We start from the raw sequence: 72,089 nt of genomic DNA on the forward strand, positions 1-72,089 counted from the left end.
AGCTACGTCCAGTTATTCCCAGAGCGTCTGCTACTACTTCATCCTTCCTCCACAGAATTGGATGTTTAACTCACGCTGCATCTTGGGTGTGCAGGATGAAAAATGCAATTTTCAATGAGGCCTGTAACTAATGAAGTTTAATCAGGTGAGATAATCATAAGAGCCCTTTAGGTGTTCTCAGTCTTCCTTGGACTGAAATGCTCAGTCCTTCAGCAAACTGGCCTCTCTCTGCTGGGAGGAGAGGCCCTGGCCCTGGGTGTGCTGGCCCAGCCGCCAGTGGGGTCCCTTGCTCTCCAAGATGATGCCTTTTTCTGGCCTCAGATCTTGAGCCACTGCTGTCTTGCTTGAGGTCTGCTCATTCAGGACCTGGGGGAGGTCAGTAGATGACAGGCCCCCATCTCAACTATCCCTGACCTCAGAGTCCCTAGCCCCCCGCCTCATCCTACATCTCCCATCCACTTTTCCCTTCAATCTCCTGATCCAGAAGAGGGCAGGAGAGCATGCTTTTTTTTTCTTTTCTAACCTGACTTATGTCATATTTGCCCTCCTCCAGATTTCTACCTGAGCCTTAAAGACAGGGCAAGAGCCTCACTGTGGACAAGCCAGTGGGGAAAGAGGGAAATAAAGGAATTTGGTGACTCCTCTCTCAGTACTGTCCTGGCTTGAAGACTCCTGTCCCACCACAAAATCCTATTTTGAATGTCAAAAGTTGAATGTCAACTTGGCCTTTCTCTAGGCAACTCTTCTGTAACAAATTCTCGTCTCTTCCTGGACATATGTCTGCCTTAGGCCGACTGTGGGTAAAGGTCACAGACTCATGAAGACAAAGTAGAAGACCATTCACAATTTCAAATTATCTCTGCAGTTGTATTCCTGAATCTCTATGCCCATCTCAGCCCCACCGGCTTCTCTGAGTCCTAGTTTCCAGCGTCTCACTGCCTACTGGACGCCTGCAGACTCCTCTAAAGCCCAACTCATCATCTTCCCTCTTTTACCTGCTCTTCTCCCTGTGTCCCCAGAATCAGCGTTTAAGGGGAGGGAGGACAGTGGGACGGGGGTGGAAAGCAAGGAATTATGGATCTCCAGGACCAGGGGCTTTTCTAATTCCAAGAAGGCTTGGGAATCTGTGTTTTCAGCAAGTGAGCCGGATGACTCTGATTCTGATGGAAGTGGGGGCATGTGAGCCACATTTAGAAAGGAGCAGAGTGGGAAGCAACCTTCAAAGTTGTCCCCCCCCCCCAGCTCTACCCTTCCCTCCAGCTGCACTGGAACTTGTCCTGCAGGCCTGGGCTCACCCGTACCTGCCTGGTGCTCTGGGTTCAAATGGCCCCAGGCTGGGCTGCCCCCGGGCTGGGACCGGGCTTCGGTGAGTGCCCGTCCCTCACCCCCGTGCTGGCCCAGCGCCGCCTCCCACTGGCCTGCACGCGTCACATCACACTGTGCACCAAGTATTACAGCCCATCCTAGATGCGACCGCTCCCTCTGGTTTAGGACTTTCCTGAGGATGTTGTCTTCATCTTTGCATCTCCAGGGCCACCCTGGAGAAATAAATCAAATGCCCATGTAGAAAGTGTCCACTCCAACGTCCCAAGAGCAAAGCTGAATCTTGTCCTCCACTGTGGGTTTTCCTCTCTGCTCCTCATGTCAGGACCCACCCCCCCAGGCCCCATACCGAGGGAGGCATGGCTTTGTGGTCGGGGCAGTGTGCACTCCAGCCTCAGACTCCTGGCCTTGCTGGTACATCCTCGGGCCAGTTACCAGCTGCTCTATACCCCAGTTTCGCCATCTATAAAATGAAGACCATAATAATACCTACAATGAATACTGTGTCTTAATGTTATTATGAGGCAAGAGAACATGTCCAAGCAGCCCCAGTGCCGCCTGGCATGTGGTAAGCGCCACAAAAATGCTTTGCATGCCTCGGTCTGGATGGTTGGTGGCTGGAATGATGACTCCTGCACGCCCAGGGCACTGCACCAGCCCCAGGCCCTTCTCTGCCTGTCTCATGCCCTTCTGTGATAAGAGCAAGTTGTCAGCCACATCACCCCTCCGGGCAAAGTTTCCAACAGGGGTCTGTGGCAGAGGTGCGCCTCCCTGGCCGGACATGCCCTGTCTTGGTGACTGACTCATCGTCCCTCTGTCGGTAACGGCCTCCCCATCTCTCCACCTGTCTAAGACATGCCCGCCTTCGCTGGCCATGTTTTCTCCCAGCCCAGCCCAGCCCTCAGGAGCCCCTTCCTCTGGGTCTGGGATGCTCATGTCTGTGTTATTCACCTGGCAACTCTATGCAAAAAGATACCAAGACCCTGGAGATTAGCAGGTCGAGGACAAAAGCCAAGATGACCCTGGAAGATGGCATTGCAGGGATGGAGTAAGATCAAGACTTAGATGAGAATTTGCACTTAGATTTCGGGCAGACCCAGCTCTGAGGCAAGCGTTGGCATAGCTCTGCAGGGAGCTAGGTCATTCTATTGGAGAGTCAGGCCCTGCCTGATGAGGACTTTTGACCCAGAGGAAGCACATTTCTGTCAGGCCATTCTCATCTGTCCCACAGGCAGACCCTGCTCTGTCCTATGGGACCAAGACTGAAAGCAGAACTAGACGGCTCACACCAGCTGCTCATGGCCACAGCCTCCAGACGGTGGGTCTTCCCCGACCTCTTGGTTTCCGGAGTGGCTTGTCAGGGAACTTCTCCTTTGGGCTTCTGTCTTTTTCTTTCACTGTCTCCCTGCTATCCTGGCTCCACCAAGCCCGCCTCAGGCCTATAGTTAGAGAGTCCCTGGAAAGGATTCTACGGGCAGATGCTACCGTGGCTTCATGGTCCTGTGGGGGATCAGATGTTGCCACAGATCTCACCGTTTCTTATCACTAATGTCCCTGCTCCAGGAGCCTAAGACCAGCATCAAAGTTTGAATAATCAAAAAGTATATAGCAAAATGGCTAGTGGGCCTTCAAGTACCAGGGCATCAGAGCCGGGTCAGATGCTGCTAGGGGAAGAACAGACTTCCCGCCCCAGAGTCTCCCCTAGCCCACCCTTGGCTCTGAGAACATGCTGGGGAGCTGAGCCTGGGGGCCGCTTCTGCTGGGCGCGTCCAGCACCCTCCTTCAGCCGTGCAGGCTGGGGTTCCCTCGCTGCGGGGGTGGAGTGCCGCTGAGCTCCTGCCCTACGTGTGGATCGGAATCCATAGACAGACTGAGAACAAGTCCCTGGGAGAAAAAGGGATGCAAATTCTAACCTCCACTGTGTTTCGAGAATGAAAAAGCATGTTTGAAAAACTGGGTGACCCCAGACAAAGCCAAACTGAAATGGTCTTGGAAGACACCACAGGGCATGTTCTGAGCCAGATCCTGCAAAACCCAGGTGTCCAGGGGCAGTTGGAGCCTCGGCCCTGCCACCCTGTACAACGCCTTGAGGGAAATGGCTGTGTGTGTGTGTGTGTGTGTGTGCATGTGTGAAGGAGACGCTGAGAGAGCTGCGCCTGGCCCGCCCTGCTGTGGAGGCCCCTGAGGGACAAGGACTAAGAGGCCACAGCAGTTTCTTCCCTCATAGGACTATCGCAGAGGGTTGTCCCATGGTCAGCAGGCACAGGCCACGGGTTCAGGACCTCCACAGGCCTCGGGCTGCCAGGGCCTGGAGAAGTTCAGGTAGCAAGGAGGCCCCAGGACTGGTTCACAAATGTTTGTGAGCAAAACTCAGCGATACTCGGGGGTGAGGCCGTTTACAGGATGACTGGACTTCTGCAAACGGAGTGGGCTGGGCTCAGGGGCGCGGGTTGTAATATAAGTGTAGCTGGTCTGTGTTCACAGGCTGAGGACGCCTGGGGCCGGGGCGAGCCTCCCTCCGTGTTTCTGTGTTTCTGATCTGTGGGGGTGACCAGCCCGTGGGCTCCCCGGCCCTGCACCAGCCCCGCCTACAGCAAACCCCCCTCCACTTGCTGGAGAGCAGAGTTTTGCTGTGGGGCGACTCTCCCCTCGTGTCGCCATCTGCACGGCAGCTTTCAAGATTCTCCTGCTCAGCGGGGCCACATGGATGAGATCCTCTCCCCTGGGCTAAGTGAGTCCTCTCTGAAGCCATGGGAGGGCCTGTACTGCCCTGGCTTCCAAGGTACCTGACGCCAGGTGGCAAGCGCTGTGGCCACGTGTGAGCCTTCCAGCCTGACACCTGGACCATCCTGGGCGGGTTACTTCTACTGGAACGTGGAGCTGTTACTGCGAGGTCAGTATAGTTTCTACCAGATCTGTCACTCTGTAACTCTGGGATGAACTTGCAAAAGAGCACCCAACAGGCTGCTCAGGGCTCCTTCTCCAGTGCTCAGCCTGGGCGTGGCTTCCTGGGAGGCCCAGAGCTGGGCTCCTTCCCCACTCCAGGCGGGCGGGGGCCACGACAGAGTGGGAAGGAGAGGGCCTGGACGGGTAGGGTGTCTGTGAGCAGGGGTCCCTCCGACTCTTCCCCCACCTTTGATCTGTGCTTTGACCACAGTGGAAATCTACACTCTAGTGGAATGGGTTTGGTTTTTTTTGTTTCTTTTCCCCTAAAACCCTTTGTGCTTTTTTGGTTCCCTAAGTTTCCGAGGAAAAGTTTCTTTTGGAAAATTCCAACTCAGCTTCAGCTAAACAAAAGGGAAAACGGGTTTTTCCACAAGGGGTTCTGGGCTGATAGGGGAACCCAGAGCCCCCAACTGACACTGGCCCGAAAGCCGTGGAGAACTAGGAGCTGGAATGGAGGAAGGAACTCCTGTGGGGGCCGGAGCTGAGGTCAGCCCGGTGACACCTTGCCCTCCCCTCCATCATCTCCCGCTGGACGGGAGGGACTCTCACACTCACTCTCCTTCCAGGACCGAGCACCTGGGTTTCACTGGAGCCCTAATTATCCAACATACTAAGTCAGGTAATAGGATGAACACTCTCAGTGTGGACTTCTATTCCAAAAGGAAAAACCCTCTGACAAGAGTTGGTCCAGGGAATCCTGGAACATTCTTTCCCCTTCTCTCTGCCCACAAGAGCCACTCTGATTTCTTTCTCTTTACCTCTTTCTCTCCCCCGCCCCACCCCCTCTCCCCCTTTCCCTTCTCCTCCTCCTTCAATAAGTATTCAAAGGCTTTTGAAAACTGAGATATAATTCACCCAACATAAAACTCACCATTTTAAAATGTACAATTGAGTGGATTTTAGTGTGTTCACTGTTTCCGGTGGCTTCTTATCCCACTGACATCTTCCTTGGGAGAGAGAGGAAGGGAGCTGGAGCTGAAAGTTTCCTGACAGGTACCAGGCAGCTGGGCCACTGACATCCCAAAGGCGTGTGCCAGCCTGGAGACACAGCCACACCCCTCTCCGGAATGTCAGGGAAATCCTGTCCCTGGCTCTGGAAATCCTGCCATTAATGGGACAGGTGGATTCTCAGCTGAAGTTTTCCAGGTATCGGAGCCTCTTACATCAGTGGCACCAGGGTCAGCCCCTGAGAGGTTGGAGACCCCTGACCCCATGAGGAAGTCAAGCCTTGGGAGTGAGCTGACCAGGACAGGGCCCCAGACTGGGGGTCCCAGAGCCGCCCACCCTCGAAAGAGAGTCCTGGGATACTGGCTGAGACTTCAGGGTCCTATGGCTAAATGTCCTCCTCCTACAGATGGGGAAACTGAGGCCCAGAAACTGGGCCCAAGACCCAAGACCCACCTCTTCTGACTTTGAACTAGAGTAATTCATTCAACAGTAAATAGTCATTGGACACCTCCTGTGGGCCAAGGACTTCCCTGGGTGCTAGACAGGGATGACTGGCAATCCACATGCAGGAAATCCACACACTCCCAGCTCAAGGGAAGGGACCACAGAGGCCTCCAAGCCCAGCGAAGGCTAACCTCGAGAAGAAAGCCCCCAGTAAGGCTCTGCAGCTGCCTCAGAATTTCCATTCCTGATCGTTTCCCTCATCAGGGCCTGTCATCAGCCTCCACTCTGGCCTTAAGTTAGTGGCAGAAGCTTCTTGGGGCAGTGACGGTATGCTGGAAACCGGCTCATACCAATTCATAAGAGCTGATTGTCACATTTTCAGGAATCTTGCAGAAATACAACTTATTTTAAAAATTAAATAATATAAACTTATAGCTAAATAACTTACATCAGAAACAAAGGTAATACTCAAAACTCATCACTTCCTAATCATTTTATTACATTTTTTATTACCTGTGCTCTTGGGGTGATTTATGACTCTATTTCTATGAAATACTGTAAGATTGTACATCTCTTCTGTGTTCAGTGATGTCATGTTGTGGCTGGAAATAGGCTATGGTGGGGATATTTATACCTTGGAAATGGACCCCTGCTACAAATGGTTTGGTTTTTCGTTTTTACATTTACCAGCCACCAAAAGTTTCTTTTTCCAGCAAACAAGAATACCCATCCAACCCAGTCACTTATTCAGCCAGCTATACATATATATTGGACTCTGTGTGTGTGTGTGTGTGTGTGTGTGTGTAGCAATCTAGTACAGGCAAACCTCATTTTATCACAATTCATAGATATTGCATTTTTTTTTAAATTGGAGGTTTGTGGCAACCTAGTGTCAGAAGATGGTTACTATCTTTTTTGCAATAAAGCATTTTTGAATTAAGGTATGCACATTGTCTTTGTAGACATAATGCTATTGCACACTCAGTGGACTACAGTATAGTGTAACCTTCACTTTTATATGCACTGGGAAGCCAAAAAATTCCTATGACTTGCTTTATTGTGATATTTGCTTTATTGCAGTGGTCTGGTGCCAAACCCATGATATCTCCGAGGTCCACGTGTATTCGGGAGTCTCTGTCCCTTCACGTTTCTGTCTCTTTGAACTGTGATCATTCCTCCTTCTGCTCTTGTCTTCACTTCCTCTTTTTATAGAATGAGCTCAGTGAGCTTTCATGGTTCCTCATTCATGGCTCTGGTCACTTTCTGGTCCCAAATTTTAACACTCCCCCAGCTTGCCCTGGGTACCTGTGAAACATGCAGATTCCCAGCCCCCATCCACAGAGGTTCTGATGCAGTGGGTCTGGGGCAGGAATCTGCACCTGTACCAGGCTCTCCAGGTGATTCTGGGGCAGGTGGTATAAGAACAGCCAAATACTTCCTTGTGTCACTGACAAGCTATAAATAATAGTGTGTTTTTTGTTTTTCCCTCTAGAGAGGATTCATTTCTGCTACTCCATTCCCACTGTCTGTTTGTCACTCTCACTAACGCAGTGGTTTGGTGTTTCTTCTGTGTTAGTGTGACCAGTCCTTGTGAGCCAGATGAATCAACCCTGTGCTCTGATGAGCCAGGCCTTGCATCAGGTGGAGTCTGGATAAGGGGGTTAATGCAAAACCAGAAGTCAGAGCTGTCGTTTGCAGTTTCACCACGTGGTGGCGCCATTGCTCCACTCTTCATTTCTGGTCAGTTTGCTGGGATCCTGAAAGTCCCTATTCAATTTTGCTGATGGTTTAGAGTGAATATTTGTTGCCGTTCTGATATGTTTTTCATCCTCTGTTATAATCTCTGATTCAGGTAGACAGTGACACAATGAGGAGCCTGGAAAGGGGATTGCATTTCGAAATTCTCACCCTCACCACTGGTTTCGGGGACACATTTTGGATAAAGACGGTCCCAAGCCCCAACAAAGACTGGGACCAGTGACAATCTAGTTGGGAGGGAGGGGGGACACACACCTCAGCGTCACAGGGAGTCATTTTTCTGCCTCTCTTTAGGCCCTAAGGCAGAGTTTACACACCCGTGGAAGAAAGAGACCGAAAATTTGTTGATGACCTCCCATGTGCCACACACCTGACGTCCTCACATTGAATCCTCACCATAATCCTGTATTTTATGTCTCCTATGAGGGAAGATGGCAGGCTGGAGGAAAATGAGGCTCAGAGAGATCTCGCCAGATCCCGCACTCTTTCTGCACACAGCAGCATCTCTGCTCACTCACTGATCAAACAGGGATAACAATGCAGATTTGCCAGCGATTCTGTTTTGGACAAATAGATGAGTAGGTGCGCCTCCCCCTGCATTCGGGAAGGAAAATATTGAGCCCCCAGCTGCCAAGCCAGGGACACAGAGATTCACTTCTACTGCCAAGGGCAGAGCAGATTAAAACATAAATGAGAGGAAGGGAAATGTAGTGCTTTTCAATGAATGGCAAACATAGCCCCATCAGCGGCTAAAATCAATGAAGCAACAACAGACGATATCTGAGCCAACCAGGACGAAGGCCCAGAGGCCCACACCTCCTTCAGTGTCCTTAGGACGTCTTCCGTCTCTCTCACACCTGCGGACTCATCACCTGTGCCCCTCACCCCTGCTACCGCCCCAAAGACACTGGAGGGGGCATCCAACAGGAGCTACATGGGGTACGCACAGTATCTATGTCCTAGCTGTCTTGACCCATCTCTTATATCTAATGCAGGCACAGGCAGGGTGGTTCCAGGTTAACTAAGGGACAAAAAGAACTTAAAAGGGGCCACATTTAGGAAGTGCTTAGCGTCACTAGGAGGACAATTAAGTAGGTCTGATCTGGGAGGAAGGAGAATGAGCAAAACTGTGAGAAGTGAGGTGTAGAGGCTGCTGAACTCAGTCTGCCCCCCTCCCCGGCAGGGGGTGGAGACAGTAGGCACGTGGTCCTTTCGGGTGGGCAGCCTAGTTTATTTAAAATGCCTGCTGGGCTCTTTCACCTCACTGGTCTTCATGAGCCACCAGCTGGACACCTGACCCCACCGTGGGTAGCATCTGAGACCAGTGCTGTTCACGCCCCCTTCCTCTGCCTCACAGCAGACCTCTCTCAGGACTCCAGATCCACCTTAGCAAGGAAAACTCAGTTAACTGATGACCAGTTTGGGTGGCATGCTGCTGAGGAACAATTTGATTGATTTGCTTAATACTAAACTGTGGATGTCAAGGTCACGTAACTGCAGCCTGGAAGGGTTGCACTGTGTGGCTTCCCCACGGCCACTCACCAGCTGGGCGTTTGCTGCCCTGGATTGGTTAACAGTCAAATCCAGATGCATTGGCATCCTGTGGACTCTTCCACTGGAACATAAGCTTCTTGAGAGCAGGGATTTTTATATAGAATCTCAGGGAATCCATGGGGGTCCACAGCGCCTAGTACACTGCAGACACAATTCCTGCTTGTTGAATGAATGAAGTTTTTTTCTTCTCAAGGTTTTTTTTTTTTTTTTGGTGATGGTGAGGAGGTAATTAGGCTTATTTATTTGCTTATTTATTTAATGGCGGACCTGGGGATTGAACCCAAGACCTCACACATGCTAAGCACGCCCTCTACCACTGAGCTATATAACCTTCCCCACTGAATAAATGAGTGATGAATGAATGAGGTGCAGGGGTTCATTCTCCCAATGAGATACAATAGGTTCAAAGAAATTTGAGCCTTTTTGGAGAGAAATAGCCTCAGACATTCTTGGCTCCCTGGCTGTGATGGGAAACTCTGGGCTAATGGCCCTGTTCATCTCCTCAGAATGTCCCTACAAAATCCACCGCTCAGAGTCACCTGGGAAGCCCCGTCCCTGAATGCCAACCTGCAGCAGATGTCATGTGATTCTGAAACCATCCCACCTCCACCCAGCTCTCCACCCCCTCCCCCCACCAGCACCTGGCCAGGGAGCTGCTTCCCAGCTCCTGCTTGGGTTCAGGTCAAGATCAGCTCCCAGAAACACGCCTCTCTCCCGGACAGCCTTGCTCTAAATGTAAATCTCTGACAATGAGGAGGAAGAGCCTGGGATGGAAGGGCGGGAGAGAGGGAAAGACAGACCAGAGGGACATCGTGTGGAGACTGGCTGCCCCTACCGGACGCAGGATTTTTCCTTTTCCAGCAAAGGAGGTGGAGTCACACTCCACGGCCTCCCTGGGGGAGGGGACAGCTCCTGCTGGAACCCCTTCACTGTTCAGGTTTCCTCTCTGAGTCTCCAGGTTTCCCTTTCTGAGGATGTTCCTGATGAAGGAAAGGACACCAGACTCTACGTCCTTCTCCTCCAGGTGATGTCCACTGTGCCACTGAATGAATCTAGCAAAGGAGTCTTTTATAAAGTTTTTGATTCTGAAGTGGAATCATTCATAAAAGATTGAGCAACTGTGGAGACCAGAAAACCTAGTCTTTTTAGTTGACTGATGAGGAAACAGAGGCACAGAGATGCTAATGGTCACAGAGCAGGTGATGGGCAGCTAAGACTTGAAATCTCCTGCCCCGCTGCCTAGCCCAGCTCTGCAGGACCACTGCGATGATGCAAAGAGAGATTCTCTCCACCAGGGAGTCTCGTTTCCAAAATGTACGCAGGTTCATTCAGCCTTGCACATAATTCCCCGAAGTGATCAAGTCTGCAAGCGTACTCTATTAGCCAAAGTTGTTAAGGGTCGGCCACATTTACCAATTATCATCCTCTTTCTCTCCCCTTCATTCCCCACCTACTCTTTTCAAGTCCAACCCCCCACACCCCTGCCCAGTTTCCAAATGACTATTTAGAGTTTAGTCATCGGGTCCTCATTCGGACCAATACAAGACTTGTGTCCATGTGACACCAGTTTATGGCTGGAGATTATTTCTGCTCCCAGAGTCAGCACCTCTTCTCCCGCCAGCTTCCCCTAAGGGCGGTGACTCCTGGGAGCTCTGGCTCTGACTTTGTGAACTCCTCTCCCGCTGGCGGTGTGCGAAGTAACCATGGAACAGGTGGCAGCCTGTGCCTTAGCTTCTACAAAGCCAGTAACAAAATGCATTCCTGGAAAAATCTATATTTCAGTAGTCACATTATTTACATTTTTCATTTATTAATCCTATTAGGAATGTTCCCTCCAGGAGTAGAATAAAGGTGGAACAAAAAAGCAAGACAAATGGGCAACTCTTGGGGGGGACCTCCATTCAAAGGCCTGCTGTTTCTCCTGGGCACAAGCTTATAGATCACCTCTGTGCAAAGAGGACGTCTGACTTGGTGCAGATACGGGAACATCTGTGGCTGAGTGTCTCCTGAAAACCCCCAAGATCCTGCGATATCCCAGCCTAAGGGAAGCTGCCGCCAAACATTTCTTTAGAATTCCGGTGATAGCCGTATCAAATGCGACAGGAAGTGTTGAAAAGACAAAATACGGCTGAATAAATAAGCCGACGGGAAGGCAAGCGGGCATGGGCTGTGCAGTTGGCTGGCTGGTGGTGACCGGCGAGCGGCGGGCTAAACACGGACCTGAATTCCTCAGGAACACGGTGAACGGAACTGCCTTCGTTTCAGCCCCGAGCCCGGCACTCAGTCCGCCCGGGATTATCGCTGGTCCCCGGGGTCGTTGTTGCTGTTTCATCCCCTGTCGAGGAAACACGACCCATCCCTAGGGATCAGCTCTCACGCTGTCTCTTCTGGTAAAGCTTTCCGGCATCTGTGCCGTCTCCAAAGTCCTGCCAAGTTGGGCTTCACTCCTTTTTCCCAATGTTTTAGTCCTCTGCCTACTCTCTGTCCCGTGTTGGACTGTTAGTACCACAAGAACTCTGATTTTAACTCACCCTTTTTACCACCCCCATGGCATACAGCAGGGGCACAATAAGTAAGCCACGCACTCACAGAAGTTGGCGGCCGCCATATTTATTTGTTGGTAGTTTCTGCTTCTTCATATTATAGCTTCAGAGATGGGAGAAAGTTTTTATAAACCAGATATGCACAGGGAAGGGAAATTCTTTTTCTCACTTACCTTCATGCTTTAGCCTTCTGGGATTTTGAGAGAAAGGAAAGGATTTTGGTCAAAAGAAAAAAAAAATCAAGAAGCACAACCCGGTCTTGTAATAGAAGGTGGAGGCATAAGTTTCCAAAGTTACAATTTTCTCACCTCCAAGATGAATAATACTTCCTATTCTAACTACCTCGCAGGGCTATCATGAGGCTCAAATAAGATAATATGCATCTGAAAGATCCTTGCTAGTGGGAAAGCATGATACGGGTGTAAGGCATTATTATCCCTTTAATCTTTCTATTCTCATAATGGAGAAAATTTTCCAAAGACAAATTGGGAGCTCATTTCAGGCTCTCAGCTTCCTCTTGCTCCCTGACGCTCATGACAATTAATGCTGCAGGAGAGCCTGGCTGAATTCAGATAAACAGCAGGTGAAACACATTTGTCAACCCTCTAGCTCTGCCGAAATTGGGCAGGATACTCCTGCTGGTCTCTGGGACTCATCACTGGTGGAGGCACCAGTTCACATGAGAACACCACGGACGCCACCCTGGGTGAGACCTTTCGTTTCTCGCATTCCTGTTTTCTGCTTTCACCAAGCCAGCGAGGGTGGTTCTGCAGGAGGGCGTGGTAGTTCTCCATGATCGTAGAACTTGCAAAGTCTGCAGAAGTGAAATTCAGGGAGCTTTGCCCTGACCCTCTGCCCACTCTGGGACTGAGGGACCACTTCCCCCAGATGCTGCGAGTCATGAAGCGGATGGCTCTCAGTGGAGCCCAATCTGGGGACTGCCCTCAGCCTAAGAGATAAGAGAGCCCCCTTTCCAAGGCCACATCCCCTCCCATATCTGGTGATTAGTCAGCGGCAGGGAAGGGTGGCGATAAAGTCCTGGCTATCCTATCTCAAAGTGGGACAACTGTGAAGAGCCATCCCCACTCCAAAGCTCCCCAGAGGATCTGCTGAAAGCTCAGACTCAATTTTATTGCCACCCAACTTCTCCCTTTGCCTGGTCCTCTGTCCCTCACCCTTCACAGGTGATGTTCTTGAAATCACTACTCAATAAAGGTCCTGCGTCCTGCTCTCTGAGAAGCTCCACATAGGAGACCGCTCCGTTTTATGGTGAATGGGTTACTGGTCCACAGGGATTGATGCTCTCAGCCCTTGGAGAAGCTCAGTGGGTCCCGTGTCAACTCATGTCCCCCAGAAAGTTGCCTTGGCCACAAGCAGCATTCTCCATTTACCCAAGGTTGCCAAACAAGCATTATTTTCTAGGTCCCATGATGAGAAAAGGGCTGGGAAGCACGCTCAGAAATAAATCTATTTTAACACAGTATCATTGCCTTTCCAATATCCGTTCCGTCTCTCCCTTACTGACTGAACCCTGATTTTAATTCCAGGCAGTAATTTTCTGAGCTGAAAAACAAAACAAAATCAACCTCCAACATTCCCCAGCCTCCTGTGCAGCCAGGAGAGCCATGCACACGGTTCCTGCTCAGTGGAGAGAAACGGGGATTGGCAACTTCTCTTGTAAAGGCATCTCCCCACTTGCCTGTTGGTCCCTTCTTTGTCTTCCCTGCTGGGATGAGGATGGGAGGCTGGTGACCAAGAGACCCCCATGTTGAGTGTATTCAGTGTCTATTGCTGCATCTAAAAAATCACCCCAAAATTTACCCTAAAGTTACCCCAAAATGTTAAACAAATATTTATTATCTCAGTTTCTGTGGGTCAGAAATTACAGGGACAGGGATCCCTTTGATGTATTCTCTGGTCAAACAGCCCAAATGTGGTACAGCGTGGGCGAGAGCTCTACAAGGATGTGCATTCCAGGAGGCAGGGATCGTCACGGGCCTTCTTGGAGGCTGCCTAGCGCTGTCACCCTCTGGCCCCTGGGATGTGCATTCATCCCAGTTGCAAAATGTATTCCCCCTCTCCCCAAATCTGCAAATGTCTCAGCCCATGACAGTGCCAACATCCAATTCAGAACCTCGTCCTCTAAGTCAGGCCCAGGTGTGGAGGAGGCACCTGGTGGGTAGTTCCCAGCAGGTCGTCCAGGACGCTTCCACCCCCAGCCCAGCTCCCAGCTTCACGGCATTATACGAGCATGTGTCAGGAAGGAGGGAGAAGAAAGATAATCTGGCTGTGATTTCAGTCTGCTCTCTCCCTCCCCATCCACTGCAGGCTAAAACTGGAGTGTGCATGTCTGAACCTGGATGTCCACGCACACACATGCACACTTCCCCCAAAGCACACTGTGAGAAGGGAAGCTCTCACCACGTAGGCAAGCCAGGGAAGGGCGCGCTCGAGGGGGATACCAAAACTGGCATTCTTGCAGTGAGAACAGGAATTCCTATCAGGAATACTGTTCATGAGTGGCTGGTCCAGCAGAAGCCAACTGAGGATCCAACCTCTTCTTCAACCCTCCCTGAAGCTCCCCTCGGGAAGCAGTGATACAGCAAGAGGGGGATGGGGCGGGAGATGCTTAGCAAGCTTGGGATGAGGGGTAGTAAGAGCTGGAGGCAGAAAAGGAGTAATAGAGAAGTTTCTAGGGCAGCATGGCGCCTGTCTTGCTTTAAGCTTCCAAGGTGTTCTGCAAAACAAGGGACACAGAATCACCCCATGGTGAGGTGATCTTCAGATGCTGAATTGCTTAACTGTGATCTGAGGTCCCTCTTTCCTCTCTGGTTGATGGCACATCTTTGGCGTTGACTTCAGAGAACTCTCTCAGGCACGGCCAGCTGAGCACTGTCTTCCTCGTGCTATCTGTGTGAAAAGTCACACTTTACAGGTTCTCAGAGAATGATTCCAGATACTGATAGAGAAGCCAGCCCTGAATACCACTCTGCTGGCTTTGCTGCCTGTGCAGATGTTCCCAGAGATTCAATCACTCTCTGCATTTTCAAAGTTCATGCTGCAAAATTAACATTAATAACCAAATGAAACTCACTTGTTTTTTTTTCAACGGAGGCCACCAATCCAGATTTGAGATTCAACCTTTTTCATCCTGTACCCAAGTAGGAAAAATTTAAGAGCATAAAGCCAGTAGCTGGCATCAAATAACCTTGGTTACTAGTCCCTACCTGATCTTGATCCCTCGTTTACAATAACTGGCCAAGCCTTTGCCATGAGCCCCAGTTCCAGCTGGCTATTAGCCGTGGTTCCAAGGAATCTTCTCCAAGAGTAGGATAACACTTTATCCTTCATCCTCTGAAGATTGATGTTCCATTTCTGAGTCCAAATTCCTGAAGGTAAATTTTGCCTTCTACCTGGCGGTAGTCTGCCCTGGTGTCTACTTGTTCCAGACCTGGAACTTGGGTTTGTTGGAACCCTGACTCTTCCCAGGTCAAGGCTGGTGGTCTTTCCGCTGTGCCCCTCATTTGTCAGACCACTTGTAAGGAACACGGTATTCACAGCTGGAAGGGACTGTACGCGTCATCTGGTTCGACCATTCCAACATGTCTTGGTGACAATAAACTCAGGAAACTATTCAAACAATGCCTCAAATTCAGAGCTCTCCCCTTGTCACGATGAATAAGAATGACTTAGAGTCAATTCAAAAATTTTCTCTCTAACGCCAAGGACCAGGGTCTAGGGATGCAGTTTTCAGATTGCTTGGAAAAGTGTCTGGCTAATGGGTAAAGGAAGGCTGGCCATCTCTGTCCCGTCATGTCGCTCAACACCGGTCCTTGACGCAGTCCTGGTCTGTATTCGTCTGAAATTGCACCCTGACAGCCCAGCCAGCCCACAGGACCCCCGACAGGCTAGATGCCAAACACTTTCGGGGAGGCTGGGGGTGTGGGCATCGTGCATTTTGTAGATTTGGAGAAAGCCTGATCAACTAAATCCGGGAGGCCCAGAAAATGTGGCAGATATGGGGCAAAATGGGATCAACAGAGGCAAAAATAATTCAAAGGATGCCCTGCTGGGAGCCCCCAAGCCTTGCATGGGATGCTACTTGACTGCACCAAAGTCATTTGACCTGGCCAGTCAAGGGTGCAGTAGGTAACGGTGGTGGCAGTGCCTGGGCTGAGGGAGGGAGATGCAGAACCACACGACTCATATGCTTTGGCCGGACCTCTTCTAGAATATTTATCGAAGCAGGTAGTTTGGAGCTATCTAGCCAAGTAGTGTCAAATTACTTGTTGTTCAGCTAGAGGTAAATATCTCCCTGGGAAGGCATGGGGCTCATCAGACACTTTTAGAGGGGTTGGGAGAGGGGGCAGTGAAATTGTGCAAGTCTCAGCCAGTGTGTGGACTGTCAGCACAGAGAGCCCTGATGTCTGGGGGCCAGAAAACTCCAATGGGACCCCAAGCATGGGGGAGACTCCACAGGGCCCCCTGAGAACCACAGGCAGAGCCCGCTCCTCCCCACCGTGGCACAGGCAGGGCATGGGATCGATGGTGCCCGCAGACCGGCAGAGCTTAACAGGGAGAAGCAATTCCAGAAGGAGAGTGCAGGGCTGATTAATGCGCCGCAGCCTTTGAGAAGATTAATGTGTGGACAAGGGGAAACCAATGATTGTAATTTATTTAGACTTTCAAAAAGGCTCCACGCTAAGGGCTATTTTTAAAAGTCACCATGGAATCTGGGTTTTAAAGGACTCGCTTTTTGAGGTTAACGCCAGCAAGACACCCACATTTTCCAGCTGCCACTGCCACAAAGTATGGATGACTCGTGACTTTTACCCTGTGTGGCATTTCTAAGCAGATTCCCACCTCCTCTGGCCCCTCCAGAAGCAATTTTGACTCCCTCCCCTCTGAATTTCCATCCAGTCCTCTCTTACTTAACACTTTTCACCTTATGTGTAATTCTACTTGTGTATCTCGCCCCTCATAGACTGGGACCCACCTGGGGACAGGGGCAGAGTCTTACCCATTTTTGCATCCCATCCGGTACTCTGACTAGGAGCTCCTCTCCCTGAGTAGGGAAAACACAGTGACCTCAGACCCAGCAATCTTATCCACTACAGTTTACACCTGGGGCTACGTCCCAAGCACCTCAAATTTGGCATGGCCAGCCCTGCAGCCATCATCTCCAGCCCTGTCACACACAGCCACTCCTCCATGTCCCCTCTCAGTTAGTCGCCTTGCTCCCACCCAACCTGGCAATACCCACTTCTCTTCATCCTCACTGCACCCACCATATTGGGGCCCTCACTGCTGCATCTGTATAACAACACTTTCCAACTGGTCACACCTTTCAAAGGCCAGTGTGCAGGGCTCTCCCTGTCCCTGCGCAATTTCCTCTCCAGCCTCACCTTTGTGCCACCTTCTGTCCTGTGTGTGCCAAGCTGGAGCCACTACCAGGTGGGGGTCCCTGTAGGTCCTTCGCACACCCGGATAACTCCTGCTGTCCTCTGATTACCTCCCACTCTTCCTTGTCCTCACTTCTTCCAGCTTCTTCTTGTAGTGAAATATTTCATTACAAGAATGAATGAATGAGCACATAGCAATTGCTTTTCCTATGTGCTCATTCATTCATTCAACATTTCTTGAGCAGCTACTATGAAACAGGCATTTTATTAGGCAAGGGTGATAGAATAGTGAACAGGACTGATGGTCACTGTTTTCACAGAGCTGAGCATCTAATGAGGGGCAAAGACAATTTTACAAGGAAGTATAAAAAATATAGTAACTGTTAGAATGAATGCCCCCATCTACCACAGGGCCTTTTATATGCTATTCCCACCCCCTGGTAAACTCTCTCTCCCCTTTGTCTAGTACTCCTCCAGGTTAAACTCAATTAGTTCCCTTAGGCTAGATCAAATTCCTCTCCTTTATGCTTTTGTCACATTTTGTACTTCATAAAAGCATTTAACACAATTATAATTGTATATGTATTTGTATCACTGCTTGATTAATGGCGACTAACTCCTCTAGCCTGTAAGCCTTGGAAATGCTGGGCCAGGCACAGTTTGCTCACCATGATAAACCTGGCATGACAGACACATACCAGGTATTTGTTGTAAGATGAAATGCTAGGGAAGTGAACAGCAGTCTCCCATCTGCTTTTTCAGGGGGTTAGGCAAAGCTGCCCAGAGGAATTGATAAATCAGACATCCTGAAGAGAGTGCAGGAATTAGGCCAAGAGCAAGTGGGCAGTAAAAGCGTTCCAGGCAGCAAACACAGCATTGGAAAGACTCTGTAGCTGGAAGGCTGGTGTTTTTAAGCACTTGTTTCCAGAGTAGGGAACTTATTCCCCAAGGGGTGCACAAGAGAACCCTTTAGGAAGCAGGAAGAAAATATTCATTTACTTATGCTGAATTTTTAATCTAACTGAATAAGAAAGAAATTAAGCTCTCCTATTATCTAATAAACAGGCTGAAGCCAGCTACTCCCTTAGTGTTAGAAGGTCACGTGCCATACAAAGTCCAAAGTCCATGACGTATCTGAAGGAGCAACAGCTGTGCCCTCCCATGCAGCTTATGTGTGTCTGTTACATGAACTCACGGAGCGTATTACTTAGCCTAACGTGACCCTCACAAAATGAAACATGGCTTAAAGGGGGTCCTGCCAAGAAGTCACAGAGTGAAGGTAATGCTAATAATATAAGTACAAGTGAACGAGATTATCTCCTTCTAATCTGACACTGCCTCATACAAGTTCATACAATGTCAACCACATTATGAGATGAAAACAATGGTTTAATCAGACCTGACAAGAAGACTGCCAAAAGAATACAAAATTGTCACCAAGTCTGCTCGAAATGTGGATTTGCGCCCTCTGTTGTTAAGGTTGAACTTTGCTGTTTATGGTTCTCACCTTGATACATTAGTTAATGGTAACAAGGCATGTGCACAATTTATAAATAAATATGCATCCCTTAGAGTATATACTCATACATGTGTGTATATATACAGAAGCCTAGAAGGTTTTTGCATCTTCATTTGTTGTTTTCTAATTGAGGTGTATAACCCAAATTTTGGAAATCATTTCATTCAAGAACTGAAAGAAGACAAGATGGTAGAACTGGCGAGTAGAGGAGAGAGATTAGTCTAGAGAGGTAAGCATCTCTATCATAGCACTGATTGTACTGTTTATAATTGTTTATCTTAGGGATCCTTAGGGTTAAATTACACCCAATAATTTACGCATATGAGTATTTTGTGGAGAAGATTCATAACCTTCATACAATTCTCTGAAGGTCCATGTCTTTGTAAATTTTAATAACGACTGATTTAGTTAATGGTCTACATCTCCTAACTAAACTGTGTTCCTTGATGCTGAAGACTCTCATCTTTATGATCATCATCATCATCATCATAGATATGAAACAGGGATTCAATGATTATTGAATGAATGAAGGATTTACTTATTGCTTTCTCTTCCAGCATTGGAAGACAAAGAAACCAGAAAACCACATGCAGCCAAAAGCTGATTCTTTCTCATAGAAAGAGAGTCTGGTAGGTTTTATTCAATATACAGCTACACAGCACTGACTGTATGCAGACATAAGTCTTTGAGCGATATTAGCTCATTCAGTCTTTGAATAAAACCTAGGAGGAAGGTGCTACCATTGTCCTACTTTCTGCATGGTGGAGCTGAGGGACAGAGAGGTTAACTGGCCTGTAGAGGGAATGTAGCTGGTAAGTGGCAGGGGCAAGGGTCAAACCCAGACAGTCTTGGCTGCAGTCTGTGCCAGGGAGCACCACGCCGCGGCATGACCTGCGTGTCGACTCACATCGGAAAAGGGTCTTGTCATCAGAAGATACTCAGTGTAACCTGACAGCAAAGACACCTGCCATGACCTCACTCATTCTGTGGCAAGTAATGACCTTCAAAAGCAAAGTAGGAAAAAGCAGATTTAGATTCCAAAGGCTTGGGTTCCTGTAGCCATGAATAATGCACTTGAGTGGACAGTTTTACCTTGTGAGATGGAAAACTGCTGACAAAGTTGTGAGATTATATTTAATGTTTTATAGTGGAAATCCTCAAAAATATTCAAAAGTGTAGAGAAAAACACAGTGAACCTCCATAGACCCCCTCACCCAGTGCCAACAATTACCAACATGTGGCCAATCACATTTTATTCTTATGCTCACTCACTACCCCCTTTATTATTTTTAAGTAAACTCCTGACATTGTGTGATTTCATAATGGGACTTTAAAATATTGTATTACTCACTTAGAATCTGTCTAGAAATGAAATCAGGAGACTTGAGTTTGAGCCTTGCCTCTACAATTTTCCAGCTGTGTCCTTGGGCAATAACTTCTCTGAGCCTCAGTTGCAACATCTGTAAATCATGGATAATACCTGTTTCACCCTGTAGCTTTTGAGGATGAGCTAAGTCAACACATGTAAGAGTAATTTCTAAACTGTACGGTCTTGATTGAACCTCAGTGTAAGTCTACTTCCATCTTACTCCACCATGAGAACTGTAATGGTTATTTTCATATGGCGAGACAATGGTGACCAGTTACTTGGTCAAATACCAGTCTAGATGTTGCTGTGAAAGTATTCTTAAGGTGTGGTTAACATTTACAATCAGATGACTTTAAGTAAAGCAGACCAGCCTCCATGATATGGGGGGTCTCGTCCAATCAGTTGAAGATCTTCAGAGAAGACTGAGGTTTCCCCCCAAAGAAGAAATTCTGCCTCCAGGTTGTAGCACAGAAATTCTGCCTGATTTTTCAGCCTTTGGATTAAAGGCTGCAATGTCAACTCACTCAAATTTTCAGCCTGCCACTTGACAATGGAGTTTGGACTTGCCAGACTCACAGTCATGTCTGGCTTCAAACTGGGTGGGATTCGCCAATGAGAATCCACTGCAGGCAATCTGAAGATGGAGGAAGAGAGAGGCTGGGGTATTTATTCCCTTGACTTTTTCCTGGTAGGTTGTACTAAGCTGCTCTTCCCAAGTGGTCCTCTCCACTGCCCAGGTTCAGTACCACTTCCTCCCCTCCCCTAGAGGTGATGGGGTGACAGTGCTCTCTCCACATTGTTCCCAGCCCCAGGCACTAATCCTGTGGTCTCCTCATGCTGTGCCCACACCTTTGCTGATAGTCCCTTTATTAACCTCTTCTCAGTTACCCAGTTTGAGCGTGCCACCTATTTCTCACAGGGACCCCGAGTGATACAGATGCTAGAGAAAGCAGTTTAATGGAGAATCACATGCTAGTTATGTGGATTAAACAAATTCACTAAGAATTCCATTAGGAAAACTTCAGGTGCTCATCAGTATCACTTTTCCGGAGTTCCCAGACGGCCATGTTCCAAGCTCTACAGCTCTCTGAGAACCTCAACTAGTGCGTCCTCCACTCACTCCCTCTCCAAAGGTGTTCTCTACTGGGAGCGGGACTTGCTCAGGTCCCTTAAGTCTGCCCTTGACCCTTTACTGCATCTTGGGAGGAAGGAGAACCAGCTCCTTCCCTTTCTCACAGTACCTCTTTACCTCATTCCTTCCGTGCCCCTGCCTCCTCTTTCTCCAGCCTCTGAGCCTTACTCCCTTTGGGACCAGCTAGCCCACAGCCTCTGAAGCCAGCTCAGTCAAGGCCAGAGAGTCCCCATCAGTGCCTAATGACAGCCTCCAGTTCAGCCTCCCCCCAAAAAACATGCCAAAAAAATACTTTGGTTATGTAAGTCGCTATTGTCATTTTTCTTTTAGATGTGGTATTCAACAGTTTGGCCATTTCTGCAGGACTACACAATTAATTTCCATTGAGAGCTAATTGGATATCCTTTCATTTCCCCACTAGTCTCTAGCGTGGCTCCCACCACCCCTTGCCCCCATAAATATTTATAACTCCACTCCAAATGTTAGCAGTATGTTTTGAAAAATACATCCAATTATAACAGGAATCTGATATTATATTCAAAGCTAGTCACAGCCTTTCCTTCCTCGGCAGCTTACTTTGAAAACTGAAAAACCACCTTTCTTTGTTTATTAAAAAAAAAATTTGTGTATATACATATACCACAACACTGTAAATCAATTATGCTTCAATTAAAAAAAAGAACCAAAAAAGAAAAAAAACCCACAAAAACTGGACCTCTATTCACCAACACATCAGTGTGTGGAAATTTTGCTTCAAATCATTAAAAATATTAATAAACTACAAAGCAGTCCTTTCGCCTGCTACAGCAAAAGCTGTCCATTTTAATGAGACACTGATACAATGTAGTGATTTTGATGTTCCCCTGATTTCATTAAAATGGGATTATGTGTGGGTGTGTGTGTGTAGCCGTAAGAACAAACTCAAAGACCTGAAGTCTGAAAGCTGTTTGAAAGCTAATTAAAATGGCCCTCAGGATTTGGGGCACAGCAAGAATGTAAACACCATCTCCCTGCCAACTGCCCTCTGTCACGAACATACAGCTTGAATTCAGCCAGCATTCCTGCTTTTGGAGTTTATGACTCAACTGGTGAGTGGCCTGTGGATGATTATTACCGACCTGAGTCATCAGTTAGCGGGGCCTCTCTGACATCCTTCCCCAGCCAAATTTCCGTTAGACCATGGCACCTGAAAATGGGGGACCTTCCCCCAGCAAATCTGCTCAGCCAATCTGGCTGGGGAAAGATCTTCTACTCAGTAATGGGGAAAAGCAGCCTGGGACGAGGCTGAAAAATCTCTGGGAACCAGACCTGCTGGAGACCCTCCTCCTCCCTGACTCCACAAGGTGGCAGAAACCAGGACCCCACAAGATTCACAGCTTTTCAGAGCAAGTGGCTTTTCTTTGTCCTTGTAAGGCATTAGCCTCCGCATCTTGGGAGCCATTTAGAAACAGTGGGTGAGAAGCAAAGGAACATGCCCAAATTAGTCCCTGGTGGACTCATTTCACTATCCTGCTCTCTGAACCTTTCCTCTTCAAACCCTGCCTCCTCCACTCTCTCTACTGCTTCTCTCAAATGCACTTTGAAAGAAGTTATCAAACAGCCAAAGGAAAGAAAAAGATTTTACATGGAAATGTTTGTCCTCCTTCTTTTCGCTCTGGAACTAAAGCCCCAGGCTGGGTGGTGAGTGTGTCTGCTGGGATGTTCAGTTCTTTCTACTAGTCTGTCTTTGCATGTCTTAGGAAGGGCCTGGGCTTCAGGGTCAGGTAAATTTGGGTTCTATTTATGCTAGATTACTTTGGGACAATTTTAACCTTTCTGGTCTGCAGTACCTCATGTGTCCATAGGGCCTCATAACGGGATAATTATGAAGATTAAATTTAGCTAATGAATACAAAGAAGCAATGGACAGAAGTTGGAATATCTCAGGTCTTCAGTCACACGACAGACACCAAGCTATCTACCCAAACCATTACTGGGGCACGGAATTTACATGCTCCTTGGAAATGAATAATTAAGGCCCATCATGAATATATAAATTATGAGACTTACCAAGGGGAAACTCTAACCTGGAAACTTTGAGACAATACTCCTGACTCCTAGGTTTCTAACTCTCTCTCGAGAATTAAATTCTCCCCATGAGTTTGCGTTCTCCCAGCTGCTCTGGGGGCCACTGTCTTCTGTCATTTAAATGGATCATAAGTTAAAATTTGGACAAGATTCTGGTTTTTGGCTTTAGCTGTGACATTTCTTCTCACTGCACCTGCAGGACTTAAATCGGGTCTCCTGGTCCCATTCATGCCCCTACTACAGTCTGTCCCAATAGTGAGAGGAATTTTCTTAAAAATAAATCAGGTGGTGTCTTCCCATCTCACTGTTTATCCATTCACCTACTGAAGGACATTGTGGTGGCTTCCAGTTTTTGGCCATTATGAATAAAGCTGTTATCAACATTTGTGTGCAGGTTTTTATGTGGATATGTTTTCAGCTCATTTGGGTAAATACCAAGAAGCACGATTGTTGGGTCAAATGGTCAGGAAATGGCTAACTTTGTAAGAAACTGCCAAACTGTCTTCCAAAGTGGCTGTATCGTTTTGCATTCCCACCAGCAATGAGTGAGAATTCCTATTGCTCCACATTCTCACCAGCACTTCATGTTGTCTGTGTTTTGGATTTTAACATTCTAAAAGATGTGTATAGTATCTTGTCATTTTAATTTGTGATTCCCTAATGACACATGATGTCCATCATGCTTTTGTGTGTTTTTTTTCCTAGTTCATCAGCCCTATGGAATCAGAGACTCCTCTGTTTCATTTATTCCTGTCTGCCCCATACCTCAGAACAGCATCTATGTAAGGTCCGCTCTTTATAAGTGTTTGTTAAATAAATAAATACATTTTAAGAAGAGTGGGTGTAGGGAAGGCGGCGTCAGTCACGCTCCCTCGCCTGACGTCTGGTGCCCAGTGACTTAGCAATATTACCCCGCATGCGCAGTACCCATGTATTGTTACATAGTGATGACTTGCGCTGCGCAAGCGCAGAGGTCAGCCCGTAGGTCAGTCGGCCGCTTGCAGGTTTTTGCCAGTCTCGCGATATAAGGAGGGCGGGACTTTCCGCCGCCGCCGACGCCGCCTCCAAAGCTCGGGGACTCCGCTCCGCAATAAAGGCACGTTTGAGATGCGGCTCTGCGAGTGTTCGTCTGTCTGCCCGAGTCCGTGAACCTGCGAAGCCTGGACCTCAGTGAGCACCTACAGTACAGTGGGTTTTATAATTTTTAGTTCTCAGTTGCATTCATTGTCCAAGATGACCTCCTAACATCTTGTGAGACTGGCCTTCCCCCCACAGACCATCGTGGACCTGACATTGTGAGACTAAACACAGCTCCAGAAGGGGCAGAGTGACACTCAGCTTTTTTTATATTTGGGGAAAGGTGGTGGGAAGTATAATAGCCCCCTAAAGATTCCCACATCCTAATCCCCAGGACCTCTGAATATGTCGCCTTGCTTGACAGAAGGGATTTTGCAGATATGGTTAAATTAAGGCTCCTAAGGAAAGTAACCAGAATCCGTCACGTGGGTCTAAATAACCACAAGGGTCAACATATGAGGGAGGTAGGAGGGTCAGAGGCTGAAAGGTGGTCACGTGATGACAGAGGCAGCAGTCAGAGTGTTGCAGGACCATGAGCCAAGGAATGTGGCAGCTTCCAGAAGCTGGAAAAGGCAAAAAAAATGGATTCGCCCGGAAGCTCCCAGAAGTTTCACAGCCACGCTGGTCTCCAGAACGGTAAGATAATAAATTTTGTGTTGCTTTAAGGCATTAAACTAGTGGTAATTTGTTTTGGCAGCTGTAGAGAACCAACACAGGGGGCACCTGCATATAAGAAAATAATGAAAATGTGTGAGAAATGCTAGAATCAAAATTGATCTCTGTGATGGACTGATCTTGAAGACGAGGAAATGATGAAAACTTCTTCAGGGGAAAAGCGCTGTATTCTCAGCAATGTGCTCAAAAGGCAAGGAGTCAGTCCCACGGAGTGCAGCCCACAAATGGTGCAGAGAAATTAAGCACTCCTTTTCCATAGGTGGTATGTTGTTTCCCTTCGTTTTCCCAGAGCCTGCTGGAGCATCAGGCACAGAGTGGGTGCTCTGAACACGTGTGTAGAGAGTTGGGTGGCAGGGACTGGAATGGAGGAGAACACTGGGATGGAGGCAGAGGTCCTACCGGAAATGGGAGATTTGGTTACTGGCAGATGTCCAGGTGCTGAGGTTCTTCTGAGCCCACAGAGGCCCCTTGGAGAAGAGGGGACGGAATAGTGTTGCAAGAAAGGCCAGAGGAGGTGGTGGCCGAGGTCAGTTTTGCTTCCATTTTCAGCAGGTCCTGAACAGTTCTGTAGTTCCTAAGCTGCCCTGACCCTGAGCTATAGACCTGTCTATGCTCATCCTGGTCCCTGATGGGGCACGTCCCTTTGGGCTCAACGTGCATAATGAAGTATCAGTTAGGCTGCCCGGGCTTGATTTCAAAGACAAGGAACCTGGTCTCGCTGTACAGATGGCAGCTGGCCTGTCTCGCCTTCCTTTATCTGTATCTGACGCTTCTGTTTTCCCAGAGCCAGCACAACACAAGGTCAGCCCATAAGAAAGCCAATCAAACCAAACATTTAATGGTTTTTAGTACTATTAGTGGAGAAGAATCCCATGGTGCAATGTATCTCTCACTCTATTGTTATCTTACTCCTCCTTTTTACTTTCCTCCTCCTCATCTCCAAGGCAGAACAAACACATAAATAAATAAGGTTTGTCTTCTTAAGCAGAATAACTTTGGCACTTTCTCTGAAACCTTGGCACCAGAGAACAGCTATGCTTCAAAGCAATTGACTACACAAGTGAGCTTATCAAGACATTTTTCTCAAAAAGGCAAGCCTCTTCCTAAGATAAATTCTTGTACCAGCTACTAAGAGGATAGCATTTTTCATTTCATTGTGCCTGGGAACTGCAGCTGAGTAGAGTAAGGCGTCTGCCACACAGACGGTCTCCTGGCCCGGACCCCAGGTGCTCATGGCTGAGTTCTGCAATAAAAGAGCAAGTCAAATCCCAGAGCACCTTTTCATCATTATCTCCACAGGGTTCTGAGAACACAAGACACCACCTACTGGTCCCAGCAGCTCTGCAGTGGTGGGAGATAGTGCCAGGGACTTCAGAAGTGCCACATGACAACTCCCTTGCTCTGATATCTAGGCTTTCAAATTAGGCATCAGCTGGTTGCAGTTGCAGTGGGGACCTAGGTAGAAAATTCATGCCTGGATGTTGCTTTTGGAGTTGACCCAATCTGGCATCATTCAATGAACAGGAAAAGGAAAACTGCACTGTGTTACGAAGATAACCAATGCATAGAACTCACAGGAGACACCCTCACTCCAGGGCGCCTTGAATGCTCTGGGAGGGATTTGAGCATTAAACAGATGAACTGCACTAGGTTCTCAGCAGGGGATAACAGGGGTCTCTCTGCTAGATTTCTATCATGAATAGGAAATAATCCATTAAACCAAACATACCCTCTGTCAGTTTGCCTTCCATGGCACATGGCAATGTGGCTTGTCTTGCTCAAGGTTATTTAAGGATAATTTCGAAGCGCGGAGGAAAGAGAGCTTGGCTAACTTGGCCTCTTTTGCTTTCTCTTCTATCTCCCTTTCTCCTTCCTCTCTGAGGGACACAATATGGAGACAGAACTTCTCGTTCGTGATCCAGGAAAGGGCAGAGATAATTCCATCTCTGATTAAAGATACTCCTGAATTGTCTTAACAACTTCCTTATCCCCCCATCTTTCCCACTCCTCCCACTCAATTCTTTTGATACACGTGAGCTAAGATCTTGGTATCTGCGCATAAGGGATGCTAAAAGCTGATTCTGTAAGGTTAAAAGTCCTTTTCCTATAACTCTCAGATAAAACCAGTGTCTTTATAACCTGCTAAATCATATCATAATTTTTAATGTGAGCTAGAGCCCTTTCTTCCATTTGCTCCACAGTCATTATGTTGTCATCAGTATCCTTTCAATCTCTTCAAGTTGTAAATAGATGAGCCACAAATTGGGAAAGATAAGAAATCTACTGGAAGAGAGATGAAAGTTCAGTGCTGTTGTAAGCTTTACTCAGTGTCAATACCAGTTTGTTTCATCTAATGATCTGCATGGGGTATAAGTGTAAAGAGTGCTTACATTTGTGCTCATGGTTATAAATCTTGTAGCACCCTTTGGTCTATGCCTGACTCTCTCCCATTGCTCAGGGTTATTTCAGCATTCCCCCATGCAGCGCCACCTCCAGACAGCGGTCACCCAGGTGCAGCTGGAACCTCTGACCTCGTGCTACCTTCAGCCTCATCCTCACAACTGCTGCGTCCTCCCTAGCACACAGGAATGAGGTCCTAATTGGCTTCTCAAAGGCTGGATGTTCTGGCTTTAGCATCCTTTCTTTCTCCCAAATCTGAATTACGACTGCTTCTCTGGACCATCCACTCTACCTGCCTTTTCTTCTTTACACCCGACATCTGTGGATTTTCTCTTCTGTGGGTTTATTAGTACGTTTAACCAGCATTGATATCTATAGTTTTCCCCTACAGTGTGCATCATATAATTTTAAGTCTTTTTTGTTCTTACATTCTCTTTCCCTGCACCCCCAACTCTAACGCACATGCACACAGTAAAAACTCCTATACCCAGTACTTCACCTGTTAGAATGCTTTTTTACCTACACATTGATGCGTTTTTGCCTCATTTTCTACTACCCTATGATGAGAGACTTAGACTTACAATGATCACAAAATTCTTATACCAAGCAGTATTGGCTATCATTTGTCTAGATCTGTGAAATACCTGGTATAGAGATGAGGAAATTGAGAGTTGCTGTTTAAGAAACTTGTTTAACATTAGACTGCTAGCACGTGGTGGAGCTGGGACCTATTTCAAGGTCTTTTTGACTCTAGAACATGTTTTCTTAACTCATGGCCTGGTTCTGGTACCGAGAATTTGAAATCAGTGCTGACACTAACATTTGATTGCTGTACCACTCCTCTGTACTTCTGGACTCCCCACCTTTCCGTGTAATACTCATAATTTTAGGAAGGATGGGGGAAGCCTTGTGCATTCTGTCCCACCTTTATGCTGCTGGCCCCAGGTGTCCTGAGCCTAGGCCATCCCACTCAGCAATGTCCCCAAGCCACATTCCCTCATCAACAAAACTCCTCTCTTTTCCCTCAGATGGCAGATAAAAACAGCCTTCTTTATTTTTAGACCCTAAGTATAAAACAAACCCTACTTTAGAATCATTCTAGCAGTCACTTTAGAAATTGTTTATAAATGGTAGTGTTTGTCCTTGGTGAACAAAGTTAAAATTTGAACATGACCTTCCGAGCCTGAAGATGAGAAAAACCTATGGACTGAAAATAACCAAAAGAATTTGAAATGGCTCATGCATGCCTAATTCCTTTTGTGATTAAAATAGAGAATTTTGAAATAAATAACACAATTCAATAAACACACATGATTCCACTTGAATAAGATCCAAAGGTATTTTTGGTTTAGGGTTCCACTGTTTTTCTGGGCTCATTGAAGGACACAGAGCAATTTATTTTCAACTTGTGTTTCTGTTATTTGATTTAGAGGTCTGTGCATCAGAGAAGCAAAAATATCTGGAGCTAGGGCTGAGTAGGTGTGAATTACAGATTGACAGCAATTAGTATTTTAATAATATATCAAGTCGACTAAGGTCCTTTTTACACTGATGTCAGTCTGATCTCAAAATAACTTTTCTTCTGAATCTAGACTGCTCTGGTGAATTTAATATTATTAGAATGTTTTCAAAATGTTCTTAGCTACTTTCACCTGTTCTCCAGAATTATAATTATGAACCTTATAATTATATTGCCAGTTTCCAAAAAATAGTCCCATCAGCATGTTGATTGGGTTTTTAATAAATGGATAAACTAATCTGGGAAAATTTTACATTTTTACAGTATTCAGCCCTGTTATCTAGAAGTATGCATATGTCTCCATCTTTTTAAAACTTAAATTTATGAGTAGCGAGTATATTTTGCTGTTTTACCTCCCAAACTATAATAATTTTATGCTATTTTTTAAAAAAAATCTCTGCTTTTTTATTCCTTTTATTTTCCTAAGATTTGTTTTAATCTTATTATTCTCTATTCATCTATTATTTGTTTTTTAAATTGAAGTAAAGTTAATTTATAAATATATTAGTTTTAGATATATAGCATAGTGATTCAGTATTTTTACAGATTATACTTCATTAAGTTATTATAAGATAATGGCTATTATTCCTTGTGCTACACAGTATAGCCTTGTTGCTTATCTATTTTATACAAAGTAGTTTGTATCTTTTAACCCCATCTTGCCCCTCCTCCCTTACCTCTCCCCGCTAGTAACCACTAGTTTGTTGTCTCTATCTGTAAATCTGTTTCTGTTTTGCTATACATGTTAGTTTGTTTTACTTTGTAGATTCTATGTATAAGTGATATCATAGAGTATTTGTCTTTCTGACTTATTTCATTAAGCATTATATTCTCTAGATCCACCTATGTTGCTGCAAATGGAAGAATTTCATTCTTTTTTATGACTGAGTAATATTCCAGTGTGCACGTGCGCATGTGTGTGTGTGTGTGTAGGTTTCACATCCTCTTTATCCATTTATCTGTTGATAGACACTTGGGTTGCTTTCATATCTTAGCTACTGTGAACATTGGGATGCATATATCTTTTTGAATTAGTGTTTTTGTTTTTTCCAGATATATACCCAGGAGTGGAATTGCTGGGTCATATGGTAGTTCTATTTTCATTTTTTTGAGGAACCTCCATAGTGTTTTCTATAGTGGCTTTACCTATTTACATTCCCACCAACAGTGTACAAGGGTTCTCTTTTCTCTACATTTTCACCAACGTTTGTTATTTGTAGACTTTTTGATGCTAGTGATTCTGACAGGTGTGTGGTGACACCTCACTGTGGTTTTACTTTGCATTTCTCTAATAATTAGGGATGTTGAGCATCTTTTCATGTGCTTGTTGGACATCTGTATGTCTTCTTTGGAAAAATGTCTATTCAAGTCTTCTGCCATTGTTTTGATTGAGTTGTTTGGTTTTTTTGATATTGAGTTGTATGAACTGTTTATATATTTTGGATATTAACCCTTTGTCAGTTATATCATTTGCAAATATTTTCTCCCATCTTTAGGTTGTCTTTTCATTTTGTTGATAGTTTCTTTGCTGTGTAAAAGCTAGTAAGTTTAATTAGGTCTCATTTGTTTACTTTTGCTTTATTTCTTTTGCCTTGGGAAGTAAGATCCAAAAAATACTGCTATGATTTATGTCAAAGAATGTCCTACCTATGTTCTCTTACAGGAATTTTATGGTTTCATGTCTTACACTTAGGTCTTTAATCCATTTTGAGTTATTTTTGTATATGGAGTGAGGAAATTTTCTAATCTCGTTGTTTTACATGTTGCTGTCCAGTTTTCCCAACACCACTTATTGAAGAGGCTGTTTTTTCTTCATTGTATATTGTGCCTCCTTTGTCATAGATTAAGTGACCATAAGTGCATGGGTTTATTTCTGGGCTGTCTTCTGTTCCATTGATCTATGTATCTGTTTTTGTGCCAGTGCCATGCTGTTCTGATTACTATAGCTTTGTAGTGTAGTCTGAGGTCCGGGAGGGGGTGATTCCTCCAGCTTTGTTCTTTTTCCTCAAGATTGCTTTGGCAATTTGGGATCTTTTGTAGTTCTATGTGAATTTTAGGATTATTTGTTCTAGTTCTGTGAAAAATGTCATGGGTATTTTGAACGAGATTGCACTAAATCTGTAGATTGCTTTAGTTACTTTGGCCATTTTTAATAATATTAATTGTTCTAATCCAAGAGCACAAGATATCTTTCCATTTCTTTTTGTCATTTCTTTGTATTCTTTATTAATCTTTTTTTCTTTTTTCTTTTTAACAAAATAAGAATATAGTTTATGAAATAAGAAAATTGAGTCTGAGGTTACCTATAGTAGTGCTTTGGTTGCCTTCCATTAGACTTCATATCTTCATAACTAATCTATTTTATTATTTTCCTCTTTAAACTTTTATTCTTTGGGGTAATAGAGGATGCAACTAAAAAATAATACAATAGTAAAAATAGCAGCAGCTAATATGTATTGAGTGCTTATTATATACCAACGACTATAATAAACTCTGTAGAACTCATTTGTTCCTCAAAACACTCACAGAAGGTAGCTCTTTTACAGATTAAGAAACCAAGGTTAAGTTAGTAAACCAGAACGTGATGCCAAAGTTTCTGCCTTTTGTTTTCAATCCTCATAATTTCCATGCATCTGAATTTCTTGAGGTTGTCATTTGGGACCTGTATTTAAGTTTGGCATTGGTAGTGCAACAGAGGTGCTTGATAAGAAAGCTGTTGAAGTGTACAAGCTTGGAAGTTGATCTGTTAGTGAGCATCCCCTTTGTCCTTATCTGCACTGCCTACCTCCTCAAAGACTAAGAGGTTTCTACAAGTCTCAGTGACCATGCTTCTCTCCCTTCCTCCTGCTTGCGCTGGAACAACTAAGCCTTTTAAATTTATCAAAGATCTGCTGCATCATTGAGCCTATTTATCACAATTTCAATTCTGTCCTTTATTGCCTCCAAAGGGAATGTTTAAAAATTCTTTTGAAAAGTAATAAATATTTTTTTGCTTTTTAGTTTCCCTGCAAGCCTCTCTCTACTGTTTCCATTTTTATCTCACCCCGTTGCCTGTTCATCTCAACTTCCCCCATTACTTTCTTCTTTCTTGTAGAGCCCATATCTTCTTACATGCTACTACCCATATCAAATTACCCTCTAAAATTTTCCTCTGGTTTCAGAGACCTGCCCTCACCCTGAGCCATAGACATTGCATCCTTCTTTCTCCTCATATTTTCTCTCTTTCTCCATGCTCATCCCAAACTTGGTGCCCACTAAGAGACAGAGCATGGAAGTATCACTGGTCCTGCTCTCTGCCCCTTTCCTGCTCTGGACTTGGCATGTAAGTCAGTGTGCAGAACCCCTGTGCTGGTTCCTAGGTCCTGCAGGCTTTTCTTACTTAACTTTGCTGAACAGAGATGGGACCCCTGCTTCCCCTCTGCTTGATTTTTCTGACGCTCTGACTAGTGTGACAATAAAAGACATTCTCCACTTGCACAATAAATAGACCTCTTTCTGTCTCTACCTTGACTTCCAACAATTTTTCTCAACTGTGGATCCAGGAATCCGTGAGTTCTAGAAGAATTTTAAAATTCTGTCCTTTTATTTTTATGATAATCTAAAAACATTTATTTTATAAAGATTAATTTCTGTTTCAGTAGTAATTTCCAAATGAAAGATATTAGCATAGAACTGGGTTTTGGGTTTTTTTTTACGTAATAGTTTTTAAAATTATCATAAGTCATTATTAGCGTAATTAGTGAGATTGGATTAGATAATAGTATTGTATCAATGTCACATTTCCTGATTTTGATAAATGTTTATTGTTGTAGAAAAAGAGAGAGTTCTTGTCTTTAGGAAATAGACATTGGAGTAATTATGAATATGAATAAAGGCTGCAAGCTCCTTTCTTGGCTCAATGAATGTGTGTGTTTGTGTGTATGTATGTGTGTGCATAGTAGATTGATGAATGAGCAAATGGAGCAAAATGTCACCAATTTGTTAGCAATTGGTAAATCTGGGCAAAGGTGATTGGGAGTTCTTTGTACTTTTTACAACTTGTCTATAAGTGTAAATTATATAAAAATGTGTTTTTAAAAAGAGTCATGACTTTCACTGACCGTGGTCCACTAAATGCTCTTGGAGTATACAAAAAATCTTTTTTATTTTCATTTAAAAGATATCAGGTTGAGAAACATAAATAAATTCTCCACTTTCCTACCAGGTTGATCACTGGATGGACCTATTTTTAGAAACCCCAACTTTTTTACTTTCCTGCATAGAATGTTCTGGTGGCTCCTGAACATCATGTTCCAAGCACCTCATCTGGCCTGCAAGACCCTCCATGATGTAGTCCTTGCCCAGTACTAGCTGCGGCTACTCATTGCATTTAATTTAGAAACACTAAACACTTGTGGCTTCCCAAGAACACTCTGTGGTTTCACTCTTCTGGGACTTTGGCCAGATTACTCATGTTGTGCAGAATACCCTAACTTGCCCTCCTTACACATCCTTCTCTCTATAATGGAATAACTGTTAAGCGTTTGTTAAAACCCAGTTCAGACAGTTCCTCCTCCAGGAAGCCTTCCTTGAATCCTCCCAGGCTAAGTGCGTCCACTCTGGGGTCTGAGAACCTCCTATGGGACCCTCCATCACAGTCCTCTTACTGCTGTCTCCACCAGACTGAGCTCCAGAAGACAGAGAAGTCTACCTTCTCTTTGTACCTTGCATGGTGATTAGGAACAGAGAGGACATTATTGACCTGAGTTGAAGAAGTAGAAAGTAGAAGTAGAAAAGCTTGGCAGATGGCTCCATTGGTGGGGTCTTACAATGTGTGCAGAGGAACATAGCCGCCTTGTGATGGATGAGTTCGAAAACTCCAAAAGAATCTGCCTCCTTTGAATGTGTTCCACAGTCTTCTCCCACAGTGTTTGAAATTTCCACCTTAGTGTCTTTTGTTAGAAGTAACTGGTTCTACAAAGATAAAGTTTAGCTGTGCTTACTTTTTCTGGTATGGATAACCCATTAGTATGCATTTTTATAACAGTACAAATCGTCATCATTAAAGCATACCTATTCATTTGTAGAGTACTTTGTGATTTATAAATGATGTAAGTTTCTTGAAAGTCTCAACTGTCTTCACATATATTTTTGTTCTTTGCAACCCAGCAAAGTCCCTGAACATAGTAAGTACTCAGTAAAATTATTGACTAAGTAAATGAATGAACGACCTTCACACACATTATCTCAATAGATGCTCACATATAAAACCCAAAGCCAGGAAAGCCCTTGACTACAAACCTCCTAACATCATTTACCTAAAGGAATGAGCTATTTGGAGTCAGAAAGAGGGCCACCCCAAGGTGACACACTTGTCTCATGAGTTTGCACATTCACTCACCAACTGGGGCTGGCAAGAGTAAACTTTTTGAAGAGGAGGGACAATGATGGATTTACCTGAGTCCAAAACAGGTGCTGAGATACCTCTTCTGCATCCCGCCAATTCAGCAAGGGGTTAATGGAAGCTTTCAAGCAGGCTAGATAATTAACAGGATTAAATCTCTACCTGTCAATTAAGCCAATATATTTGAGTATAATGCTATTTAATTCTGTACCAGGAACAGTGCAATAAATCAAAGTTTACAGATGTCTTCAGCAAACCCTTGATGGATGAGACACTGTAACTCAGAGGTGCATAGAAAGTCTCAAATAAGATAACCTCCCATGTGATTAATATAGCTGTCTGCATTGGCATTGGCTCCAGAAGGTTCTAATCCAAACATGTTTAACATCACATACTTTATTGTGACAGATTTAGACACTTGAACTAACTAACCAGGCAAACGGTGCTTAATTATACTGACTCATTATGGACCTCAGCAATAAAGCTGGGATGCAGAATTAGGTGTGAATTCCCATCACACACAGTCACACAATGCAAACAGCCCCATGTCCAGAGGGCCTTACAGGGTCTGGTGCACAAAGCACAGAGTAGAGGAGCAATCTGATTCCTCCAAGGAACAGTTTCCTTCTCTGTGTTCAGTGATGCTTGTCCTCAGTCCTCGTTCAGACTGTCTAGCCACCAAATGCATATTACTGATCACAAGGGGAAAGAGGCCAGTGGACATGAACATCTTTATGAATGTTTCCCCATTAAAAAAACAATAAGAATTGAGGTTCAAGTCTTTTTTTGTGAAAGATGGTGCCTACCCAAGTATATATGTATGACTGGAACTTTTGTTGTTGAATGGGTGAACCCAAATGCTTGTCAACTTTCCATATTTATTCTGGAACGCAATTCTAAAAGCATGGCCTTCTAAACAGGCATACAGATTTGAGTTCTCAGAAGTGGGCTAGAAATTTCCAGATACAAAATTCAACACCCAGCCCTGTTTCTAAGCTGAACTTACTCATAGGGGACCCCTCTCTGTTTCATATGAGTGGCAAAGTGTGCACAATTAATGCTCATTTTCCCAAAAGGATCTAGTTGTTGGATTCCATCTGTGCTAATGTCACAGTGTAACCACGAGGAGCGGGTCTTAGTGCTTGCTTGCTGATTGACTAAAGGATCAATAATGTGTGTCAAATGTGTAAAGATGGGGTGGGACAGAAATCGTGCAGAACAGTCATTTTCAAGACATGCCTCATGGATTTGAGCAGCTCAACACATACTAAGCTACAGTATTGGCTCTATGTGAAAAAAAATTCAGTAAAGAGACACCAGCATGGGCTGGAGTGAGTTAAGAAAGCTTGCATGAAGGAGATGAATCTGAGATGAATGTTAAAAAAAAAAGGAAGGAGTTTGGACTGATGGAGAAGATGAAATAGGATGTCCAATCTGGAAGAGACCACACACAAGTCCAGAAGCAGGAGCTGATGTGCTGAGTTGGGGAGACAATGTGGAGAGCAGTTTGAAGGGTGTGGGTTGCCTCTTAGTGGTGGATGGGATCCTTGTGCTAAAACCACATCTGGAAAACCACCCAGAGATGTCCAGACCTAAAACCAATGGCAAGAGAGAGAGACATTTGACTTAATTGGATAAAGACGTGACAATGTGAGAAGAGGGTTTTAAGAAGCTTCGTCTAGCAGGGGGTGTGTAAAGTGGGGACTGGAGAAAGGCAAGGTGAGCCAGAGCAGGTAGATGAGAAGTTACTGCAAAATCTAGGAATAAAAGCATGAGCAGCTTGACTGTGGTAATGATCAAAGAATTAAGACAAGAGGAATCAACCCAGGAGAATCAAAGGGAAAAATTGACCTAGAATGTCTGTTTCTGTGACTGCAAAATGGAAATAGAGATAATGTCTGTGATGGACTCCCCAACATCCATTCCACCCAAAAGCTTATCATCTTACCCCTGGACTAACAGTTCTCAACCAGTCACTACAATTTTATTCTTCTCACCGGTGATGGCTTCAGAATTTGGCATGTAACCACTTCTGGCCAATGAGAAGTAGCTTCTGGGAAACATTTCCTCTCTTTAAGTGAGAAACACGAGATGGGATGATCTCTTTTCTTCTTCTGGACATCGTCCCATATGGATGTGATGTCTGGAACTGCTCTACTACCTTGCTAGCAGCTTTGGAAAATAATCTGAGTCCTTGATGACATGATGGAGCTGCTGGATGAGCTAACCCTGAGCCCCACAAAGCCCCCAGACTCTCAGTAATGTGTAATAATTCACGTCCTTACTGTTTCAGCTAGTTTCAGCTGGGGGGTTTTGTTGTGTGTAGCTGAAAACATCCTAACTGTCCACAGTTCTATCTTCTTGAGTTAAAGATAGAACTCTTTTGTAATGTACTATACAATGAAAAGATAGGGGGAAAAGGAGGGGGAAGTAATGATTCAAAAGTTAACAACACAATTTAAGACGTGTTTTTAAGTCATTTCATGAATCCATTGCTGAACAAAACAAAAAATTTTAATTACAGCACAATAAACTAAGGTTCTTTATTCTTCAGATTTGCTAAAATTGGTATTTTCTTTCCATCTCTGCCAAAAGAGATGCCACTAACTCAAATGGAGATTAGTGCCTCCCCGCTCACCTTATGTAAATAGTTATTAAGGATGGCAATAGATACTTTGATTATTTCTTAAGAACACTGTGGGATGGTGGCTGAGATTTTAGCTTGTAATATTCTGTGTGATTTCAGTTGACTTTGAGAGTTGACTATAGCTCTAGCAAGCTGAAAACCCACACAGTACTATGGGACATGCTGGGTGATGCTGCAGTAACAACATGACTATCTCTGGGGCTTAACAATAAATGTTTTCTTCTCACTCACACAAAATCCAGTTCAAATCTAGAAAACTCTCTGGGCAGCAGTCTTCCATATGGTGACTCAGTGGCACCAGATACTCTTGTGACTCTTCCCATATAGGTTTCCAACATCCCATGGCCAGAGAAGAGAGGGCTGAAGGTTCTCACCCCAGCAAACAAACATTCAGCCTTGATGTGACACCCCACTCACAGCCCATTGGCCGATTCTGATCATGTGGTCTGCCTAACTGCCAGGGAAGCAGGGACGGGAAACCCACTCACGTGCCCCAAAGGAGAGGAGAACTGGGTGTGGGTGCACGTCCCTGCCATACGTACTAACACGTGATGCACCCAATATATGCTCTTGAAGTTGGAAAGTTCTAAAGAGCATTGCCCGGTCTTGCTGATGAGGGTCTGAAGAGAACTCCAAGGACTTTAATAAAATGAACAAGAGTTGGGAATCAGAACCACTCCCATAATGACTCTTGTCTTGGTGGACTTTCAAAGAGCTGCCTTTCAGTTATTAGCTCACCTAGCTTAACAGTTGTCCACCTTGACCATTATCTTCCCTGTGACTCCAAATTCCCTGAGCTCAGTGCCTTGCATGGAAAATAGAATCAGAGAAACAGTAAAGATAAGATGAAACTGGATGTAGCTTGACTGGGAGGGGCACTGGGAATAGCATACTCAAGGAAATCAGATGTCCCAGCCTGCTCCGGATTCTCCTGGTGTCAAACAATGGACACTGTTAGTTGTTCTGTGAATGGATATAATGTAATGTGGCAGATTTCCCCCAAATTGCTTAGTATTTGGAGCAAAGAAGCTGTTCAGGAAAAGTCATTCCTAAGGGCTTTATACAAGCAGGAGAATTTCTCTAACCAATATCTTGAGGCACACCCTTCAAAAATGTTATTTCTAGTTGATACTTACCAGTATCACATTTTACCAAAATCTTTGAGTTTCCATGGCAAGCTTTTTTTTAGATTGTTAATAAAAATATAAAGTAATATCAGTTCTCTCTGAGATGTGGGAGATTTCACTGTTTACATTTCCCTTAATGTCCCAGGGAAATGTTGCTCAGATATGACTTGTGAATGAACAAGGTGGAGGAGGTAAGGGGGACCCCTCTTCTCCACTCTCTTCTCACATGTTCACCTCTTCTTTTTGCTCCTCTTTCTAGCTCCTCCCCCTTAAGGATCAAATGATCAGAGTATAGCACATTCACAGAGATATCTGCATATTGAGATATCTGCATCTTCAACCAGCATCCTGTGCTCCACTGTCTCTCCTCCTGATGCTTGGAGGCTTAACCTAACCATCAATAAAGCGAAAAACTGTTAGAAAAGGGGGCTCACCTGACCCTTCTCCTGCTGTAAACAGAGAGCTAGCCTAGCCACAGCCCCTCCAGAACAGGAAGTAGACAGGAAACTCCTGAAACAATCTCTAAAAGGCAGCTAGTCTATATTTAAGGAAAGTTAATCTGCTGGATGTGCCACAAGTATCTAATATAGTGTCTGCCACTTAATAGATGCTCACTAAACATTTTTTAAAAAACAAATAGCTGAACAGGTTAATTGGATTTGCATCTGATAATTTTGTTTTTCTCCCTCATAATGAAAACAGTCCTGCTTTAAACCCCAGCAGCACTTTGTGGCTTTGGGAAAATTACTTCATCTCTTCAAGATTAGTTTTCTCTTCTATAAAGTGGAGATGATGGTGATGGCGGTTAATAGCCCACAGTTGTGTTGGGAAGACCAAATGGGATAAAGTACACAAAACTCCCAGTAAGTAATCATCATCATAATGCTATGATAATAATGATAATAACCCTTAAGTGAGCTCTCCACCCCCTTTCCACGATGAGTGGATTTGACTGGAGCACATTTTGGTCACTCCTGTCAAAGATCCTAGTAATGGCAGAGCACTAGGGCCATATTAGTGACTGAGTGTCCCCAGGCCCTTTGTTACTAGAATTTCATTTCCACCATCAGTCGTCTGCTAAATCAAGTCAGCTTCTATTTCCTAGCTGGTGTGTTTTCCAGTTTTTATTGGCCGAAAGGAACCCAGGAACAGAACTAGTCTTGGTTTTGTTTGTTTAATTTTTAATTATTATTCTTAGGTAGGTGATTCATTGGGTCAAATATCCAAGTGAATAAAAAGTTATACATTGAACAGGCTCATTCTCACTCCTGTCCTCACCCACCCTGTTCCTCAGCTCTAGCGTTCTCTGGTAATCATTTTTGTTATTTTCCTATATATTTATTTTTTTCCTTTCCATATACACAAGGCAGCATACTTTAAAGTGCTCTGAACCTTGCTTTTATCACCTAATGATACATCCTAGGGTTTTTCCATATTAGAACGTACAAAGTTTCTGAATTATTATTATTATTGTTACTATTTCTAACAGCTACATGGGATCCCACTGTGAAGGTACTATGGTTTATTTAACTCATACCCTACCATAAACATTTATGCTGTTTCCAGTCTTTTGCTCTTACAAACAATACTGCAACAAATAATTTCATACAGAAATAATTCACATGTGTGCAGATAATCAGAATAAATCCTTAAAAGTGGTTTGCTGGCCCAAAGGGTCAATATACTTATCATTTTGATAGAAATTGACAAGTCTATCTTTATTTGAATTCTACCATTTTCTACTCCCAGCAGCGGTGTCTATGAATGTGATAAGCACGTTTAAAGCCATTTAACAAAGAATAAATGAGGATAAATAATGAAAGTAAGCAGGAGCTTGGATGAAGAGCATTGGCACGTTGTAGACTAAAACTGCATGATTTATTAGAAATGGGAAAGTTGTGTGTTGATTGCACAGAAGGTGAGAAGATGAAATTTACAGCCCCAGCAGCCCTTATACCACCTTCTGTAACAACAGCAGCAGCTCGTGTGTGTAGCACGTCACACCCTACGAAGCCCTCTGTGTATATTAGCTCAGTTTGGCCTTCACAGCATCCCAGTGAGGTATGTGAGGCAAACAGAAGTACTATTCCTATTTACAGAAAGGTCAAGGAGTTGTCTTAAGGGAAACAGCTGGATCCTGGCAGCTCTGCAACATAAGCCCCAATCTTCTAACCTCAGCTCCTGTACGCTTTCTTGGAAGAGAATCTGAGTAAAAGCCAAACACTCCTCCCACCACTAGTTCACTGCCTCCCACCCCACCCCCAGCTGCCACCCCTGTACACCTCTCATCCAACTGCTCACTCAAAATCTCCCACTCTTCGTATCCTTTTCCCCTTGACCCCGACATATGGGTGGTGAAGCAACCCTCTGATGTCCAGGTGCATCCCCTCAGCCTACCTCCAATTTCAGCTGCAGCTGTGGAGGACCGTTCCGGTGCGCACACACTGCCTCCACCAATCCCATTTCAAGCACCGCCATGCCTCTTTACTTTTCTGCTTTAGGGCATTTTTCGAAGCCACAGGATCTCACTTTGCCGGGATCTGCAGGTGGGGAGGTGTCAAAGCTCTTGTGATGGATCCTCAACCAATGGGGGCAGGAGTTGGCAGGTCAGTGCCCCAGCTGCTATCCTTTGGAGGGATATCTGAGGGGCATTCCACCTGGTTTCTTGGAGGCTCCCCAGCAGGACTGAGCCCCAGTTGGCCACATCTGTAATCAGCCTTTCTCCTTTTTCATCTCACTCTACCCTCTTACTCCTGCTTCTTGGGATCCCCTCCCAAAAGACCACCCACAACGGAGTGCTGGTCCAGGCTCTGCTTCCAGGGCAGTTCCAACCAAGGCAGGTGGGCTCATGTTTCAACACACATCACTAGGCATAGGTTAATAATCTGGGAGAGTTGGAGAGAGACCTGTAGAAGCTGTGGACAGGGAGAAAGCATGACCGGGAGTCAGGTAAGTTAAGCTATTCTTAGTTTTGCCTCTAAATTGTCTTGTGATCTTGGGCAAATCACTTCCCCTCTCTGAGCCTCAGTTTCCTAATATGTAGAATAGCGATAATAAATATTCCCTGCTGCCTCGTAGGGTTGTTGCGGGGTGGGGGCGGAGGCCCTGTCCCAATTAACCTCTGTGAAGTTTCAATGTCTTCTCTTTGCACCACCAACTCTTCTATACACTCCGCGGAGAATAGCTGACTCCTTCAAAACTCTCTCCTGGACCTGGAGTTGGAGGGAGGAATTCTTAGGAGGAGGAGGAGCAAAAATGTTAAAATTCTTTTTTTCCTAAGTGGAGGGGCTTCTCTTTGGGATTGTCATGCTGTCTTAAAACTGTTCTCACCTTGGATTCAATCCAGGGCAAGCAGCCAGCTGATGGACTGTTAGAACTGTGGGCATCTGGGGTACACGCAGGCTTTATTTCACCACCAAATTTCCAGGAGTTTCTTCAAAATCTGAGTCTGCCCTTGGAGTGTCGAATATGTGAACATCATTGTGTGTGTTGCAGCAGGGAAAGGAAAAGCTGAGAACCCCCGTCTTTACGTGGCTCGTTTCCTATTTGGCTTGCTCGTGTAACCAGTGGTTGTATGAGTGTGTCAGGGTACAGCAGAGGCTGCCCCAGCAGGAAAACTAATGTGCAGCAGACTTCAGTTGGAGTTTGTTCCTCTCTTGAGCACTAGGTCCCAGGTGCAATGTCCTGGCGTGGAGCAGAGCAGGGGGCAGCTTTGTTCCATGCACTTCACCCTCCTTCTTGCCCCACTACCCTATAACGTGCATTGGGTCTGGATGACCAAAGCTGAGTCATCGCCTCACCCACCCAGCTTGCAGAAATTTAGGAAAAGAAATGTTTTAAAGCAACTGTTGCAAATATGAGGGGAGGACAAATTGCAGTCTGCCATGCTCACCCCAGCCAATTATTCCCTACTCCTTGGTAATTCTGAGAAAGGCCAACACTACTGGTTCAGGAACAGCGGGAACCCAGAGTACTAGGGGTAAATCTATTATCATAAATGCAGAGGGGAGCATTTGCAGTGACCAGCTGTTCTCAGTGTGCCAGTGAGAACAGAATATAAAGCGCAGACTTAAAATTCAGGCAGAGACACACGGATGTGAGAAGGGGCTGTCGTATTGGAGGGGTTAAAACATGCAAGCTGGGATGTTGAAAAAGGCTGTAGCATCATCCTTCCTGCAGGCTCTTTCAGAGCGCCATTGTTAGTGATCATTTCCGCCTGGAAACCAGAATCTGAGCAAGGTGACCCCTTGAACTTCCTTCAGATTTGTGATTTGTATTATTCTGGTCCCTAACAGGCTTGTCATCTCCCCATATGCCGCCCCCTGCAAAAAAGTCAACTTAAAAGATATTCTGTTTAAAAAAGAAATGCTACCAGAGGGGGGAAAAATCAACTCCTAGATAATTCTGCTTCCATGTTAAGAGATTTTCTTCCTTTTATTTTTCTGATTTAGACCATTTGCATGGAGACTGAGCCACTGTCTCTCTGCTTGTGCTGTTTCTCTGTGTTCGTATTCTTGTCTGCTCCACGACGTGACAGTCAGTCACTGCAGAGATGACTGCATGTGACAAGAATAGAGAATTTCATCATTTCAGGTGTAGGATGACTTGCTGTGTCCTTGGCCGATGGTTTCTGTGATAGCTTTGGCTCTTCAGCTGCTCCTGTGAGAGCAAGAAAGATCTGTTGAAAAGAACTCTTCTGATTAACATTTTAAAAACTTAATTAATTACTTTCTTATTCTCAACTCTCATATCTGGCACCCATCTAAAGTCACTTTCCCTTTACAGCGGTGGCAGTCCCAAATGTCAACAGAAGCATATCTCTGTTTGTAGTCTTGCAGAAAATAAGATGATGACATGCATTCACAAGCAACACATCACAGATTCCCCAGGGCGGTGAGTTGGCTGCCACCTGGCAGAGGCCTAGAAGGTAACTTATTTCAAGACTCTGGGTAGATCTCTGTCTCTCCCAAAACATACTTCTCAATCAGCTGACATTTCATAATGAAAAATTCCTTCGTTGGTCACTTCTAAAAGGCAGAAGCTCCCTTGGAGCCTCCATTCCCACCCAATTACCTGGAACGGACACAGGGAGTGAGGACTCTGGGGGTGGGATTGGAGGGAAATGCATGAAGCACAGGAAGAAGAAAGAGGAGGCTGCGCGGATACGGGAACACACATCCCTTTCTTAGAGTTTTCCTTGAAGGCAAGGAGAATGCATGGCAGAAGCTGATGGTGGCCCACCCATCTCTCTTTCGCCCACCTGAAGTCACCTGCAGCTCAGGGCAAAGTTTCTATACGGGGTGATGGCTAACTCCCTTAAGCACCTGTTAGTCTTGAAGACTTTCTCTGGCCTTGTGCTAGGAGCACAGTCAGTTTACTTGTGGAGGGCCAGAAGTGCAGGGAGTTAGTCCCAGGAGCAACCTTCAAGCCAATAATATGAAACTGGATAGATCAAAATAACTTCCTTATGCCTCGGTGCGGGACAGCTGCGAAGGCTGACTCGACTATTTCACGGTTCATTGTCAAACTTCTTTGGGATGTTTGATAAACGCATGTTCATTCTCAGCTTTATTTCCAGAAGCTTAACTGTTTGGGCCATGAAGTCTAACTCCAGGTTGAACTTTTCTTGTTTCATCTCAGACTAAGTTTAAAGGGTATTTGCAAAGTCTGAGTGAAATTCTGTTTACTCATTTTCAGCTAAGTATGAAGAAAAGTGACTGCATGCTTAAAAACCAGAATTGTTCATTTTGTGCCTAATGATCAATTCCAAGAAAAATAACATCCCGAGTGTTCCTCAGGTCTCTGCGAGGACCCCCGTGGAACCGAGCCCTGGTGGCCCACAGTGACACCCACTCATTCACACACACTTGGCTGGCTTTCCTCTTCCATCTCACTTTCCCACTCTCCATGCTTCCTGGGATCGCTTCCCAAAGAAACTACTTGTACCCAGTTCCTTACTCAGGGTTTACTTTTGAGAGAATACAAACCAAGACAGCACGTCTTCTCAAAACAGGAACTGCTCATTCATAACCCATCATGGGACCCACCGCCTTACATCAGTTTCTCACAAGTCCCCACTGGGAAACATCTGCTTCGGTCACACCCCTTCCCTTTCCCATCAGTGTTCTCTGATGCCCACTTCGTCCCATCTCCACATCTTTCATCACCATCTTCCCCTCCTTGGAAGTGTCCCAGACTTTCTCCTTGCCTGTGTCCCTCAAGACCCGGGAGATCAATCCTTGATATTTCTGGCCAAGAGATCTGCTGACATTGTAAACTTTTTGACGACTTCATGTCATACACTTTTCCCCATGACTCTCTGTTTCATTGCTTCATTAGATACAATTCCATGCCAATGATCCTATCAGAAGATGCAAAAAAGAAATCCACCCTTGAGTTAACCTGATGACTAATGACACCTCTATATACCTCAAATGCCCAATGCTGGTAGCAAAAACACTCCCACAGACATGGCCTGATTAAAAGTGGGGATAGATGTGCAGGGTTCTCTTGGCAGAAGCTGTAGTGAGTTCTTATTTTCTGTCTTAATGAAAACTGGTAAATTTTACACTCTCGTAGAACAAATAGAATTGTGACTTATGCTTCACAATTTAAGTAATTGATTTCTTGGATTTTTGACAGTTCTATCATGCTTTCAACAAATGTTTCTTTCCTTCCTAGGAAGTTAGTCATATGCTATTGGGAGAGGGTGTTTCAGGGAGCCCTGATTATTTTCCTTTCTTTCAATTGCAAGGCAATTACTGCCTAAATCATTTATTTGGCACTTAGCAGAAGTCATCTTGCATTTTTAATTCCTTTTTCTACCCACAAAAGCCCAGCTTCCCCAGGCAGGCATGTTGCCTTGTACTTCTCCCAGGAGCTGATAATTGCCGGTCATCTAAAAATAGAACAATAATTTTTTTCTTGTTATTGATGAAAATGTTGACACTCTTCTACAATATATTACGAAATTCCCTGCCTTTCTTAAGAGAAGTGTTGGCAGAATTGGATCTCAGCAATTGCACCATGCGCTGTTAGGTTTCTACACTGAGTTTAGATTTCTGTCTTCCTCTTCCTTAACCAACTCGTCTACTCCCATGGTGCCCATCTCAAATGCCTCCTCTTTCCACATGACAAGTGCTTTCCCAGTTCCTGGATTATACTCTGCTGCAGGCTAGGAATCCAGTATCCCAGCTGGGACTCTGCTTGGAATGAAGAAGGCACCAGATGTCTGTCCTTTGTTCTGCAGCTCTGTGATGGACATATCCAGTGCTCAGAGACCGTCCCCCTCACATCTCCAGGCGGGAGCTGTTGGTTGCAGAAGGCTTCCCTCCCTGTGTACACAGGGTCTTGGGTGGGCCTGGGCAATGCCTGGGCAACATTAAATGATGCAGAGAAAGGAACCATTGACATCCTAAAAGCCAGCATGAGAACCCCTATGCATGGCTGTGACTCATGCAACATCTCTCCTAGCTTTGGTTTTCCATGATTGCAAACTGGAAGAAAAATAAGACAACTCACTTCCTCAGAATCCAGAAAACCTATTGATCAACAGCAGCTTTGCCCACGAAGAACAACCTTCCCCAGCTCTGCCCTCTGTTAACTTTTTTTTTTGAAGTATAGCTGATTTACAATGTTGTGTTAGTTTCTGGTATACAGCATAGTAATTCAGTTATATGTATGTATATATTCTTTTTCATTATAGGTTATTACAAATTATTGAATACAGTTCCCTATGCTATACAGTAGGATCTTGTTGTTTATCTATTCTGTATACAGTAGTGTGTATCTGCTAATCCCAAAGTCCCAATTTATTCCTGTCCTCCCCTTTCCCCTTTGGTAACCATAAGTTTGTTTTCTATGTCTTTAAGTCTGTTTCTGTTTTGTAAATAAGTTCATTTGTGTCATTTTTTTAGATTCCACATGTAAGTGATATATTTGTCTTTATTTGAGAAGCTTCACTTAGTATGATAATCTCTAAGCCCATCCACTTGCTGCAAATGGCATTCATTCTTTTTATGGCTGAGTAATATTCCATTGTATGTATATATACCACAACTTCTTCATCCAATCATCTGTCAATGGATATTTAGGTTGCTTCCATGTCTTGGCTGTTGTATATAGTGCTGCTGTGTACATTGAGGTGCACACATCTTTTCAAATTAGAGTTTTCTACAGATATATTAACTTTGTTTCGGCCTATGGCTGGAAAACCTCATCTTTTATAGGCAACCTCAGGCAGCCATCCCAGATCCACAGAAACTAACTGCAACCTGTGTCCTACTTGAGGTGGTATGGTAGCATTAAAGTTCCCATTTCAATGGGCAAAAAAATGCAACATACAAGGCATTTTAAAAATGTTTGCTATCTCTTTTCTATAAATGAATTATATTGGTTGTACTGGCAACCTGCTGTTGCGCACAGAAGAAGAGCCTGTCTAACTGAACAACTTTTATTTTTGTTTGTTTGTAATTGAGGATCTTGGGAACTTTAAGTTAGATCATTAGTGGGCATTGGGCTTCTCGGTTTTAATGGACTTAGTCATCACACCTACCCTCCTGCAGTGTCAAAACCCTACCAGAACAGTTTGCTCTGGCAGAAGGAGAACTGACAGAACTCTGGTTCTCCTTTGATGGAAAATCCTGGGAAAGTTCCATTTTCACGGGTATTTTAGGTGTTGCACATGCACAGTCAGGACAGCCTGAGAAGTCATTGCTGGTAGTGAATGTTGGTGCAAAGTTTCTGCAGCTGAGTGAAGTCAGCTAAAAAATGCTCCATGTTAAGAATGGTCCAACCCAGGAGAACTAAGGAAAATGTTAATGAAACCAGCAATTCCTCGAGAAAATTCACCTTTTGGTCCAAAAGGGTATGCGTGCATAACGGATGCTTTGTGAATTATGTACTTGAAGGTGTATTTGGAGGTCCCATAACTGCAAGACTAGCCAGTGAGCAATATGGCACCCTAGGTGTACTTTGTGTGGACAAAGATGAGACCAACAAGCTCTCATTAGGGCCGGAGGCTTCACCCCGTTTATTTTGTCTCACAACCTGCTGCATAGGTTCTGTAGGAAGTAGTTTTAATTCCCTTTATAAACGAGTCTCAGAAGAGAAGAACAACCTGCCTAAGGTCCCCCAGCTAGTAAGGATTGGGGCCAGCATTCAAACCTAGGATTTTTCTGCTGAAACTACAGACACATTCTGAAGAAGATGCCTGTTTGGAGACAAAGTTTCTGTTGATATAAATTCTTCTCCAGGGTGACAATCAAAATGTTTAGCCACCAGACTGCCCCAGGGCACTGACCAATCAGAAGGGAATCAGCAGTAATTAATGTGTACAATCGTACGGGTGCATATCTGCTGAATATCTGTCCATCCTCGGCAGTCCATAAGCGAGATTCAGAACTCCCTGAGTGATTGTAGAAGAGTACATGGATGGTCACTGACATCAAAATATTTTTTATTTCAAATACTTTTGATGACAAAAATGTAGATTGGATAAAATTGCAAAATACTTAAAGGCATAAAAAAGAAAATAAAAATTGAATGTAATTCACACACCCATATACTCCTGCCATAGGTAAGATCTTGCCTTTTTTACTGATGTTCTCATGTCATTTAAAAAATCTCTGGTGACTTTATGCTAATGGCTGCTTAAAATTTCATTTTAGGGATGTAATATAATTGATTTAACCTTCCTCTTCCTATTGTAAATTTCAAATATTTCCAAGTTTTCATTTGTATAAATAATGCTTTGATAAATATCTTTGTGCCTGAAGCTCTGTTTGCTTTTATGTCCTTCAGAAAATTCTTAGACCAATTGCTGGTAACCGCCTAATGTTATAAATCTGAACTGTAAACTGACTATTACTTTCTCAACTCACCTCTTCAGTGAGGAAAATTTCCCTTCCACTCAGTATAGTTACCACCAATACTAATAATTATCATCATCACTATTATGGTTATTCCCTTTGTGGTCCCCTCACTGCCATTAGGATGAAGTTCAGTCCCCTGTATGAGGTTTACGAGGTCATGCGTGAGCTCACTTTGTCTTATCCTCTCTGTCTCATCTGTTGCTACTCCACCCTTGAACTTCATGCTCAAGCAACATTATGTGACTTACCATTTCCTGAATGTACCAGAAGGTCTCCAGGACTTTGTATGTGCAGTTTCCCCTGCCGGGACGACTTTCTTCACCACCTCTGTAACTCCCAACTAATCTCTCCAGTTTATGCTTTGATATTCTTTATTCTAAGGAGTGTCAGGGTCACTACATTGTGCCCCAACCCATGACTGGGCCACCTGGCCCACCTGATGCCGCCATTGCTTTGTAGTGTCCACCCCATCATCCATCACTCTGCAGTGTAATTAACAGTCTTCCCCACTAGTTACTAGGCTCCTTGACAACTGTGTCATGGAGCCTGTTGTGTCCTCAGTGCCTTTTGCAGATCTGGCATATGGTAAGCAGGGAATAGATATTTGTTGAAGATACAGGACACCATCTATATTTAAAGTATTAGTTTGCTGCTCCAATTGAATGAATCAGAGAAAGTCCCCAAGCGCTAGGTGTTTGTAGATCTTGAGAAGCTGCCTTTTTTTTTTTTTGCTTAGAAAATGATACATTTCAGCAGAAATGGCAAGAAAGTCAAAGCCAAATGTGTAAGGCTCCGGTTACTGGGAAACCAGGGAGAGAGGAGGGAAAGGCATCCACCCTTCATCCCACAGTAAGTTTAGATAGCAGACCTACGTGCTGACTTCAGGTTGGAAATTCCCATTGCACAGATTAGCAGTGCAGGGATGGATGAATGATTCCTGCTTTTAAGAGCCCAGCCACAGTCTGGAGATCACAATCCCATCCTGGCCTGGGAGCCAAAACAACCAGGTCTAGAGAGGCGGCACCCTCAGACCTGCCATCCCTGCCTCCCAGATACAAAAGGAAAATGTCTTCTCATGTTTAACCATCAGTTGTGAACCAGCCCCCTAACTCGTCCCATCGCTTGGAATCCAGTTGAGCTTCTAGATTCCAGCAGTTTCTAGAATTTTCAGAGGAGATGGTGACTCATTTCTACGTGATCTGCCCATGCTCTTTCCGCCCTCGAGCTGATGTGTCAGTACAAAGACCTTGGGGTTGGCCAGCTTCCAAGCTACTGAAAGCTATGTATAGTGCTGTGGAAGACTACAGAATTGGTCATCAAATGACTTGCATTCTGGTCCAAGTTTTGTAATTAACTTGATTGTGTATTTCTTTATGTATCTGCCCCCTCACCTGGAAATTGAGGTGTTTGGGGCCAGGTCACTTCTTTTCTGGTTCTTTTCCATTATATGTTATCATAAGAAATTGAATATTGTTCCCTGTGCTTTACAGTAGGTCCTTGTTGTTCATCTATTTTATATATAGTAATGGTATATGTTAAACCCCAACCCCTAAGCAGGCCACTTCTGAGATCCCTTTCAAGTCTTAGATTTTTCTAATTTGATTCCTACATAACCCTGTGCTTGGCACTGTTGGGAACTGGTTAAATGTAAAGCATGATTTCGGTCTTTTAGCAAACTTGGGGAGAAAAGATGACCTGGATTGGTTCATATATTCTCCCATTTGTGTAAATGCCAAATAAAGGGTTCATGCCCTCCTCCACACTATTGGAGACAAAGGAGAGGCTTGAGCAGATCCTTGAAATGAACCATTCAACAAAGACCCCTGGCAAGAAACAGCCCCTGGGGTGAGCCATAGTCATAGCCTAGTGTTAGTGTTATTACGTTTACCCTCCATCAGAGTCCTAGAGGTTCTCTAAGAGGGGCAGGTGCTCAGAAAAGCTTGTGGGACGGGATGGGAAAGGACAGGTTGTATTCATGTCCAGTCTACACTTCACACTGTACTTGGCTGTAATTCCTCACTCAGAGACTATCTCTAAGTGCTTGTCTCTGGGGAACCACTACTACTACTAATTTTTTAAAAATCACTTTAGCTCAGCATAGGTACACATGCCTATATTTGCAAAAGTATTTCCAGGAAAATAGAGTCTTCATCTCTTGACCCTTCACCTGGGAGGGGAGAGGGATTGTGAACTAAAGCTAGTCAGGCACTGAGTCTGAATTAGGTGGCACAGCTCCTCTGTGACCTCTCCCTCCACCCACTTTTCTCCCCATCTTGGCCTCATTTTACCCAAATGAGTCATCTGCTGCTTCCCTCATCTGGGAGGTTAGCTGCTAGCTGAACCATGGGGCTTTAATGGCTAGGAAACTTTCCTACTGTTCACCATGTCCACCTTTCACATAAGATCATGCCTCCCCTCCTGTGTCTGCATTTGGATTTCCAATGGGGACAAAATAAGTAAATAAATCAAGGGAGTGCAAATGAATGGAGGAAAGGAATAGAGAGAAAAGAAAAGGACAGAAGGGATGTCCTGGAATTACTTATCTGGCTTGGAAGTAGGGAACTGAAGTGAAACTGATGGCAGAATACCTCTGTGCCACTCCCACAGGCCCCCACGTCCATCTCAGGCATCAAGTCTCCACTCTAATGGCTGCCAGGAGCAGCAGTGTGCTAATCTGTAAATCATGCCATGTGGAATCACTTTATTAATTGCATTTTTCATATGCTATTAAAATGAATTTGGATCTGACCTTATTAAACAGGGAGTGATCACAGGTTCTTAGTCGAGGGGAATACTTGAATATAGCAGCTTATACTTTGTATCTGCCAGAATCGTGGCAGGAAACAAATGGCATGTTCCAAGTGGGTGCTTAAAGAAAGTTCATTAAAGACACTAAGTACAATGGTGTGGGTGGAGAATAGGGAAACCGGCAAGGGAGACTGCAGGAGACCCGAACTGGTTACTGTACCTTGGACCAAGCTCTAGCTCTAGGAGACAAGTGGCTACCTGCTGGCAGCTGTGGGCTCTGGTAGAGGAGCACAGTGTGGCTGGAATGGAGGGAACAGGGAAGTAACCCAGCTCTCACCTTCCAGTCTCCTGCCAAAGCCTCCCATTGGCTAAACCCAACGTGAGACCCAGTGAGAGAGCAGGAGAGCCTGTGGACAATGTCCATTCAAGTCAGCTTCCCAGGGTCAGAGCAGGGCGGGAACATGAGGTTCTGGGTCTGCAGGGGCACACAGAGACGATCTAGTCCACATTTATGTAGTACATGATGATAGCCAGAAATACAGAAACTCAGATCTGGATATAGAAGTCTATTTTATAATCTCATTTGATCCTCACAACAACCCTGCAGGATGTTCACATTTTTCCAGTAAGGTAACGTGAGCTCTCAAGGGATCAAATCATCAACCCAACTAGAAGAGGTGGCAAAGTGAGGCTATCCGTCCAGAATTCTGACCCTTACAGATGTCACTCCCTGTGTCTGTCTCTTTTCTGTACCTGCCCTTCTTCCCAGCTACCCAGGGTTGACCTGTCCTTCAAGTCTAGTTCAAACTTATTTGAATGAAGTAACTCCACGGATCCCACCCCTTCTCACTGTGGAGACCCTTGGTGGTGGTCAACTACACAACTTGGTGGTGTTCGCTTATTGACTTTGTATTGTCCTGGGGTGTTGGTCCCTGAGCTCCAGGGTCTGTTTTCTTAAGACAATATCAATAGACAGTTCCTGTGGATGTCAACCTCTGACAGTGCTTGGCACATTCTGCTACTCAGCAAATGACCAATAAATACTTCCCAAATAGAAATCAGTGGCGTGGGAAGGCAGTCAGAAATAGGTACACATCTGTGAGTGAACCTACCTGTGTCAGGCAGGAAACAGAACCACTTGTGCTGAAAGGAATGGAATGTAGTATTTCCGCATGTTCTGGGATCTTCAGCTTTACTTCCTCTTAACCTTTTTCACCATTCTGTAGCCATCTTTGGGTGACTGTGGTAGCATTTGCTTGCAGAAGTGAGGGGCCACCGGTTAGACTGTTGGTTTTAAGATCAAATTACTCTAACTGTGATTGACAGGTCAGGAAGTTGGTATTGCTAATGACCTCTGCCTACTTCTCCATTCTTCATTCAAGATCAGCTCACTGGCTTTATTTAGCACAAGCTAAATTGCATCTGGAACCCTAGCTCTAACAAATAATGAGAAGGCGGTTTGGGAGCTCTTCAGCCTTGTACTATTGAAGGGAGCCTAGAAAAGGGTGGGAACGGACTCTGAACAGAGCACGTGCAGGACTACGCATGGATGGACAGTATCCGTGTGCTGCCATCATTCAGAAATCAAGACACTGCAGTCGGGGCTGGGAATCCAGGAGTGTCAGGAGGCTCAGTGAGGCAGATGCTTTTGAGGTATTTTAGATTGAGCACTTTTCTTCCAGTCTTCAAGGTCAGCCTTGGTGGGACGCGATGTCAAAGAAAGACAACCTGTGACACAAGGGTGGGTGGAGAGGAAGGGCAACCAGCCTTCCCTGGGAGCCCCAGGGGTGCAGTGGAGTGGGGCTGGGAACCCCCCCAGGCTTCTAGATTATGAACCTGCATTTCCTGAGCATCAACTGCTCATTAAAAGTCCCCTCTCCAAGCCCTCTACCATCACCCCACCACCAACTCCATCCACCCCACATACTCTGGCTGACATCTTGAGCCCTTCTTGATTAACAGGGCCCCCTGGTGGCGTCTCAGAAACAAATTTTCTGTAGCATAGCAACACATGAGCTCAATTTGAGCTCAACTTCTACATGGGGGAAAAACACAAATCTAAACTGAGACGATGAGCAAGTTGGAACTGGAACTCAAGACGCTTAGCTCCCGGCAACTGGGGCCGCTCCTGCTCTCCTCCTGAGGTGCGAGGCTGAATCCAGCTAGTCCTTATGCAGGGCAGTGGTTCTCAGCTGGGGCTGTTCTGCTCCCCCCAACCCAAGGCACACCTGGCAATGTCCGGAGGCATCTTTGATTGACACAACTCGGAGCTACTGGCATCCAGTGGGTAGAGGCCAAGGATGCTGCTTAAACATCGTACAGTGCACAGGACAAGAAAGAAGCATTTGGTCACAATGTCAGCAGTGCCTCAGTTGAGAAAGTCTCCTTCGAGGAGGACAGCTGTCCTCTCAGGATGTTCCTCAGGTTCTCGCCAGGCTCAGACTCTCTGCATTGCTCTTCAAACCTGAGACACAGGAGAACTGAAAAAACAGGAAATGGTAAAAACCCACAAACCTCACACCCTTTAAGATGACCGTTATTTTTTATTTACAAAAGGAAAATAACAAGCATTGGCAAGGATGTGGAGAAATTGAAACCCTCGCATATTGCTGGTGGGAATATAAGATGGTGCAGTCATTGTGGAAAACGATACGGCGGTTCCTCAAAAAGTTAAACAGAATTACCGTATGATCCAGGAATCCAGGATGTACCCCCAAAGAGCTGAGAGCAGGGACTCAAACAGATGCCTGTGCACCAATGTTCATAGCAGCATTACTCACAATAGCAAAATAGATGGAAACAACCCACATGTCTGCCAACAGAAGAATGGGTACACAAAGTGTGGTATATGTGTACCATGGAGTATTACGCAGCCTTGGGACATAATGAAACTCTGATAGGTACTACAATGCAGACGAACCTTGAAAATGCTAAGTGAAATAAGTCGGACACAAAAGGACAACGATGGTGTGATTCCACTTACAGGAAGTACCTAGAAGATGCAAATGCATAAACACAGGAAGTAGAATGGTGGTCGCCAGGGGCTGGGAGAAAGGAGAATGGGGAGTGTCTGTTTAATGGGTAGAGTTTCTGTTTGAGTAGGTAAATAGTTTTGGAAACAGGTAGTGCTGATGCTAGTACAACACTGTGACTACTTAATGCCATTGAAGTGCATGCTTGAAAATGGTTAAGATGGTAACTTTTATGTTATGTATATTTTATCACAATATGAAAACCTCACAAGTTTGCAGTTCTCAGCTCTTTTAGACCAAACCACAGCAAAGGTCAGCAGGGTCCCCAGATTGCTAGGACCCTCTGACAGGGACCCACAAAACCCCCAGGTCTGTTTGCCAGAACTTATGCCAGGTCATGACATATTAGCTGAAGATCAGCTGCACATCGCTTTGATTACCCTGGGCTCAGCCTGGATTTCATGGGAGTGGGGACAGCTGGCAGCAAGGCGGCTGCCACCGCAGCTCACCAAGAGGGCTTCACTAAAAAGTCAGAAACACACTGCAAAAGGGGGCCCCTCGGAAGCCCTTTTGGCTTCAGTTGCAGAATCAGCAGGACTGTCTTTCTGGGGGAAAGAAGACAAAAGGAAGGGGCTGGAACTCGGAGGAGGAATGAGGATGGCGCCAAATCCTTCTGGCTGTCCCTGCGCCTCGGCTGAGCCTGGGAGGCACCAGCTCTGCTCAGGTGAAGACGAGGCTACATTACTTGTCGTAACCCGTTTCTCTGTGACAGTTCACTGTCTGTTTGTACAGGTGAGTGTGATGTGTGCACACCCATGAGTGCTTTACTTAACATTTCCCTCTAAGCTGGTGACCTCAGTCTTTACAATACAGGGACGATGGGCTGAGGGTAGGATGTTCAATTCCAGTTATGAACCAGTTAGCATCAACAGAAAACTGTCCTGCATCACAGAGAGTACCCTTGCCTCAGACAGCCAGCTGGCAAGGAGATCGGTAAAGGAATAGGATAACTCTGAGCAAGCCGTGCACACCCAGCCACGCCCAAGCCCTCGGGGAAACAGAAGCCTTTGTCAAGCAGTGAGTGGTGCTGAAGGACATCGGTACCTGGGTAACTGGCATATGGCACAAGCTGTCGTTCACCCAGAGGGTGCTGCGGACCCCAGAAATACCCAGTATGTGATATTAGTCACTTCCCATCAACTCAGTAAGCCTCAAGCAGCATGATTTCCCGGTTCTCTTTTTGAAGTTGTAGATGATGTCCACTGTGTAAACCCAAGATTTTCCCAGTGTCCCCCCATGGTTCCCAGTGAGAGGAGTCAGTAGCTGGTGAAGGTCCAAGCTGGGTGAACATGGTTCCTCAGCTGTCAGGATTGAAGATCTCTGTATGACCAGACCAGCCTCTGCAGAGTCTACAGACCTTCAAGACATCCTCTTGGTGCGGTCTTGCCCAGCAGTGCTAGAATTACTCCAGCATTCCCCTCCAACAACCACAGAAAAGCACTCTCACCATGGAACTGAGTATAGGGTCAGAAAAGCCATGGATTTTCTAAAGCCTGTATGTAGGGGTGATGTCATCTCAGGCCGCTCCCTGGGGTCAAGCAGTGTCCCAGGCCATTGCCTGTTTGTGCAGGGTTGTGGCAATATGAGAAGCACCAAATCTCTTAAATATCTTTGCTATACCTTCCCCCCTGAATAGGATACCTTCCCATCCCCATATCTTTATTCAGTCTTCCCCAGTTTCTACCCATCTTTATACAGCATACTATTTAAGCAAGTCAAAGCAAGGCATGTTAATAACTGTTTAATTCTAGAACCTTTTATTTGCAACTCCGAAACCTGCCACCAGGTGGCGGCGGCACGTCACGTTTTGCTATTTCGGTTTCCACGGGAACAAACGTTTACTGGGAACCTACCCTGCGTCAGGCAGTGCGCGGGGAGTGCTCCCCGAGTGGGCTCGCTTTATCCTACGAGGACCCAAAGTATTACCGTCCCCGTTTTACGAAAAGGAGACAAATTCTGAAAGGTTGAGCAACTAGCCCAAGATCACACCACTCCATAGAGGCAGAGCTGGAGTTTTGAAACCCGGTGGCTATTTTGATTCCCACAGTGTTGACAGCTCCGCTGTCAGGGCGGAGTTTCTTGACGAGCCTCCTTTCTATGTGCCTGCGCCTCTTCTCCTAATTTTCTGTGCCGCACAGTTTGCCCTGCAGTCAAGGCCCCGCCTTGTTCGTTTGGCGCGCTCACCTGGGGACTGGATTGCCGGTTTCCGTGTTCTGAACCTCCTGCGCATTCCAAGCTAAGTGGGGCTCACAGAGAAGGTTCAGTGCGTTTCGAGGGCTTGCCTGGCTTGGGCTCTCAGCGTGGGGGTGGGTGCCGACTGAACTTTAATTGTTGGGGGAGGGGTTGCCAGACATCTTCAGAATAAGGAGGAGGTGGGAGAGGCTGTGCAGTGGGGGTCAGCTCCGCAGGGCAGCGTGAAGCAGCTGCGGGCCAGGCCCCACGGGTGATGTGAAGACCCACTAGGTACCCCCAGGACACCACACCCCCGACCGCCCTCCCCTTGGTGCCCATAGCTCTTATGAACTGTGTGAGCTGCACTTGCTTAAGGAAGAGAAGATGTCTCTGGAGAGGGTGGAGAGGGAAGAGAGAAAGTCTGGGGCCAAAGAGACGTTGCGAGAAGGGCAGGTGATGTGAGCAGCAGGAGAGATGGAGAGGGCTTGCCAAGGCTCTAAGTGTCCCTGGGGCACCGCCAAGGGGCGGGGCGGGGGGGTGTGTGATTACATAAGCTAAAGGGAGGGAAATGGGAGCAGCTGTGAGGGGAGGGAGCCAGGGATGTGTGGGAAAGTGGCAGAGATTCCAGCAGTGTCCTGGGCAGGGAGAACATGGCAAGTGAGACCCCTTCCCGTTCCCATGCCAATGATCCTCTCAGGCTCCGCCCCTTCCTTCTTGGTTCTGAGTATCTTCCCGCCAGGGGTGATCCTAAACAGTCATCACTTGTTCAGATCCCTGCTCTCCCAGAGGAGGGGCAGAGAGTCAGCCCACAGGGTGGGGGTTCCTGCATGGCTGGACTGGGTGATGACAAAAGCCAAGGAGCAAACAGAGCCAAGAGCCCAGTTGTGAGCAGAACGTACAAAGCCAGGAGGTGGAAGGGGGAGCTTACAGGCCCACAAACCATGGGGGCAAGAAGCAGAAAGAGAAGGCAGAGTGTAGGACCAGGAATCCAGGGTCAAGGAGGCAGGAGCAGGACGATGAGAGGAGACAGGAGGGTCAGCCCTGTTTAAAGGAGATGCTGTTGGCCTCGTCTCCTTTTAATGTGGCTCATGGGGCCGTTCCTGGGGAGGGTCAGCCAAGTGTACAAGGCAGGTTAGGCCCCATGAATGGAAAACAAGTTTCTGGGGATCAGCTTCTGACAGTGGCTTTGTATTCTAAGAAGAATCCCCCCAAAGCCAGCTCCCCCAATTCTACCTGAGACATCCCACAGCTCGTGGTGTGCCCCCATTAGAGGTGGCCTGTGGTACAGGACAGCGGTACCAGAAAATGCTGCTGCACGGGGGAGAGCTCATGAAAGCCACGGTGCTTCTGCAGTGGCTGGACTAGGATTTAGCTTGAATTAGATGACGGTGTGGAGAGAGATTTCTTATGTCCCTTTTTAAGTAACTGAACCAGAGTAAGAGGAAGAGGGCTCAGGTGAGCCTGGCAACTTCGAGAAACCTCTTTAGGGTACTTCTGCAGGAATTCTCTAGAATAGCCATCCTGAGGAAGAGGGAGTCACCGTACGGGCAGGAAGCCAAGGGCAAAACACAAGTGAGGAAAAGAACACAAACACCTAACAGGACGGACAGACCACAGCTCGCTCTCCCCTTGTGCCATCCTGAAACTGACCAGCCGGAGTGTCCTGCCTCCGTGACTCCCCAGCCCTTCTGCGGCCCACAGCCCTGTTGTCAGGGAAAGAGTGCCTAGCCCCTCATAGAAGAATCTCTGATGAGAATCCATACTGTCTGCACGGCTGGAGCTGAAGCATCGCTTACATCATTTCAATGGAAGGGGAAAATCACCAAGGTGACCCTGTGTTGCCTCTGTGCCTGTATCTGACCGGCAGACTCCAGCGTCTGGGTGGGGTTGACCTCTGCCTGTCTGCTGACAGTTCACACAGCCCTTTCACACGTGGAATCTCCCTTGAACCTCACAACAGTCCTAAAAGGTGGGCTTCTCATCCCCATTTTGTGATTGAGGAAAGGAGAGTCAGGAAGTAGCTTGCCCCAGCCATGGAGCGGGTGGGTGAGACTGGACTTGAATCAGATCTTTTAATTCCAAATATCCCCGCCTTTTTTTCTATTATCAGGGCCAAATGATAAAAAATGCCAATCTGGGGAGTTTCTAAAAAGCTGTTTTCCATTTTATGAAATCGTCCTGTGTTCTGTGATTATTTCCTTTCTGCTTTATTTTAGGGGCATTAAAATATCTTTTCTTTATGAAAATGATGCTAATGTGGATGGCAGATAAACATTTTTTACGTAAGGTTTACTTGGCCAGATTGAAAAAAGTGGCAACCCTGTGTTAGCCTCCAGAGTGTGTATCGGGACCGTCCCTCGTGTTTGACCTCGGAAAGCCCAGGAACCAGCCGCCTGCAGTGCGCCGTATTCACAGGGAGCGATTGCATCCACCTACGCTGAGAACCACTGGAGGACAGTTGCTGTATGTTATGGCTGAGCGTCCAAGCACATGCCTGAGGAGTCTGCCCGGCCCAGAGTGGGAGTGGCATCCCCTGATGTACGGAAGAAAGCTGCAGAGACCCTGCTCGCGCCAAATGTGGCAGCCTTTGGAGTACCCCTGGCACCTCAGCGCATTAAAAACGTATTCCTGTCTCCACAGTGCATGGATGCATGTCGTATTAGCAGCATTCTTACTGCCAAGAGAATTTTCCAGGTCTGCTTTTACTTCGGCAATTAAAGTTATTCAAAACTCTTTAAACTTCGGGAAACCTTAAAACTGTGAATGAAGCAATTTTTCTTAAATTTCAACAGTCATACAGTGTACTTTAATGAACCTCTGAAAGCAACACTACGAAGGTGGAAATGGGCGACCTGGTTACCATTGGATCCATTTTTGAACCATCATGTCTGTTCCCGGCTGCATGTGATGCTTATGTGATTGGCGCCCGTTGACTGTGTTTAGACTGTGTACAGTCTAAACAGCCCGTGGAAGGTGTGCCCGCATCCATCAGCGGGTCATCACGGACAGGCTTCGTCAAGCCTGGATCGGAAGACCTTGGTCTGCCTCACCAAAGCCACATCCACTGTTATTTGGAGAAGCTTATAGCCACTTCACTGATTATATCAACTTCCTCCCATTTTAAGTCAGAAAAGAGCAGATCCATGTGGTAACATCACTTCCAAGAGTAAATATTATGCAGTGACAAAGAAAAAACAAACTGGCAAAATTAACATCCTTTGACAAAGCAGAAGTTATCACAGTAACAACTGCCCAGACAGCCCTGCAAAAGCCACCAGCCCAGACCATCGGTCTCCTCTTCTTTCGTGTGCCAGCAGTTTCACCAGCAGGTTGGCCACAGTGTCCTCCTGACAACCTGTCTCATCTTGAGTGTGGGCTGAACCTAAGGGTTTATCATCGGCCAGATTGACTTTGCCTTAAGCTCCTCACAGTCAAGGAAAAGAAATGCTCGGGCCAAACAGCTTTATGACAAATGTGGAAGAAATGCCTGCCAGATGCACCTTTCTGGACGCTGCGCTGCTTTTGTGTTTTTGTGTTGATGTGGCACTGGAATGTTTAGCGACATGATTGTGCCACCTTCCAAACCGGCATGTTACCGGCAAAAATGCAAGAGTCTTTTTATAAATAAACTTCAGCTCGCTTTGTGTGAATACTTACATGTTCCTGGGGTTGCTTATTACCTGGAAGAGTGTAATTATTTGCATTCTACATTCCACAGTACCTAACACTGTGCCCTATGCCGAACAGATGCATCATACCTGTTGCACTAAATCATGGATGGGCTTTAAGTCAGCACATTATAGAATCCCTTGAGGGGCAGGCTCCCTAAGGCAATCTCTTGTGATGATCAAGACTGGATCTATAGGAAATATTAGTGAACTACACCCTTCCATCTAAGTGTACAAGTCTGAAGGTGATCAGAGGAGAGGCGTATTGGTGAGAGAAATGAAATCATTTGAACTCCACTTGGCAGTTCCGGGAAGGTAAGTTACTCCCAGAGCATTTATAGCCCTGGAGGATCCTAGTCCTAACACACCCTGGGACAAGTTGGTGGATTCTGGCTTCAGCATGAATCCAGAGAAGCCAACAGAGTTGTCACAGCACCAAGCATATAAATGTTGAATTATCGTGTACTGTTAAGATGCTGTACAAGTGGCAAAAGAATTTTCACTGTTTCATCAGCCATGGCTGAAAACTGAGGCAGGTAGCCTAGAGAAGAGAGAACAATTTCTTCATGGTTCACAGTTTACAAAATACTTTCACACACATTATCTCATCGAGTCCTTCTAACAGCCAGGTGAAGTAGATATTATTTTCATAGAAGAAAGGCTTAGAAATGTTGCAGTTTGCCCAGACTGGGTTGGGAAAAGAGTGTCTCCAAACCAGAATATTTGACTCCAAGACAAGTTGTCCCCGACCAGGCATGGATTTAGTCATCTAACCCTTAGAAACTTACTGAAATGGACCAAAAGGACAATGTGAATGCGAACCCTATTTGGTTAAAAATTATTCTCTTACATGTTAGTAATTTCAGTGCATCACATGGGTCGTGGTGTAGCCTTTCTTGCCTTTTTAGGGAATTCTGACAGAATTTCAGTATTCCTTGGGGGAAGTATCAACTCTTTTGCTCTCTACTTGTAATTCATTCCCAACCAGTGATTCCCACTCTGCCTTATTTGTAGTTGCAAAATACTGGAGCAAATAAAATTGCACAGCTACAGACAATGTGTTAGATTAACCTCAAAATCATGGTTTCTCTGCTAGGGTATAGAGGACTCTCTCTCTTCTCTGTCACTCACCTGTGCCACTTTGGAATGTGAGTTCCCTGCCTGGCTGGTCTCAGGTTCCCCGTGCTCACCCAGGCTCAGGCAGGAGTCCAAGGGCCATGTGACCATGGAGGTAGTGGGCCCTCTTCTCAGAATTGCCCCTGCTCACTGCTGGATGGGGGGAGCCACCTGGTGGCATGTGTCACTAACAGCAAATATTAAGTGCCACACAGTGTTGGGCTAATAAAAATTAAATTGTAAAACAATAAAGACATCCACCCCTTCCCTTTCCTAACTTCGGCTGTAGACCAAGGCAATCTTTTTTTTCCTTTATTTTTTAATTGAAGCATAGTCAGTTTACAACATCAATTTCTGGTGAACAGCACAGTGCTTCAGTCATAACATATACATACATATATTCATTTTCATATGCTTTTTCGTTATAGGTTACTACAAGATATTGAATATAGTTCCCTGTGCTATACAGTAGAAACTTGTTGTTTATCTATTTTATGTATAGTAGTTAGTATCTGCAGATCTCAAACTCCCAATTTATCCTTTCCCACCCTCTTCTCCCCGGTAACCATAGTTTGTTTCCTATGTCTGTGAGTCTGTTTCTCTTTTGTAAATAAGTTTGTTTGTCTTTTTATTTTTTTAGATTCTACATATAAGTGCTATCATATGGTATTTTTCTTTCTTTTTCTGGCTTACTTCACTTAGAATGACAAGCTCCATGCTGTTGCAAATGACATTATTTTGTTCTTTTGTATGGCTGAGCAGTATTCCATTGTATAAATATATCACAACTTCTTTATCCAGTCATCTGTTGATGGACATTTAGGTTGTTTCCATGTCTTGGCTATTGTAAGTAGTGCTGCTGTGAGCACTGGGGTGCAGGTGTCTTTTTGAATTGTAGTTTTCTCCGGATGTATGCCCAGGAGTGGGATTGCTGGATCATAGGGTAAGTCTATTTTTAGTTTTTTAAGGAACCTCCATAGTGTCCTCCAAAGTGGCTGCACCAATTGACATTCCCACCGACAGTGAAGTTCCTTTTCCTTCACACCCTCTCCAGCAGTTATGGTTTGTGGACTTTTTAATGATGGCCGTTGTGACTGGTGTGAGGTGAGATTTCACTGTAGTTTTGATTTGCATTTCTCTGACAATTAGTGATGTCGAGCATCCTTTCATGAAGGCAATCTTTTTTATCCTAAGCAAGATTTCATACTTTTCCTTCTCTCCTCTCCTCTTCCCATCCTACTGCATCTGCATGTCATATACACACTCATTTTTGAGGTCCATTCCTCAATGACAAGAAGAATTTAAAATATAAATAGATAGGGGAAGGAGGGTAGAGGAAAAGGAACAAGCCAGCTGGATCGAGGGCCTCCAAATCTCAGGGGGACTGGCTGATGTTAGTGCAGCTTGGAGACCGCCTCATCATTTAGTGAAACACAGAGAAGAGAGAGATGCATTTGCTATTCTAAAAAGCCGCAGTCAGTAAATGCAAATGTGCCCTATTGGAGAAAACCAAATTAAAGGAACTGCTGGGAATTCTCTGCGTAGTTAAGCAGAACAACGTTCCCCCGTTAAGGCCATGTTTACTCTTCAGAAATCACATACCCTAAAGCACGGAAACCTAGACATGCATCATTTTCAGGAAGGATATGTTACATTAGCCCGGTCCTGTCCTTCAAAGGAAGAAACACAAAATCCATCACTGCCCTGAACAGCTTCTGCAAAGAGCAGGAACTCCAGGGCTCACATCCGACTCTGCTTTGAGGTGACTGGTGTCTGCGTGGTCAGAAACTTGGCCTTCCTCAGGCCACTGCTACACTCCAATGTGAAGATAGTTTGAAAGATTGTAGACCAGGGAAGCACCTTCCAAAGCCAGAGACAGGTAACTGGCAAATAAACAGGGATGTGGAGAGCTCATGCCCAGTTCCTAAAATTTGTCACTGGGTCAGTTGCAATGATCGATTCAAGATGCATATTCTTTGCTTAAATGGCTAAAGGAACTTTCTTCCAATTGTTCTGTCTCCATCTTCAACCAGCCTGTATTGGTTTTGGGTTATAGAAATTCACTCAGCCGAGCCCAGGTTAAAAGGAGATTGGTTTCTGTGATCTCATAAGGACAAATAAAATAAAATAAAGTAAAAATAAAATAACAAAACCAGAGCGTGCTGCAAGGGTGTATCTGAATCTCTCTGAGTCCCTGTCTCTGTCTGTGTCTCTCCCTGTCTCTCCATCTCTAGGCCTATGTCCCTCCTTTTGTGGGTGTTTCTCCTCTTGCTTTCTCTTGTCTGGCAAGAGATTCATTCCCACAGCTCCCGGAGGATTTGTCTTCAATGCAGGCAACAAGCAGAGACTGACACCATCTCTGATTCTCAATTCCGGATTCCTAGAAAATAGAAACTTGTGAACAACAACAAAAAATACTCCCAGCCTTTATGGAATTATAATTTCATGGAGAGGAAAAGACACTACCAAAACAGGCACATACGTTTATAAATTGCAAGGTGAGAGGCAGTGGTACACAGAAGGACGGACCGCCGGGGGAGAGGAGAATGGTGGGGGCAGTGCTGTAGACACTCTGGTTAGTATGAGTCCCTCCAAAATGCGTATGTTGAAACCTAACCCCCAAGTGATGGTATCTGGAGGTGGAGCCTTTGGGAGGTGCTTAGGTCATGAGGGTGGATCCCTCATGAACGGGATTAGTGTCCCTATAAAAGAGGCCTCAGAGAGCTCCCTCACGCCTTCTGCCCTGTGAGGACATAGTGAGAAGGTGGCCGTCTATGAACCAGGAAGAAGCTCCTCACCAGACGCAGAATCTGCCAGCTTGGTCTTGGGCCGCCCAGCCTCCCAAACTGTGAGAAAATACATTTCTGTTGTTAAGAAGCCACCCAGGCTATGGGATTCTGTTAGAGTAGCCCAAGCAGACTAAGTCTGGGGGGTTATATAGATTGGGGGCTCTGGGAAGTGCTGTCCTGAGGGAGTGACACTTAAAGTGAACCCTGAGCAAGAGGTAGGAACAAGATTCCAGACCAGGCAACCACAGGAACAAAGCCGCAGGGCAGGGAAGAGCTGAGTTTATTTGAGAAATTTTATACCAGTGCAGCTGGAGGATGAACTGGGATAAGTCTCAGGAGTCACACAGGCTGGGTCTCACAGCCCCACTGTGGCATTTGATTGGCAGGGCCATGGGAAGCAACGAACGAGTTTTAAGCAGATGCATCATTTTTGGTTTTTGAAAGATCATTGTGGTGAGAGCATGAACTGATACCTGGGAAGGAACAGTGGAAGCAGGCGGGTCAGTTAGGAGTGACTGAGAGTCCAGAGGAGAAACTACACTGGCTTCTTAGTCCAAGGCTGTGACCACAGAGATGAAGTGAAAAGGATTCCAGATTAATTTGGGAGACAGAAATGACAGATGTTGGGATGTATTTTATTGGGGGCAGGGGAGTGAGATAAAGGGTAGAGACAAGACTGCTCTGGTCTGAGCTGCTGGGTGGATGCAGGTGCCAGTATTGAGACCAGAAGCCCTGGAGCAGAAGCAGACAGAGCAGGAGAACCTGCTCCTTTTCGGACCCATGAAGTATCAACTATCTCTGAAACATCAGAGTTGAAGAGCAGGTCATTGTGCATATTCACCTAGTGCTCAGAAGCGGGGTCTGGCCGAGAAGGATCCATTTTAGAGGCATCAGGATAAAGAGGTTTTTGGTTGTTTTTTTTTTTTTAAATCATGGCAGTGGGTGAATTCACCCAAAGAGAAAGTGAAGAGTGAAAGGAGAAGAGGGCCCAGGACTGAGAGTGGACAACTCTAACATCTAGAGCTTAGGTAGAAGAAAATCATCTAGGAGGTCTGAGAGGCAATGGCCAGAGAGGAAGGAGGAAAACCAGGCGAATGGGCTATCACAGAGCAAGGAAGCGGTGGGAGTTGAAAGCTGGAACAAAGGCTACTGACATAGTCACCTAAACCAATACAAGTTCAAAGCCTAAGTGTGGGGGTGGGGCCATCAGTTCCCCAGAAGATGTCATACATAGCTAGTGAGAGCACTATTCCTACTTTCCTCCTAGCCCCTTCCTGTTTTACAGCTATTCTAGGTAAACTTTTTACTCTAAACTCCACCTATAAACTGTAAACATCCAGTTATCCATCTGGCTACTTATCCATCCATCCATCCATCCATCCATCTATTCATCCATCCATCCACCTGTCTGTCCATCCACTTATCCCTCCATCCATTCATCCATCCATCCACCGTGCCTCAGGTACAAGCAATGATATCCAGTCTGGTGTTTGGCCTTGGTAAAGCACCTTGGATCCCAGTTTAATTATGTTGAGTTTGTAGTAGTAATCATAGCAATGATAGGAACACCATGATTGGAACCACCTTCCTCTTAATGAAGAGAAGGAATATTTCTAGCTTCCAAATTACCCACTCTGTGTTTTCACACAGCCAAGATGGCCTCTCACCCATTGAAGGTTCCTCTTCCTCTCAGTTCACTTGGTTTCTTTCAACATTTGCATTTTTTTTCAGCTTGTCAGCACGAAAAACTCTTCTGTAGCAATGCCTTAAAGGTCAGTGTAGTACCGCCACAGAGACTGATGAGACTATTTCCTGTAGGGCTACACCTGACAGTGAACCTCTTTCTCTCCTTGCAGCTGATGCCCGTCCTATCTTAGCCAGCATCCCTGCCCAATGCCAGTGCTCTCACTAACTGATGCTGGCTAGTAGGTCCCTTCCTCCTGCTATCACCTGGACTTGCCTTTTTACAGATCATTTATCCATCCAGATTTGGAATAATGGCAGATTTCACTTGAACTTCCCCACACAGATGCACATATTCCTTAAGGACCCTCTGTGACACCGATTATAAACTAAGACACTAGTCATCATTCCTCAAACCTTCTACTGTGTCAGAATTTACCTATTGTCAGTTTTCTCTTTCCCTAGACTGTTTCAAAGCAGCTTACAAATGGTTCTTTCACTCCACACCAGCTGTAGCCCCTGGGACTCTCTCTGCCACTTGGTCCATTCAAATTATGCTCAGTCCAGCCCAGATTTTCACACATGGAGACCATCCTTCATCTTTCTTTAGGGGAATATATCACATAGTGCTCAGCTTTTTTACGTTCTCTTTTCACGAAACTCTGAGCCAACTCCATCAGCAGGTGGCCTCACGTAATTTTGGAATTAGGTAGGGGTGTAAATCCTTAGGAAAATAGATAGACTCTGTCAGCTTGTGTTTGCTGTGGCAGGTGATGAATTAGGGGGATTAAATTTCCAGCAAGCGAGAGTTGTTAATGCTGCCATGAATCTACCAAAAAGAGGTTCCTGAGTGTCTTTCCCTGGGGGGGGTCTTTCCAAATAAAATGAACCTGCCTCAGATGATTTAGGGGGACAGATTAGATAACTTTACGAAATTCCTTTCGGTCCTGAGTTGCTCCTATTCGTTTCTCCCCAATGCTGCCCTCTAACTTCAGAAGCATGAGTGAAGTTATGTCTTGATGGATTGCACCCATCCCCCCCACCAACCTGTGTTCTCTGTTGCCCCGATTGTATTGATGGGGTGCAGTGGACTTCTTGTAAATCCATCAAAAACACATCTGAAGCATACTCTGGGATACATACTAACTCTAGGAACCTGATGTCCTTTTATTTCTGTCCCTGAATAACAATTAAGCATCTGTTCCTGTACTTGACCAGCTCTTGGGTTTGCTGATTTGCTGATTCTCTTTCCCGTGTTCATCTCTCCAAGTTTTGAGTGAATGGGCACTTCTGTGAGGCACTGAAAGTCTCCTGAGAAATAATTAAGCCATGGAATTCTTTGCTTGAGAGGGTAACTACGAATTCAGAAGCATATTCTTGTGAAGCCTGCTGAATTTAAAAGCCAAAGAGGATTGACTCACGCCATCTTGCTCAGCACAGGTGCAAAGGGTGGATTAACTGGGTTCGTGCTATTCCAGCAACTCACTTGCTCCACAAACACTACCAAGCACCCACTGTATGTGGCGCCCGGTGCTGGGGAAATGCCCAGAGACAGCATCTTCTCCAGCCCAGGAGGAAGAGAGTGCAGGGGAGAGGCAGAGAGCCTTGATTCTGGAGCCAGACACACATGCACTTCTAACCCTGCCCTCACCGCTTCACAGCTGGGTGACCACCAAATCCACCAGTGCCTTTGTCTTGGACTTCCCAGCCACCAGAACTGGGAGAAATAAATGTTTGTTGTTCAATTTAAAAAAAAATGTTAAAGCCTGCTAAGCTTCAGTTTCTTCTCTGTGAAATGGGGGTAAATCTAAGACTGTTGTGAGTTTTAGGTGAACCAACGAATGGGAAGTGTTCAACCAGCATCACCAGTGTCCAAGGTGCATTAAACACGTAGTGACTACTCCTGACCCCTGAATTTAACTGGGCTGTTTTGTTTAAGGCAAGTCTCGGTGCAGGGCTGCATTCAAAGAAATACACAGAAGGCTGTGAAAGGTAATATATGCCTCCCTGGAAGTGTCTTAAGGAGGCAGAGAGAGAACTTAGAGCTGGGCTCCCCAGCCAGTCTGTTCACTCCTCTCCCTCCCCTCATCCCACTTCTTAACCAAAGACCCCACTTCTCTGCTTCTTGTAAATCCTCCTTGCTCTGTCCGAGCCCCCTGGCTCTCATGCTTTCTTCTTCACTTTGAAACCACCTCCAGCACACCCCAGCCCACTTTCCTGCAGCCAGGAAGCCTGCTATGAGAGTGTCCTGAATTGGTTTTAAGCCATGCTAGACGGGTATTGGCATTTTAAGGATTGTGGAGACCGTTAGCCAGAGGCAAGTGACTTTTCCCATCTGTACTGAATAAAACTTGATTTTAAGGAGAAAATCTACAGGAGAATCTGAAAGGATGGAGGAGAAAGTGAAAGGCAAAGTTCTCCCCTGCTTCGCAAGACATAATGCACCTGTCCTCCAGAGCAGGGAGGGTGTAACTGTTCCAATACATTCACCTGGGAGGAAAGAAATGTCACTGGTCACAGGGAGGTGTGAGTGGCTTGCATTTCAGTCCTCTGCAGAGCCCATGGTTACTCCACATCATCACTGCAAGGACACAGCTTCCTGCAGGAGTTCTGAGAACGTGGTGAGCGCCCCACGCCTCTCTCTTCTCTGGGGCCCACCAAGGTAGGCATGCACGTCTGCAGCAGGCTCGGAAGAAGGTGTGTTGGTTGCATCACTGGTCATCCAGGCTCCCCACTCCTGGGTCAGGCTGACTTCCCAAGGTCATAGCGCATCTCCAAAGAGGAAGGAAGCATTAAAGGATCTGGATTCTACATGAAGTTGATGCCCAGACCCTACTAAGAGCCCCAAAGCTTCCTGTGGCTGTGGATTTGATCTGGCCACCGTGAGTGTGGATATCTGGAGGCACATTCAGCAACAGCTCTCTTATGCAGGAGACAGAGCCTTCTCCATTAACCTTGGCTGTGTGTTTCATCTGATGCATTTCAAGGTGGACAGAGGGCAGAAAGAGATTAAAGTTAATTGAGTCATCCCCTGTGCCAGGAGCTTTACTGTGTAATATACTGAATTCTCGGGTTTATGATAGATATGTGCTATTATTCCCTTCTACAGATGAAGAAACTAAGCTGCAGGTTGTTAACAACTTGCATAAGGTCACAACACCAGATAAGAAGCAGAGTCGAGGTTTGAAGCCAGTTCCATCTGATTCCAAATATGTGTTTACTTTTCCCATATTCCACACATTTTCCCCTGCTTTGGTATCTTACATTAAAATTCAAGCCCATTAACTCTTTTAATCCAACTTTACACATTCCTAAATTAAGGCTTGATAGCAAAATCCTCAAAACAAATTCATTTTCACAGAAAAAAAATTACACAAACTGAATGCAATTAAAATCATCCCTCCACCCAATGCTCAAAGCACAGCCCACAGCCTGCCAGTTTCGTGTCTGGATTTATTTACTCCTGTGCATGTTCAGGATGGACACATGACCGTGACATCTGACATATGAGTCAGATGGAATTTCTCCACAAATGGAGGAGGACACTCTCTTTTTGAGAACAGCGTGGTCAAGGTTGCACCCTGGCCAAGGCTCACCGAGCAGCCCCAGTGCCCAAATCATACTGAACATTCAACACTGCCCATTCACCATTTCAGGAGCCAAAATATATCTATCTGGGTAATTTTTTTTTCACAAAATGTCAAATCAAACAGTGAATGGACCTAGCTCCTTTCCTTCTAAAGCACATTGGATAACTTACTGTTACCAGAGGGGAAAAAGGGTGGAGAGGGATAAATTGGGAGTTCAGGATTTGTAGATACTAACTACTATATGTAAAATAGATAAACAACAAGATCCTACTGTGTAGCACAGGGAACTATATTCAGTATCTTGTAATGGCCTATAATGAAAAAGAATATGAAAAGAAATACATATATATGTATAAATGAGTCACTATTCTGTACACCAGAAATTAACACAACATTGTAAATCACTCTACTTTGATTTAAAAAAAAGAGAAATGCCTTTTGCCACATCAAGAAACACATTCTTTCAAGTTTTTCCTTACTTGAAAAAAATAATAAGCACATTGCCCCAATGGGCTTCCTTTGGTCACCCAGGTAACGAATTCTCCACACTGCCAGGTGAAGGACCAAAAAGAAAAAATATATCCTAGATTAAAAAGAAAGGAGTCCCTTAATCATTACCCACCGAGTCTGGAAAGTCTGCACAGAGTGTGCCCCTATTAACGCTTTCCTTCAGAAAAGGTACTTCTTAACTGGCACCTGGCTTTTTTTTCTTTTATTTCTAATTTATCTTCCTTTCAAATAACATGAGGGTCTCTAAGGAGATAGGAGGGGAGGGAGGGGCTCAAAGAGAAGGAATAATTGCAAACTGAGGGAAGTCAATGGGCCCCAGAAACTGGGTTCTTTTCTCATTTCCTCTGTCCCTTGTAAGTAGGACCCAGAGGTCCATCCTGAGTTGCTGAGCAGTTGGGCAGAGAAAAATATTCTGCAAAAATGAAGCAGAGCATCAACTCTGAATATCTGAGGCAGTGCTCAGGAGATGGGGAGAAGCAGCCAAGCCCGAATGTCCTCTCTGTCACTCGGCCTCCAGGATGTCCCTGGAGATTTTGTGTCTGAGGCTGGTCCACCCTCGATTGGAAGAAGCGGTTTCCGAGGCTCCCCACACGGTCGCCTGCACTGGGTGGCCTCGCTGCCCGAGACAACAACAGTCACTTGCTGTTCTGCTTCTGAAACCTCCTGAGAACCTCTCCTGGGGGGTCTCCGCCAAGGACTGAGTCCACTTTCTCTGGGTCCCCATGTCTGGCATGCTGTTGACTCTGCATTAAAATGCTGCTGACACCTGCCAGTAAAGGAACGGGGGGGTGGGGGTGAGAAACCTCTGAAGCCTCGTGGTGCATCAGCAACTTACAAGTTGAGGAAACCATCACTGGAAACTTAGGTTGGAAAATGCGTTACCAGCCAAGTACGTGGCCATTAAGGTTCTTAACCAGATGTAAGGCAGAAAAGCACAGCAGCAAAGCCCCTCTCCCACCCTCCCAGCTACTTGGAACAGCAAGGTGCACAACCAGTTCAAGTGTGCATCGTGCAGACAACCCATGCCAGAGACTTCAGGTGCCTGTGATTAGTGGCAGAGGGGAGTTGGCCCAGATTTATAGATTTCCCTATGATGAGATCATTACTTTATACACGTATCCAATTCTGCATGAAGAGTTTCTTTGTAATCCCTTTACAACTTTCTACAAGTTAACGTAAAGTAGGAAGCAAGGAGCTTATAGACAAAACTTGGACTTTGGTAGAAGATGCCATGGATCCCAAGGTCTGAAAACTCAGGAGCTCTGACTTTAAATGACCTAGAGGTCCCTTAAGTTGTAATTTTGTGCCTCAGTCTTCCTATCTGTAAATTGGAGAGAAGACCACTTGTGTGTCCTATAGGACTACTGAAAGGGTAAGAATTTTAAGAGATCAAAAATGTGCTGCAGACATTAACTACACGTGCAATATATAAGGTTCCTTTATTCTGAGACATCAAGGCATATCAAGTAAACTCACTGGGCTAATATATACTGAGCATGTACTGTGGGTGGCCAGGAAGTGATGGGGAGGTGGGGGGTGGACCAGCCTCAGACACAAAACCTCCAGGGACATACTGGAGACCAAGTGACAGAGAGGACATTAAGGCTTGGCTGCTTCTCTTCTACCCATCTCCTGAGCACTACCTCAGATATTCAGAGAATTGATGCTCTGCTTCATTTTTGCAGAAGTCTTTTCTCTGCCCAATATCTCAGCAAGTCAGGGTGGACCTCTGGGTCCTTTTGGTGAGGGATGGGAAAATTGATAAAAGAACACGGTTTCTGGGGCTCATTGACTTCCCTCAATTTGCAATTATTTCTTCTCTTTGAGACCTTCTCTTCCCTCATCTCCTTGTAGATCCGTTTGTCATTTGGAAAGGTCAGATCATCTGGGGAAGGTCAAATCTGACATCCAGTGACATCGCTGCTGCTGGTGATGCAGCCATGGACAGAGCGGCTAAGTCCCTGTCCTGAAGGAACTTACATTCTAGTCAGAGAAGACAGAAAATATAATGTGGTATGACATGATACAGTGTGATATAGTATGATAAGATATAACATATTTCAGGTGTTGATGAATATGCCTTAGGAATAAAGAAGGTAAGGGGCTGGAGGGGAACGAAGTGGGGGGAGGGGGTGTTGCTATTGCAGACGGGGTGGCCAGATACAGGTCTGTCTAACAGTCTGGCATCTAAGCAGGAAGCTGCATGCAGTGAGGAAGTGAGCGATGTGGACATTTGAGGAAGGACCACTCTAAGCAGAGGGAACAACAAAATGCAAAGTCTCACCCCTGCTCAGCATCACAGTCAGAGAAGGGACAAAGATTTGCCTCCTCCAGGGGAGGCTGAAAAAGCTGAGGTCCAGAGAGAAGCAGGGCATAGACCGGAGGTCTGCCTGTGGTCCCTGCTGCTCCATCAGGTAGCTGACTACCTGAGCCTGAGTTAAGAGCTGAGCTGTAGCAGCCTCTGCAGTTTTCTGAGACCTGAATTTCTCCAACTATGAAGATCCTTCTACCTTTTTGCTGTAAAACAGGGGTTGAATTGTGTGTGCCTCTGAAAATGGGAGCGGAAAGCTTGGTAAATGATCTTATATGAAACGACCCTCTTGTCTACCCCCACTCTGCCCGTGAGTGGGCAGCAGGCAAAACACCACCAGGGTCCCTGCACTTTATGCACAAAGTGCCTATTACCCTCTCACTAAATATTTTTTTCAAAGGCTTTAGCTAAATTACAAGCCACTTTATAGTTTGAATATACCCCACTGTAGCATGTATATTATACTGAGCTATAAAATGCTTTGAGGTTTCTTAGGATGGGAATAGGTAGAAAATTACAGTCCATTATCATAATATATTTCTTTTCATTACTCTTTGTTATATTTCTTAGGCCTAACTAAAATAATTCTGCTGACTGTTTACAACCTTCAGATGCGAGTAGATGGTCCCCAAGTTCCCCCAGATCATCATTTATGGAGCTCTACCATTCAGCTCTTTTAATCTTCCTTCGTAAATCCAGTTTCCCTCCCCCATCACTCTTGTATCTTTCCTCCCAACACACAACCCATTTGTCGGTACCTGGATA

The 72,089-nt window shown here is 45.4% G+C and overlaps 2 long non-coding RNA genes across 2 annotated transcripts; one reads left to right on the top strand and one right to left on the bottom strand.

Moving 5' to 3' along the window:
* The first annotated feature begins 23,859 nt into the window (after positions 1 to 23,859).
* On the top strand, positions 23,860 to 59,309 carry LOC140697326 (uncharacterized). The gene is made up of 2 exons (XR_012074255.1): positions 23,860 to 24,718; positions 57,874 to 59,309. It is a non-coding gene; the product is annotated as an uncharacterized lncRNA (long non-coding RNA).
* Positions 51,931 to 55,772, bottom strand: LOC140697327 (uncharacterized). Its single transcript, XR_012074256.1, has 3 exons — positions 55,670 to 55,772; positions 52,682 to 52,933; positions 51,931 to 52,181 (listed from the first exon to the last, which is right to left on the bottom strand). It is a non-coding gene; the product is annotated as an uncharacterized lncRNA (long non-coding RNA).
* Positions 59,310 to 72,089: the final 12,780 nt, after the last annotated feature.

Source organism: Vicugna pacos, chromosome 7 (assembly GCF_048564905.1).
Source record: "Vicugna pacos chromosome 7, VicPac4, whole genome shotgun sequence".
In the NCBI taxonomy this organism is placed as follows: domain Eukaryota; kingdom Metazoa; phylum Chordata; class Mammalia; order Artiodactyla; family Camelidae; genus Vicugna; species Vicugna pacos.